The 72089-nt window shown below is 37.2% G+C and overlaps 2 protein-coding genes, 1 long non-coding RNA gene and 2 pseudogenes across 3 annotated transcripts; 1 reads left to right on the top strand and 4 right to left on the bottom strand.

The window, feature by feature from the left end:
* Nucleotides 1–6825: 6825 nt before the first annotated feature.
* Nucleotides 6826–11087, bottom strand: LOC131344886 (GTPase IMAP family member 9-like). The gene is made up of 5 exons (XM_058377432.1): nucleotides 10799–11087; nucleotides 10061–10124; nucleotides 9656–9710; nucleotides 9497–9562; nucleotides 6826–9222 (listed from the first exon to the last, which is right to left on the bottom strand). Exons 3-5 carry the CDS (start codon nucleotides 9669–9671, stop codon nucleotides 8456–8458), a joined length of 849 nt encoding a protein of 282 aa, XP_058233415.1. The 5' UTR covers nucleotides 9672–9710; nucleotides 10061–10124; nucleotides 10799–11087; the 3' UTR covers nucleotides 6826–8455.
* Nucleotides 11088–18297: 7210 nt separating this feature from the next.
* Nucleotides 18298–21132, bottom strand: LOC131345376 (GTPase IMAP family member 9-like; annotated as a pseudogene).
* Nucleotides 21133–27047: 5915 nt separating this feature from the next.
* LOC131344837 (GTPase IMAP family member 9-like) lies at nucleotides 27048–31203 on the bottom strand. The gene is made up of 5 exons (XM_058377329.1): nucleotides 30927–31203; nucleotides 30166–30229; nucleotides 29766–29820; nucleotides 29608–29673; nucleotides 27048–29335 (listed from the first exon to the last, which is right to left on the bottom strand). Exons 3-5 carry the CDS (start codon nucleotides 29779–29781, stop codon nucleotides 28356–28358), a joined length of 1062 nt encoding a protein of 353 aa, XP_058233312.1. The 5' UTR covers nucleotides 29782–29820; nucleotides 30166–30229; nucleotides 30927–31203; the 3' UTR covers nucleotides 27048–28355.
* Nucleotides 31204–37161: 5958 nt separating this feature from the next.
* LOC131345221 (GTPase IMAP family member 9-like) lies at nucleotides 37162–39758 on the bottom strand (annotated as a pseudogene).
* Nucleotides 39759–45145: 5387 nt separating this feature from the next.
* On the top strand, nucleotides 45146–61855 carry LOC131344796 (uncharacterized). The gene is made up of 3 exons (XR_009203388.1): nucleotides 45146–45319; nucleotides 59033–59173; nucleotides 59551–61855. It is a non-coding gene; the product is annotated as an uncharacterized LOC131344796 (long non-coding RNA).
* The last annotated feature ends 10234 nt before the right edge of the window (nucleotides 61856–72089 follow it).

Here is a 72089-nt window from a genome sequence, read left to right as displayed (position 1 = left end):
TATCCGGCTGAGATCTGGGTGGGATTTGGTTAGCCGAAGAGTAAAAGGTCTCTGACATGAATGTGCTTTACAGTATCCTTGTAAGATACTGTAGTGGTTCATATTTGTTTTATACATATTTATAAAGTTAATTTTGTCAAAAAGAATAAAAAAACTGAAAGTGTTATAGTTAAAAATTTCTTAACATCAAATAGCAGACATTTTCATCAAAATTTATTTAAAAACAATCTTACAAGGAATTAATGATAAGTGGGCAGTAATAAAAGTGAATATAAATGAAGTAAATCTGAAGAAGAGAAGACAATGATGGTTGACAAGATTATTTTGATGGGTAATTGAGGCAGACAAGAGGTGTGAATGTGTGGAATGAAAAAAATGTTTGCAGAATGATCCAAGACACAAACTAATGGTCAGTCTGCAGCACCGTCCAGACACAAGGGCTAGTGACTGAATTTGTTTTTACTGAATTTGTTGACTGTTGTAATGAGACAGATTTATGACTTTAGCTGAAATGAACATGAACAACTTTAGTTTAGTTTGAACAACTACTATATTGTTAATAAACTGTGCCTGCTGTATGTCTGTTTTGTTATTAGATTAGATATCTGTCTTCTAAACACATTCTGCTGCATTAAATAACAAGCTGGATAACATTTTCTAAGTCTATCTATGTAAATGATCAGTAATTGAAGAAACCATTCTGTACTCTCCGTAAACAAAGTAAACAAAAACATTTATAAAAATCCGAAACTTTCATATGTGTGTTTATGGCGATCCTGTTCGGTCTCATGGCAGAAAGGACAATGCGGTGTACGGATGACGATGACGTGTTTTTTTCAATGCATCTTGGAAATTGTAGTTTATTTTCATCTAGGGGATTAACCCTGCTTTACTAAATGACTACTTTTCCCAGAGTGCACTGCGTGAAATCGTCCCGCTATTACAATAAAAGAAGAGCACGCCCCGCCCACTGGAGAGATCGCTTTTGTCTTTTGGAGATTTAATACTTTAAGGTAAGTTGTCTTTTTAAAAAAATCTCTCCTACAGCACACTTACTGATTTGCTTTTTGCTCATGTACATTTCTTTTCTGTGTTTGGAGTTTAGTTTTATGTTCGAGTTGCTGGAATTATTCTACAGTACATAATGGAAAAGATTCGGCCTTATAGTGACCACAGCACAGTGACCGTGGAGTTCTGAAACAGCCGGACCCCAGAGGAAAAGCTTCTCAAGCCAACACCCAGCTGTAAGATGGAAGATTTCTGTTTGTTTCTATCATATATTATCTGTTACTGTAAGGCTCATTTCATAGCATGTGTGACACACACACACAAACATAATTTAACACAGGAAGGCAGGATGTATGCAACGATTTTGTTCTCTTTATTTATTGTTGATAGTTTCCATGTTTTAGTGAGAGATATAAACTATATGATATTCACTTTATAAATAAATCTTAGTAGGCAGTGTAGTGAACCTGTATGAGGGTGCCTAAATAGACGATCTGGTGTGTTTTGAGAAGCGGCCATTTTCTCCGAGCCTGGTATTAGGCAGCTGACGTGTAATTACTGCCACCTAGTGGTTGTAGGGTGTAACATATGCCTTATTTAATTTATTAGGGTTTCTTCAGAAATATATAAAATCATTTAACCTCATTTGTACTTGATATGCAAACGATCTTGATGAATCAGTGGATATGCATGAGCATGGATCTGAATCTGATCTGACTTCAGTGGTGTTGGTCACTAGACAGGTCAGAAGGCGGATGCAGATCATTCCTTAGGGTTTTTATTTGAAACAGCCTTTATTTGTCACATATACATTACAGCACAGTGAAATTCTTTCTTCGCAAATCCCATCCTTGGAGGTTGTGGTCAGAGCGCAGGGTCAGCCATGATACGGCGCCCCTGGAGCAGAGAGGGTTAAGGGCCTTGCTCAAGGGCCCAACAGTGGCAACTTGGCGGTGCTGGGGCTTGAACCCCTGATCTTCTGGTCAACGACCCAGAGCCTTAACCACCTGAGCCACCACTGCCCCATTTTTTTTTTTTGCCCATGCATTTTTTTTAATGTGCAAATGTATAAATACAGAATATAAGTGAAGCAGCAAATGTCATCAGGGAAGGATTAACAAGAAAATAAACAAACAAATAAATATATAATGTTTTCCATGATACATTTCTTAAACATTCAATTCTTGTTTGAAATCCATCCCAACTTCACCTCATTTAAAAGGTAAAATACTTATTCTCAACTAAACCAATTATCTCTAATCTCCGTTTATTCAACCTTATTGATAAAGACTTTAAAAAGGAAAAGTTACAAACAAATTCCTAAGATATCACCTTGCCACACTATTGTTTCCATCCTTTATGAACAATAAGGCAGATCTTCCCTGAATCAATCAATCTATTTATTTATTTATTTATTTATTTATTTATTTATTATTTTTTTATTTTATCCCATATGACTCAATTAAATGTAAAATTCTAATAGCTTTGGAATTGTTTGAAAACTTAATACTTTCTAAGTATCTCATTATTTCATTTTTGAATACAAGAAAGAGGGGTATACTATTATTAAATTTACATAGATTTGTTTTTATAAATAATGTTCCTGTTCCAGATAAAGTATGTGTGTGGAGTAAAATTGTGCTTAAAAATGAGAGATCAGGAGAGGTGTCAGGAACAGCTGGACAGTTCCCTGCCAGGCCCAGAGAGGGCGCTGGCAGGTGAACCTTGGAAGCCTGCTTCTTTGTGTGTTTTGTTACGCCCTTCCTATTGTTCCTAGCCTGATTGTGTCACCTGTATCCCATTAGCCCTAATGTTTACCCCTATAAATAGGGATCCTTGTGTTTGTGTCATTGTCCATGATTGTTATCTGTACCATGGTTTCTGTTGGGGTTTTGTTTGTTAAGTTCCATGTCCAAGCTAAGGTCTAGGTTTTGGTTTGGTTTTGTTTTGTTTTGTTTAGTTTAGTTAACCACACCATGTCTAGTGTTACGTTTGTTTCCCTATTTTGCGTCTTAAATGTAATAAAAGCAGTGCTTCGCTGAATCCTGCACATGGGTCTCATTCCACCGTGTGCTGGCGTGTGCACACACACCATGGGCGTCTGGGGTCGAGCCCCGCATAGGGCGGGGGTCCCAGACGTTACAAGAGTAACATCTTTCTGTGGAAGTTAGAGAGTTTGATGGGGATCTTGGAGATGTCATAATTACAAACCAATAAAAAATGTAACCCACCTAATTTAGAGAAAACATAGGAGGGGATAGCATTCCAGATAGAATTGGGATCCTTTAAAATCGCCTCAGTCAGTATATTTTAAATGTAGAATTTGGAGTTGTAAAGTTTATAAAGTTCATGTTTGGTTATAACAACTGCTAAGGATGTCACCTGATTTTTAACAGAATATTGCAAATAAATGGAGTTGTGCAAGTTTTCATTGCCGTTAACTCACATTTATTTCTATTCAAGCATAAGCCAGAAGCTTTTAAAAATGAATCACTTAAATCTAAATCAAGAGGAATTTGAGACGCATCTTGCAAAAACAGAGTGGTATCATCAGCCAGCTGACTGATAATAAAATGTCTTTCTGCCACCCTAATGCCACTTGAATCACTTTGCCATATATATGTTACCAAGAACTGAGAAGCAATCAGGAAAAGGTAAGGAGAGATTGTGCGTCCTTGTCTGATTCCAGGAGATAAATTAAACCTAGGAGAAGTTCCATATTTTAGTTTAATAGAGCTGCTATTATTATTATTATTATACAAAGTTCTAAGTGTTTTGCAGAAAAAGGGCCCAAAGCCACATTTTTCCAGTGCTCTTAGGATAAAATGATGTTCAACAGAGTCAAATGCTTTGTAGAAATCAAGAAGTAAAATAAAACTCAGTGTCAAAGAGGTCACAATAATCCAATAAATCTAAAACAAGTTTACTATATGTCGATTTTTCATAAATCCAGACTGTGTTTCATCTATAATTGAATGCAAGACATCTTTGACTCGTTTAGAATAAAGTAAGGCCAAAATTTTATAATCATTATTGAGAAGTTTTATAGGACGCCACCTAGAGCATATTCGAGCGCACACACTCGCGGTATTTTGGCGTCATACACCAATCGGTCTGCAGAGCGCCGCTTCAAGTCGAACACACCTTCTGTGTGTGTGTGTGTGTGTGTGTGTGTGTGTGTGTGTGTGTGTGTGTGTGGAGAGATGTCAGTCAAAATTGCGTACAGTAAAGGGCAACAGTGCTCAACTAAAACGATCAACATTTACTTAATTCCTCTACATTCGGGATAAATCATTCGGGGCTAGATTAAAAACTCGAGTCCCGAATGATTAGCCCTAGCGACGCCCCTGATCTCAGTCACAGTTTATAAGTCTATGGTCTACAGTTTTCAGATACATACTGAAGACTGAAGTCAAATATGTCATAAACAAGCAGTTGTATAGACCAATACGTGGTTAGCCACAATGATTAGAGTTTGTACGAGGGCTAAGACAGGACGGAGACGTGACGAAGGCGGGGATTTGACACCATAGAATACGCCCCAGCATGTCCATATGCCGTATAGTGTTCTGACCTAGAACATTTTTTACTTGTTGCTTACCCATGTTACTCAGATCACAAGGTTCTGGATGCATTTAGAAAAGTGTAACTGTGGTTCAGTCCATCAGACTTCCTCGATCACCTTTAGATAAAGAGATTAATAGAGAACCAAGAGAACCTTTAGATTAATAGAACTAGTGGAGTCTTTTCATCAGTTCTTTATCCCCCTCATGCCTCCTGATTATTACTGTTTACTGCTTTGTACTAGATGTTTTTGCTACATGTATGTAATTTGTATGTAATTTAATATTAATATTAATATAGTAACATGTCTGTAATTTAATAAAATATGTAATTTTATTAAATATTACAGGGGGCAATACACAATTATGAACAGGGATTATTTCCTTATTTTCTTTGTCATGTTTTGTTTGATGATTGTGCCATTCTGTCACGCCTCACAACCTGAGTCCCCATAGGAAATAAAATAAATTTGTTTTGCCTTCTCACCAGGGACGATTCTAGGATTTTCATATAAGGGTGGGCTCAGCCCCCAATGAGGGTATAATAGTAAAAAATAAAAATAAATAAATAAAATAAAATAAAGGTTTGACTAACAGGGTAGGATGGTAAACTTATTGCAGCATTCCACTGTATTGCATAGATGTGTATAACATGTGAGTACTGAACAAGCCAAATATGAGTCTTCCTCATCTCACACACACATACACACACACACACACACACACTTGTCGCTCTCCGGATGTTGCGGTCTGCGGATTGAGGAACGAGCTAAAAGACGGGGGGAGAAGCCGAAATCTGTCGGCTTTTTCACATGAAATTTAAAGGCTGCGGCGATCACGAATTTGTGTAGAGTTTATGGAGAATTGCAGAATTTTTAGGGGGGCTGAGTAGAAATGTTAGAGGGGCCGCCCTAAAAATGACCTAGCGACGCCCATGCTCCTCACTCATGCTTTCTTTAAAAAATAGTACACATCTTGCAAATTCTCCCAAGGTATGGAAACTTTTGAGCACAACTGTATACTCTAAAAGGACAGATATTTGCCATGTTCCACTTCTTTAAGAGATTATATAACTAGTATCAGGATCATCAACATTATTAGAAACATTACAGTTGAAGTGGTTCAGAAGGGAGGTTTTTTGTGCGATGTTTGGTTGGTTTGTTTCAGTTGATTTGTTTCATTACTTTCCCTCCTCACGTGCCTCAGAGTCATTCTGAAACTGACTGAAGTGTGTTCTGTCTGCGCGAGGGTTTGCAAAAATCCCATCAGTATTGTACCACCATTACTCATCATGCGAAGGCTAAGGATCTTTTCTCACTGATGTTTAATAAACTCACCAACACCATAGAACAGAATGAAGGACTAATCTACATGCCACTTTTGCCTGCTTGTAAACTAAGAGAGGGGATTGCATCTTGAAGTTTCTTAATTCTAGGTCTTATAATGTTAGAGAAAGCACCTTAAACTTTGTGATGATTACATGGTTCCATTTCTGCATGCAGGCAATAAAACAGAACGATGGGAATATAATAAAATAAAGTCTGCAGAAATAAATCTTGCTCTAATAGATTAGATTTAAATGTATAGATCACAATAAATATTATGAAATGGTCGAAACAAAAAAATACAATAAAATAATCAAAAGTCACTGAATGAAAGGAGTAAGCAGGAGAAAAGGAGTAAACTCTCTTGTATGTTGTTAGTCACGTTCTTCCTTTCTGCTTTTATGAGGGTAGGCAGCAGTTTTATTATGTAAATGAACTTTTCTGGATATGCTGCTCACGTGTTTCCCAGGACAGCGATTTTTTGGGTGACGTCAGTAACCTTATATGGACATACTGGGGCGTATTCTATGGTGTCAAATCCCCGCCTCCATCACGTCTCCGTCCTGTCTTAGCCCTCGTTTCCTGTACAAACTCTAATCATGGTGGCTAACCACATATTGGCGGAAAACTGTAGACCATAGACTTATAAACTGTGACTGAGATCAGGGGTGTCGCTAGGGCTAATCATTGAGGACTTGAGTTTTTAATCAAGCCCTGAATGATTTATCCCGAATTTTGCCCCCGGAGTGTAGAGGAATTAAGTAAATGTTGATCGTTTTAGTTGAGCATTGTTGCCGTTTACTGTAAGCGATTTTGACTGACCTCTCTCTCCACACACACACCCACACACACACCCACACACACACCCCCACATTTCTAGGATCTGAAAACATCAGGGGCTAATCAGGGAGAGGGGGCAAGCAAGAATAACACGTTTTGTAAGGGCATGTTTATGTAATATTGTTTAATAATAAACACAAATTAACACAGAGTATGTAACTTTAGAAAATGTCATTCAATCTTTTTTCTGACTCCCATCATTTCAGAGTCTTGCTACTAAAAAAGTTCATTAAATTCATGACATTTTCTCTCACACAGGTATGCCATGCATTATTAGCTCTTTTACAGCTTGTGTGTGAAGCAGTGTCGTAATCCTTTTTTATTATTATTATCATCATTTTACAATAATTTGTATTACACTTGTACCTCTTATTTCATTCTTCGTTTATACTTTAACTACTGTATGTATTATCCTTTGTTTATTTATTTTTTACAGCCTCTCTTCTCTTATTGTTCTCTCATCTCTCATTCTCTCATCTGTCTTGCTGCTTGTCTGTATCTTGTCTACTTCATGCTCTTGGTAACTTTTCGATCCTATTTCTTTGAGGGTGGAATCAGAGAGTATCTCCGAGACTGGACTTGAGCAAAACGGTCAATTAACATACTAGTATTTCTAGTGCTGAGAATACACCAAAAAGTATTAAAAAAAACTTTGTATTTTTATTTAACAAAATAGAATAAAGGAAATCATTTCACATTAACATTTGTTTGCACAGCTCATTCACAACAAAGAGAAAAAAGAAGCTGTTTATAGCTTTAATAACATCAGTAATAACAGGAACGAACTGCAGTTCACAACATTCAATATAATAATCATTTATCAAACATTTCTGTGCCATAAGAAAAAACACAAATCTCATTCAAAGAATCAAAAAGAATAAAAGTAAAAGAGAATAAAATAAGCATAAAATATAAATAATATACAAAATTAAAATTTTAAATTTTAAATAAAATTATACTAAAAATAGAATTAACTAAACAGTTGGGAAACAGAAGATAGTATAAAAAGAAAGAAAAGAAAATCAGTTTTGGGCCACTTTTACCTACTATGTGAATGCAGATTGCTCATTGCTTATATTGCTCATATATTACTTTTATTAGTGCAAAAGAAGAAAATTGTGAGTTTCAAATGAACTCAATTTGCATCTAATGCCCCAATAACAGCTACTGATGGATTAGCCACTGCAGAACATACTGCTCCAAAATCTCTGAAACTGCTCTGAAGTCTCAGAATGAATCATATACACTCATAATGAGAAGTCTACCTGCAGTCTGCACCTCTGCCCTTTCCTTTTTCTGTAAATAGATGGTTTCTTTATAACGGTTCATTTCTTTTTCCACATCTCATGGAGAATACTTGTTTTCCAGTTCCTCTAATAGTGTAGGTACCTCCGTCTTTCTCAGATTTTCCAAAATTATATACTGAGTTTCACCTTCTGAAAGTGCAGAGAGCAGACTTCAGAAGTTTTACTAGTTACTATAGTGTGAGGATCAGCACTGTTAAAGACCGCACTTTGCAGGTTTGACTCTGTGACAGAAATCTCCTGATAGCCACAGCTTCCAATCCTCAATGGTTTATCTATAGTACTCACTGGAGAACAGATTTAGTTGACGAACTGATAGTTAGCTAACTGAAAAGAGGTACTTCGTTCATGCTGTTTCTATGCCACATAGTGTTCTGACCTAGAAAAACACAGAATTTCACATTGCTTACTTATGTCACTCTGCGATCTGCATCTCTGCCTTTTCCCTGTTCTCTAACCTGATCTTTTCTTCATAACGCTCAGTTTCTCTTCCCAGATCTTCCTGAGAATGCTTCTTCTTCAGTTCCTCCAGCATTGTACTGACCTCCTTCTTTCTGTGATCTTGGAGGATTTTTTCCTCTTTCCTGATTCGTTTATCAGCATCTTCAAATTCCGAATTAGAAAAAATCCCATGTTCTGCCACCATCTTTTCTATTTCCTCAAACAGCTGCCTTGTCATTTCACCCTCACTCCTGTTCTTCATTCCACTGAAGACCAGATATCTTTGGCCACAGTCCTCAAGAAGCTTCTTGAACTGCTTATTTTCCTTCATACTGTCTTCTGACTCGCTCAACTCCTCTTCTTCATGGTATAAAACAATCATTGTGTATTTCAAGATTTGATCTCCAAAGTAGCGCACTAACGGTTTATAAATGTCGTACACATTTGAGGGTATTTCTGATGGATTTAGTGTGAACAGGACAGCATGTGGCCCTGGACAGGAAAAACAAACCGCCTTCTTCAGCTCTTTTTTTAACGTATAGTGAAATAAATCGTGATCGACGAGATTTGGGGTGTTGACCAGAGTCACTTTTTTCTCAGGGATCTCTCCTGAAGTTTTAGTGGTCAGTATAGTGTGAGGATCAGCGCCGGTAAACACCGCTCGCTGCAGGATCGACTCGGTGAGAAAGAGCTGCTGATGACCAGAGCTTCCAAACATGATAATCCTCAACGATGTACTCACTGCAAGTCAGGATTTAGTAGAGAAACTTTCATTTTATGTACAATAAACATTTTCAAATACATCTAATGGATGAATTTTAAAAGAAGCCTCCAGCTTCTTACAGCCTTAAGGGCTTAAAACAGATGAGAAAATAGACGATGCAGAATTGAATTACAAATAAAACATTGGACACCATTGAATGAATGACATGTTACTTATAAAGATCAATCATTACAAATCATTAAAGAAAGAATTTTCCTTTAACTACACCAATAATAAATAAGTGTCACTCACTAGTAGGCGGTTCTATAAGGCTTCTCCTGCGTGTCCGCTTGGCAGGCCACTGAACTGCCGGAGCACCTGAAAAGCAACAGCATTTTTTTTTTAAACAAAACAAAACAGAAAGAATATATTATACAAAAAGACATAGTTATACTGGGGTCATTTTCTTACCTTCAGCTGCTGCCATCTTCTTTTTGGTGTTATTGAGACTTGTCCTTTATGATGACTGGATAAATGCCAGAAATGTAAATGTAAAGAGATGTACACACGTTAGGATGTTATACAAAAACAATTCATTTCTGGCTGGTAATAAATCACCCCACTTAATGCTGGGACACGTTCCAATAACTCCTCTCCGTTGCTGATTATGTTAAAGCGTAATAGATGGCATTATTTGATGGCATTTCAACATGCTAATAAACATAAAATACTAAATAAAAATAATTGTTTATATTCAGATTTTGATTTGTTTTGAAGTTCAGTGTAATGACACCTCTATGAGGTAGAGTTTAGCTTAGCTGAGCTAGCGCGAAAAAACACTGATACACAAACAGTTATATACCGGAGAAACGGTACCTTTTAATGTCGCTGAGATCTGCTTTAGCAGCAAAATGTGACACTGTACGCTGTTATCAAAGACCTGTAATAGAAACCCAAAGTATGAGTTGGTTGCCAGATTGAAAAGAAAAAACAGACAGAGTACAAAACCCTAAACAAAACAAAAAAATTACGTTATTTTGTTTAGCTGTGCCGTTCAAAGTGTTGTATCTATATATAATAAAGAGCAAGGAGGTGTGTATGTTGCAGCTGTAAAATAATATATTTAAATCCCAGCTTTGGCTCAGGACAGAGATATGTGATCCACCTGAATATAGTGAATATAGATGTGTTTTGTGGCAAGTCCAACATGTTTGGTATAAACAGGACACCATGTGGCTGGCCTTGGACAGATGAAACACACATCAGCTTGTTCTAAGCTTGTAGTTTTCTTCTAGTTTAAGCTTGTTGATTCATTACTTCCTCACCTCATAGTCATTTTGTAACTCATCAGTGTGTATATGAGTGTATTATAATGTTTGGAAAAAGCACTTTGTGATGATTATATGGTTTCACCTCTGCATGCAGGCGTTAAAACGGAACGATGGGAATATAATAAAATAAAGTCTGTAGAAATAAATCTTGCTCTAATAGATGAGATTTAAATGTATAGATCACAATAAATATTATGAAATGGTCGAAACAAAAAAAACTAAAATAATCAAAAGTTGAATGAAAGGAGTAAACACACAAGCAGGAGAGAAAATCTGTCCTTACCTTGCTCTCTCTCTCTCTCTCTCTCTCTCTCTCTTTCTCAGTTTGACACAGAAGCAACCATTATTCCTGCTACTCGTGGTGACAAAACGTGGAGCTAAAAAAAAAAACCTGCAGCAGAAATCAAGCGTAGCCACATGGCTGTGGCATACCAAAGAATATCAGTGACTGTATGCTTTTTTTGTGCAAAATAAGCTAGGTTATAAAGTGACATGATATATAAACATAGCACAAAGCTAAAAGGATGGAAATACATGCAAGTGAACTGTGCACAGTGAACAGTACAATGCACTGTACTGTGGCATAACAAGAACGCATGGAACGCAACTATTATTAAACACGGGGCGGACCAATAAGCGGGGTTAGCAGCCGTTTAGGGCCCCAGGGAATTAGGAGGCCCCGACCAATACCAAGAAGCCTATATAATCATATAGTACTTATTACTTTTCTATCATATATTGTATGGTCTGTCTATAACCATTAAGATGTTAACGTTATTATTACATGTTTTCAAATGCGAGGCCCCCCATGATTCATGAATAGTGGAACGTTCCTATCGTACTGCACATGCGCAAGGTGTGAGCGGTTCAAAGACGCTGTCAGATGAGAGTAGAGCAGAGGAAGACTTAGAGCGCGCAAGAGTGAGAGTTTTATACATTTGGAACAAATTTAGAAATAAACAATGAAACGCAAGTGGAGCTGGAAAAAAGAGGGGAAAAGAGGATATAAAAAAGAATGTGGCTAAACTCCCGAAACATAACTCTCTGTCTCTCACACACCCTCACTCTCTCTCTCTCTCTCTCTCTCTCTCTCTCTCTCTCTCTCTCTCTCTAGTCTTTCGTCTGCGACTTAAGACTATTTGCATGCTGCTTCCAACAAAATGCAGAACCGAAAACAATGCAGCAAAAAGCAAGCATATATGGATATATGTGATTGTATGCTTTTTTTTGCAACATGGAACACAACTAATATTAAACAACAATTAGAACGGAATCACAGTGAGGCTTAAATAAGGTGACTAATTACACTAAATACAAAAAAGGTGAGCATTAGGTGGCGTCACATCCAGACAGGGCAGAGAGAAGACGGCCATTTAATTAATCATGTGTCATGTATATGATGCCAAAGAGAACACAAAGAAGAGCACTTATCGGGCAATTGTCTTTTGTGTTATTTATATCCTGACCACTCCTAACTCTTTCATCAAAGCCTACTATCTTACAGGTGGCAGATACAACTTAGACCAGTCATACTGTACACTGAGGAGGTGTTTTAGATTTTGGTAAGATTCGGATTCCAAATGACTGATCGCTAAATTGTTGATGACTGAATATGTTTTACTGATGTTAGAGTTATATTTGCACATGTATGAATTCAAAACAAGAAAAGAATTATTTACATCCGCCTTCTGAACTGTCCTGTGACTAACACCAGTGAAGTCAGATCAGATAAAGATCCATGCTCGTGCATACTGACTGATTCATCATGATCATTTGCACTTTAGACAAAAATAAATGCAATTATTTTACAAATGTTTATTTATTATTTATTGGACAGATAATATTTTGATAATAAATTGCAAATCTGACAATGACAATCAGAAACTGTTTATTCCCCAAAGATGGACACGTCATTTATTGTGAGATCTACATGGTATATACAAAAATGTGTACTAAATACACAAAAACAGGTCTAACATGGCTGTGGCACTTAAGTAAACAATATCACACCTTCCCCAAAAACATTTTTTAAGTAAAGACATGAAATGAAATTCAGAATTTTAAGTAATGTCAGTTCAAGTTTTATGTTAAAAATGACCTAATATGTTAAGTGAGATATACTTAAAAATAAGAGTGCAAAAATGTTGCACTATATTTGATGCCAAAGAGAGTTAGAATTGTATTCTTGATCAAATCACCCATAATTAAATATCCCTATGGAAGACTATCAAACACTGAGAGAACGGTGCTTGACCCTGGAATTTTTTCATATTTGTCTGAGATAAAATTTCTCTGTGTGTTGTTTTATAAAATCTGCTCTGGTTTTCACAGATTTATATTTTTAAATAAAGTAAGTAAAGGTAACGTACTTTATTGTCATTGTATACAGTACAACAAAATTTGACCGCACCGAGGACATAAACATAACATTTAAATATCTTAAGAAAATGAAAAAATGAATTAAGAATAAATACATGAGTATGTTGTAAAAATAAATATGAGATTGCACATAATATTGCACGTAATATACATTATATTGCACGAAAGTATAAATTGAGATAATTCTGGTTCTGCCACGCCTTCTTCTATCAAAAAGTGGCTATTTGGTTGTACCTTCTGTAGTAAAGGCTACAGCACGGGATTTCTGACCACAAGCGTATAATTGTAATGAACTAGATTTCCCCCAGAATCATGAGCTACACATAACAGGAAATGTCAGACAGATCATGAGTAAGAGTGAGAGTGTAACAGGAAAACACAACAATAGTATTATTGATTCACGTAATAGTTCCAACATTGAGAAATTTTGCTTCAAATGTTTACATGATCAAAAAAGACTCACAATCACATGTAAAAAAAAACTATGATTAGATGAAATGATGAAATATGTGTTTATTTATTTGTTTATAAGGTGTGTGTTAATATGCAAATTAGCTCATTCCTTTTAAACACATTTCATTTTTAATTGTTCTTTCTTTCTTTCTTTCTTTCTTTCTTTCTTTCTTTCTTTCTTTCTTTCTTTTTAATGTCACTAACATTTTAAAAAAAAATGTTTGTGGCCTGGAGACAGATTTAACACAGATTTAAAAATGTGGCTGAACTGAAATGATTTCTGCGATTAGAACTTATTGAAATACATTGTGATAATTCTCTGAACAATAAACACCAGCTTCTCTCCCTACCTGACTTCTACCAGAGCTTGGATAAGGCCTCTGATGAGACGCCATGCAAAACGAATGATGAGTCTCGTCGGCTCAACGTACACATGTGAGCAAACACTTTCTCTGTTAACTCTGAACAAAAGCAGACTGAAAACCAAAATTGTCGACAGTCATCTCTGTGATGTCCTTCGCTTGACCACCAAACTTAATCCTGACCTGCCAGCCATCCTTCACTGTCCAGACACCACAGCACCAGATCAATGAAATCTGTGTGTGCAATGATGAGACAGAAGTTCAGCCATTTTGGTTTTTATGAGATTTAATGCTATATGATAAAGGTATAAATGTGATGGACTCACCTCGAGAAACATCAGAAGAGAATTTCAGGTGCCTGTCTGAAAAGTCGGTCTCGGATTTAAAAGGAAGTTTACTGCAGACCAGGCCGAACAACAGAATTCCCAGACCCCAGATGGTAGCAGGAATGCCCATATACATGTTGAACATCACCCACTCTGGAGGACAGAATGCAAGCATTCCTGAGTGTGAAGAAGAGAAAATACGCAGTTAGCAATGTTTCACACACATACTCACAGTCAATCAACGTTCTCCGCTGCATTCCCTTTGATTCTATCATCAAAATGATGTCTATTTCCAAATGACCTGCATACATTCTGTATGGAACGTCCAACTGCAATTCTCCACAGCCAAAGTCAATCAGTTTGACCTCCAGTCGGTGTTGATGAGCAGATTCTCAGCTTTGACATCACGGTGTAGCACTCTACTGTCACAGCAAAACTGTAAACACGAAAAAATTAAGAGTCAATGTGCTCCTGAAAGTCTTCCTTGGGTCCAAGGAATGCAAGTCCAAGTTCTGTTCACCTCAATGTCCTACGTCACCTAGTGTCAGAGAGATCTTAAAATATTTATTTAGGTGTGCTCATCTCAATTGAACGTTTGCATTTCTTATATATAAACATAAATAAACACACAGAATATTGGGCTGTACTTATTATAATTTACTTTTAATTAAGCAAAATCAAAAAATAGCATTTTAGGTAAAATCTCATATTAATGAGCAAACTTTACTGGGATCAAGAATATTTGTTGCTTATTGTCTTCATAACAACTTTCATTTAGATTAAATATAAATATGCATATTATAACAGATCATGACACTCTCTGTACTTCACTGCATTGCATATCATCCCTAATTAAGGAATAAAACATTTCAGAGATTTTTTTTATGTTTTTATATCAAATAAACAATGACAGGGTTTTGCAATCAAAAAAAAAAGGCAATTTTTACAGGCAATCAGAATTATTGTTACCATCCAGAAGTTAATGATTTTACAATATATATGAGATATATGTAATTCAAACTGTTGTAGTAAAACACTTTAGGACATGCTATTATAGCAAAACTAGTCAACATCTGGATGGTAGCAGTTATTAAGGTCTGTTTTGGGCCACATCAAATAACCCTGTCATTGATTGATTTCCTATAAAAGCATGCCTCCCTTTATTTTCTCCTGATAAACCCATCAAGCTTTATGTGATGAATCAGATATTTGAGCAGAGAAATCTAAAACTTTTCATTGTTGTGGCTCTTCAGGACTGACATATCATTAATCTATAAAGTACATGCTTCTAGATTTTTTCCAGGTCTGAACACATTAAAGAATGTCTACAATGTTATGAAATAGCAAATCTTGAAATATTAAACTCATCCTAACAAGATCTCAATCCACTTTCACTTTTTTCCCCGCACTCTTGACCCCAGACCCTAAGGACGCCAAGAAAGTCCACCTTTTCTCCAGAAAGATCCAGCTAATAAATGTGTGTTAGCAATCACAGCAAGAACATTGTACACCATCTGGGGTCACTGACTAGACCAGACCATGAACATCAGCACTAAATGAGCTGCAACATGTAATTACAATAATTGACTCATTATGATTATTGATTAAATGGTTCTTAAAAAAATAAAACAGGTGTAGCTCTCTGATGTTGGTGTTGAATACACGAATAACTCCATTCTTCATCAGGTAAACTCACCTCTGAAGTTATCTTCTAATTAAACAGATTCATTAGCACATTGACAAGTACACATATTGATCATATTGTAGTGAACCTGAACTTGAAATATTTTTCCTTTTGGATGTATTGTGTTTTGAAACTTTAGTACAAAATATGTCTCTTTTATCTATAAAAGGGCATGTGGTCCAAATATGAAAGAAGACTTACAGTTTGGTAAGCGTTCATTCAAACACAAGTTTTGGAACTTGTGTTTGGTTCTAAAAAAAAAGTTTACAAGAATAATGTGATATTTGTCTCCAAATTTATTCAGCATAGGAATCTATTTTGGCAATGTTCAGAAGATGGTTCTGTTGTGCGCAATTACGCGAGGCTTTGCTTCTGGTTCATTATAACTCCTCTAGAAAATCCTGTAGACAAAATCCAAAATGTTTAATAGAACTTATTTTATTAAGTTATGAACATTAGAATGTTACTGGAATATATTTGTAAATATTATATATATATATATATATATATATATATATATATATATATATATATATATATATATACATATACATATACATATATATATATATATATATATATATATATATGTATATATATATATATATATATGAATATAAATATTCATATGGAAGTTGCATTCAACGCACACAAGGTGATAAACTTGTTGGTAAAGGATGCAAATAGCTTACAGACTGAAGCCTATTGGGCTCAGTGACTGTAAAAATGTAGTCTGATGGAGTGCCGCTACCAGTTCCACAATGAGCGCTGGAACTGCAGCATGGACTTCAGGGGAACCCTCCTGAAGCGAGGTAAGGCTTTAAGAGGTGGATCATGCTGGAAATAAAACTAAAATGAAGGAATCATGAGACGTTCTGTTCTCATACCGCATGCATTAACTCAGTGCTATTCCCCCCTGAGCCTGAGTGCAAGACCAATTTATAACCTGAATCATTAACCGGAGTGAATATGTTTTTCTTTAGTTTATTTTGACCCTAAAAATTAATTTCAGGTTACCAGTTACAGAAGACATAAGTACAACCCCAAAGGCAAGGGAAGGTAATACTGTTTCGTTCTGATCATGGGTGCATCTTTTGAAGAATTTGTAGAAAATCTATTTGTGTGTATTTGCATTTATTACCTGGAAGGTGCACAAGCTAAAAAAGTTACCTTTATTTGTCACATATACATTACTACACAGGGAAATGTTAGATAATATATAGATAATAGTCAGATAATATTTTAATAATAAATTGCAAATCTGACAATGACAATCAGGAACTGTTTATTCCACAAAGATGGGCACATCATTTATGGTTTCATATTTACATGAAATATACAAATGCATGTACTAAATACAGAAATACAGGACTACCACATAAAATACATGGCTGTGGCACAAAACTTCCTTCCTAAAGTTTCCTTTGGGATTATATGAAACAAAAATGTGCAAAAACACAAAAATAAAATTTGAACATTATAACAGTAAAATAAACTATGTATCTCTGTAACATACACATCTTGTTCAATCTACTTTTAAAATAAGATTTTCTCTAAAAATGTGAATATATGTTTTATGTACCAGTGATTATGACATGCCTGTTGAACAAATAAACAACAAACAAAAGAATTCTCATTCTCCCAACAACATTTTTCATTTGCTGTAAACCTGTAGGAGCTTTAGTGTTACTTTGGGTATAAATATACAGTTACACACATGTAAAATCTTTTTGTCATCCATTACTTTGAACAAAAAGAGACAGATGACTGCTCACCTGCACAAATCAGATAACAGATGAAATCTAATACACACCCAGGTTGTGTGCTTGTTCGGTCCATACATTAAAAAAAGGTCACTTCTGAAAGGGTTGAACATTTGCTATATACTGAAGTCATGAGCACACTGTCCCTCCATATAAGGAGAAGTAAACAAAACTGGGTCCAAAGATCATGTCTTTAGATCTGCTCCAAATAAACTGAACTGCAATCAAGCAACAGATCAGCAAAGTAAATGCTGGTAATGTGGACTTAAGACATCTGGTTTTTATATGCTATTATCATAAATAACAGACTTTCTTGTCTCCAGCTTCCGTTTATTTATTTTCTTGGTTTGGAAGTTCTGTATGTTCTGCACCTTTAGGCCTATACTGAGGTGCTGCACACTTCTTATTTCCTATTGTTTTTTCCCCAATTGTATTGCCTTAATTTCCCATTTCTCCTGCATTTGGATTTGCTTCCGACTACGAATTATACGCGATCGCTTGTGCTGAAGATTATCAGTGATTGTATGGTTTATTTGTGCAACATAAGCTAGGTAATAAAGTGACATGATATGTTAACATAGCACAAAGCCGAAAGCTGGAAATACATTAAGTGATGGAATACTGTGCAATGGATAAAGCATTGGATTTACAGAAAACTGCAATGGTACGGTTTAGGGTTTTACCACCAATTTCTGGAATTCCTGACCTGTTCATCAACCGTTATCATGCAAAGTAAGACAGTCTGGCAAGCCTAGACATGCCCTATTTAGCCATTAAACCCGCTGATGTCTACAGGTGAATGTCTACAATTAAGTTTAAGCTGCATGTCTACCAAAATCTGCCAAAGCATTAGGAGACAATGTTCCAAGCTGCTGTAGCTGCACCACCTAACAAACAACCGAGTGCTGCACCAACTACTGCTCCTACAGCCATACCCGGAAACCCCATCGCCCCCGCTAACACCGCCCCTGCAAATGCTCCTTTTCCTACAGCCGCTGCATAATCCACAAGTCTGAGAGTGAAGCCGAGTCTCTCTGCGATCTGCATCTCTGCCTTTTCCCTGTTCTCTAACCTGATCTTTTTCTTCATAACGCTCAGTTTCTCTTCCCAGATCTTCCTGAGAATGCTTCTTCTTCAGTTCCTCCAGCATTGCACTGACCTCCTTCTTTCTGTGATCTTGGAGGATTTTTTCCTCTTTCCTGATTCGTTTATCAGCATCTTCAAACTCCGAATTAGAAAAAATCCCATGTTCTGCCACCATCTTTTCTATTTCCTCAAACAGCTGCCTTGTCATTTCACCCTCACTCCTGTTCTTCATTCCACTGAAGACCAGATATCTTTGGCCACAGTCCTCAAGAAGCTTTTTGAACTGCTTATTTTCCTTCATACTGTCTTCTGACTCGCTCAACTCCTCTTCTTCATGGTATAAAACAATCATTGTGTATTTCAAGATTTGATCTCCAAAGTAGCGCACTAACGGTTTATAAATGTCGTACACATTTGAGGGTATTCCTGATGGATTTAGTGTGAACAGGACAGCATGTGGCCCTGGACAGGAAAAACAAACCGCCTTCTTCAGCTCTTTTTTTAACGTATAGTGAAATAAATCGTGATTGACGAGATTTGGGGTGTTGACCAGAGTCACTTTTTTCTCAGGGATCTCTCCTGAAGTTTTAGTGGTCAGTATAGTGTGAGGATCAGCGCCGGTAAACACCGCTCGCTGCAGGATCGACTCGGTCAGAGAGAACTGCTGATGACCAGAGCTTCCAAATATGATAATCCTCAACGATGTACTCACTGCAAGTCAGGATTTAGTAGAGAAACTTTCATTTTATGTACAATAAACATTTTCAAATACATCTAATGGATGAATTTTAAAAGAAGCCTCCAGCTTCTTACAGCCTTAAGGGCTAAAAACAGACGAGAAAATAGACGATGCAGAATTGTATTATAAATAAAACATCGGACGCCATTGAAAATGACATGTTACTTATAAAGATCAATCATTACAAATCATTAAAGAAAGAATTTTCCTTTAACTACACCAATAATAAATAAGTGTCACTCACTAGTAGGCGGTTCTAAAAGGCTTCTCCTGCGTGTCCGCTTGGCAGGCCACTGAACTGCCGGAGCACCTGAAAAGCAACAGCATTTTTTTTTAAACAAAACAAAACAGAAAGAATATATTATACAAAAAGACATAGTTATACTGGAGTCATTTTCTTACCTTCAGCTGCTGCCATCTTCTTTTTGGTGTTATTGAGACTTGTCCTTTATGATGACTGGATAAATGCCAGAAATGTAAATGTAAAGAGATGTACACACGTTAGGATGTTATACAAAAACAATTCATTTCTGGCTGGTAATAAATCACCCCACTTAATGCTGGGACACGTTCCAATAACTCCTCTCCGTTGCTGATTATGTTAAAGCGTAATAGATGGCATTATTTGATGGCATTTCAACATGCTAATAAACATAAAATACTAAATAAAAATAATTGTTTATATTCAGATTTTGATTTGTTTTGAAGTTCAGTGTAATGACACCTCTATGAGGTAGAGTTTAGCTTAGCTGAGCTAGCGCGAAAAAACACTGATACACAAACAGTTATATACCGGAGAAACGGTACCTTTTAATGTCGCTGAGATCTGCTTTAGCAGCAAAATGTGACACTGTACGCTGTTATCAAAGACCTGTAATAGAAACCCAAAGTATGAGTTGGTTGCCAGATTGAAAAGAAAAAACAGACAGAGTACAAAACCCTAAACAAAACAAAAAAATTACGTTATTTTGTTTAGCTGTGCCGTTCAAAGTGTTGTATCTATATATAATAAAGAGCAAGGAGGTGTGTATGTTGCAGCTGTAAAATAATATATTTAAATCCCAGCTTTGGCTCAGGACAGAGATATGTGATCCACCTGAATATAGTGAATATAGATGTGTTTTGTGGCAAGTCCAACATGTTTGGTATAAACAGGACACCATGTGGCTGGCCTTGGACAGATGAAACACACATCAGCTTGTTCTAAGCTTGTAGTTTTCTTCTAGTTTAAGCTTGTTGATTCATTACTTCCTCACCTCATAGTCATTTTGTAACTCATCAGTGTGTATATGAGTGTATTATAATGTTTGGAAAAAGCACTTTGTGATGATTATATGGTTTCACCTCTGCATGCAGGCGTTAAAACGGAACGATGGGAATATAATAAAATAAAGTCTGTAGAAATAAATCTTGCTCTAATAGATGAGATTTAAATGTATAGATCACAATAAATATTATGAAATGGTCGAAACAAAAAAAACTAAAATAATCAAAAGTTGAATGAAAGGAGTAAACACACAAGCAGGAGAGAAAATCTGTCCTTACCTTGCTCTCTCTCTCTCTCTCTCTCTCTCTCTCTTTCTCAGTTTGACACAGAAGCAACCATTATTCCTGCTACTCGTGGTGACAAAACGTGGAGCTAAAAAAAAAACCTGCAGCAGAAATCAAGCGTAGCCACATGGCTGTGGCATACCAAAGAATATCAGTGACTGTATGCTTTTTTTGTGCAAAATAAGCTAGGTTATAAAGTGACATGATATATAAACATAGCACAAAGCTAAAAGGATGGAAATACATGCAAGTGAACTGTGCACAGTGAACAGTACAATGCACTGTACTGTGGCATAACAAGAACGCATGGAACGCAACTATTATTAAACACGGGGCGGACCAATAAGCGGGGTTAGCAGCCGTTTAGGGCCCCAGGGAATTAGGAGGCCCCGACCAATACCAAGAAGCCTATATAATCATATAGTACTTATTACTTTTCTATCATATATTGTATGGTCTGTCTATAACCATTAAGATGTTAACGTTATTATTACATGTTTTCAAATGCGAGGCCCCCCATGATTCATGAATAGTGGAACGTTCCTATCGTACTGCACATGCGCAAGGTGTGAGCGGTTCAAAGACGCTGTCAGATGAGAGTAGAGCAGAGGAAGACTTAGAGCGCGCAAGAGTGAGAGTTTTATACATTTGGAACAAATTTAGAAATAAACAATGAAACGCAAGTGGAGCTGGAAAAAAGAGGGGAAAAGAGGATATAAAAAAGAATGTGGCTAAACTCCCGAAACATAACTCTCTGTCTCTCACACACCCTCACTCTCTCTCTCTCTCTCTCTCTCTCTCTCTCTCTCTCTCTCTCTCTCTAGTCTTTCGTCTGCGACTTAAGACTATTTGCATGCTGCTTCCAACAAAATGCAGAACCGAAAACAATGCAGCAAAAAGCAAGCATATATGGATATATGTGATTGTATGCTTTTTTTTGCAACATGGAACACAACTAATATTAAACAACAATTAGAACGGAATCACAGTGAGGCTTAAATAAGGTGACTAATTACACTAAATACAAAAAAGGTGAGCATTAGGTGGCGTCACATCCAGACAGGGCAGAGAGAAGACGGCCATTTAATTAATCATGTGTCATGTATATGATGCCAAAGAGAACACAAAGAAGAGCACTTATCGGGCAATTGTCTTTTGTGTTATTTATATCCTGACCACTCCTAACTCTTTCATCAAAGCCTACTATCTTACAGGTGGCAGATACAACTTAGACCAGTCATACTGTACACTGAGGAGGTGTTTTAGATTTTGGTAAGATTCGGATTCCAAATGACTGATCGCTAAATTGTTGATGACTGAATATGTTTTACTGATGTTAGAGTTATATTTGCACATGTATGAATTCAAAACAAGAAAAGAATTATTTACATCCGCCTTCTGAACTGTCCTGTGACTAACACCAGTGAAGTCAGATCAGATAAAGATCCATGCTCGTGCATACTGACTGATTCATCATGATCATTTGCACTTTAGACAAAAATAAATGCAATTATTTTACAAATGTTTATTTATTATTTATTGGACAGATAATATTTTGATAATAAATTGCAAATCTGACAATGACAATCAGAAACTGTTTATTCCCCAAAGATGGACACGTCATTTATTGTGAGATCTACATGGTATATACAAAAATGTGTACTAAATACACAAAAACAGGTCTAACATGGCTGTGGCACTTAAGTAAACAATATCACACCTTCCCCAAAAACATTTTTTAAGTAAAGACATGAAATGAAATTCAGAATTTTAAGTAATGTCAGTTCAAGTTTTATGTTAAAAATGACCTAATATGTTAAGTGAGATATACTTAAAAATAAGAGTGCAAAAATGTTGCACTATATTTGATGCCAAAGAGAGTTAGAATTGTATTCTTGATCAAATCACCCATAATTAAATATCCCTATGGAAGACTATCAAACACTGAGAGAACGGTGCTTGACCCTGGAATTTTTTCATATTTGTCTGAGATAAAATTTCTCTGTGTGTTGTTTTATAAAATCTGCTCTGGTTTTCACAGATTTATATTTTTAAATAAAGTAAGTAAAGGTAACGTACTTTATTGTCATTGTATACAGTACAACAAAATTTGACCGCACCGAGGACATAAACATAACATTTAAATATCTTAAGAAAATGAAAAAATGAATTAAGAATAAATACATGAGTATGTTGTAAAAATAAATATGAGATTGCACATAATATTGCACGTAATATACATTATATTGCACGAAAGTATAAATTGAGATAATTCTGGTTCTGCCACGCCTTCTTCTATCAAAAAGTGGCTATTTGGTTGTACCTTCTGTAGTAAAGGCTACAGCACGGGATTTCTGACCACAAGCGTATAATTGTAATGAACTAGATTTCCCCCAGAATCATGAGCTACACATAACAGGAAATGTCAGACAGATCATGAGTAAGAGTGAGAGTGTAACAGGAAAACACAACAATAGTATTATTGATTCACGTAATAGTTCCAACATTGAGAAATTTTGCTTCAAATGTTTACATGATCAAAAAAGACTCACAATCACATGTAAAAAAAACTATGATTAGATGAAATGATGAAATATGTGTTTATTTATTTGTTTATAAGGTGTGTGTTAATATGCAAATTAGCTCATTCCTTTTAAACACATTTCATTTTTAATTGTTCTTTCTTTCTTTCTTTCTTTCTTTCTTTCTTTCTTTCTTTCTTTCTTTCTTTTTAATGTCACTAACATTTTAAAAAAAAATGTTTGTGGCCTGGAGACAGATTTAACACAGATTTAAAAATGTGGCTGAACTGAAATGATTTCTGCGATTAGAACTTATTGAAATACATTGTGATAATTCTCTGAACAATAAACACCAGCTTCTCTCCCTACCTGACTTCTACCAGAGCTTGGATAAGGCCTCTGATGAGACGCCATGCAAAACGAATGATGAGTCTCGTCGGCTCAACGTACACATGTGAGCAAACACTTTCTCTGTTAACTCTGAACAAAAGCAGACTGAAAACCAAAATTGTCGACAGTCATCTCTGTGATGTCCTTCGCTTGACCACCAAACTTAATCCTGACCTGCCAGCCATCCTTCACTGTCCAGACACCACAGCACCAGATCAATGAAATCTGTGTGTGCAATGATGAGACAGAAGTTCAGCCATTTTGGTTTTTATGAGATTTAATGCTATATGATAAAGGTATAAATGTGATGGACTCACCTCGAGAAACATCAGAAGAGAATTTCAGGTGCCTGTCTGAAAAGTCGGTCTCGGATTTAAAAGGAAGTTTACTGCAGACCAGGCCGAACAACAGAATTCCCAGACCCCAGATGGTAGCAGGAATGCCCATATACATGTTGAACATCACCCACTCTGGAGGACAGAATGCAAGCATTCCTGAGTGTGAAGAAGAGAAAATACGCAGTTAGCAATGTTTCACACACATACTCACAGTCAATCAACGTTCTCCGCTGCATTCCCTTTGATTCTATCATCAAAATGATGTCTATTTCCAAATGACCTGCATACATTCTGTATGGAACGTCCAACTGCAATTCTCCACAGCCAAAGTCAATCAGTTTGACCTCCAGTCGGTGTTGATGAGCAGATTCTCAGCTTTGACATCACGGTGTAGCACTCTACTGTCACAGCAAAACTGTAAACACGAAAAAATTAAGAGTCAATGTGCTCCTGAAAGTCTTCCTTGGGTCCAAGGAATGCAAGTCCAAGTTCTGTTCACCTCAATGTCCTACGTCACCTAGTGTCAGAGAGATCTTAAAATATTTATTTAGGTGTGCTCATCTCAATTGAACGTTTGCATTTCTTATATATAAACATAAATAAACACACAGAATATTGGGCTGTACTTATTATAATTTACTTTTAATTAAGCAAAATCAAAAAATAGCATTTTAGGTAAAATCTCATATTAATGAGCAAACTTTACTGGGATCAAGAATATTTGTTGCTTATTGTCTTCATAACAACTTTCATTTAGATTAAATATAAATATGCATATTATAACAGATCATGACACTCTCTGTACTTCACTGCATTGCATATCATCCCTAATTAAGGAATAAAACATTTCAGAGATTTTTTTTATGTTTTTATATCAAATAAACAATGACAGGGTTTTGCAATCAAAAAAAAAAAGGCAATTTTTACAGGCAATCAGAATTATTGTTACCATCCAGAAGTTAATGATTTTACAATATATATGAGATATATGTAATTCAAACTGTTGTAGTAAAACACTTTAGGACATGCTATTATAGCAAAACTAGTCAACATCTGGATGGTAGCAGTTATTAAGGTCTGTTTTGGGCCACATCAAATAACCCTGTCATTGATTGATTTCCTATAAAAGCATGCCTCCCTTTATTTTCTCCTGATAAACCCATCAAGCTTTATGTGATGAATCAGATATTTGAGCAGAGAAATCTAAAACTTTTCATTGTTGTGGCTCTTCAGGACTGACATATCATTAATCTATAAAGTACATGCTTCTAGATTTTTTCCAGGTCTGAACACATTAAAGAATGTCTACAATGTTATGAAATAGCAAATCTTGAAATATTAAACTCATCCTAACAAGATCTCAATCCACTTTCACTTTTTTCCCCGCACTCTTGACCCCAGACCCTAAGGACGCCAAGAAAGTCCACCTTTTCTCCAGAAAGATCCAGCTAATAAATGTGTGTTAGCAATCACAGCAAGAACATTGTACACCATCTGGGGTCACTGACTAGACCAGACCATGAACATCAGCACTAAATGAGCTGCAACATGTAATTACAATAATTGACTCATTATGATTATTGATTAAATGGTTCTTAAAAAAATAAAACAGGTGTAGCTCTCTGATGTTGGTGTTGAATACACGAATAACTCCATTCTTCATCAGGTAAACTCACCTCTGAAGTTATCTTCTAATTAAACAGATTCATTAGCACATTGACAAGTACACATATTGATCATATTGTAGTGAACCTGAACTTGAAATATTTTTCCTTTTGGATGTATTGTGTTTTGAAACTTTAGTACAAAATATGTCTCTTTTATCTATAAAAGGGCATGTGGTCCAAATATGAAAGAAGACTTACAGTTTGGTGCGTTCATTCAAACACAAGTTTTGGAACTTGTGTTTGGTTCTAAAAAAAAAGTTTACAAGAATAATGTGATATTTGTCTCCAAATTTATTCAGCATAGGAATCTATTTTGGCAATGTTCAGAAGATGGTTCTGTTGTGCGCAATTACGCGAGGCTTTGCTTCTGGTTCATTATAACTCCTCTAGAAAATCCTGTAGACAAAATCCAAAATGTTTAATAGAACTTATTTTATTAAGTTATGAACATTAGAATGTTACTGGAATATATTTGTAAATATTATATATATATATATATATATATATATATATATATATATATATATATATATATATATATATATATATATATATATATGTATATATATATATATATATATATATATATATGTATATATATATATATATATATGAATATAAATATTCATATGGAAGTTGCATTCAACGCACACAAGGTGATAAACTTGTTGGTAAAGGATGCAAATAGCTTACAGACTGAAGCCTATTGGGCTCAGTGACTGTAAAAATGTAGTCTGATGGAGTGCCGCTACCAGTTCCACAATGAGCGCTGGAACTGCAGCATGGACTTCAGGGGAACCCTCCTGAAGCGAGGTAAGGCTTTAAGAGGTGGATCATGCTGGAAATAAAACTAAAATGAAGGAATCATGAGACGTTCTGTTCTCATACCGCATGCATTAACTCAGTGCTATTCCCCCCTGAGCCTGAGTGCAAGACCAATTTATAACCTGAATCATTAACCGGAGTGAATATGTTTTTCTTTAGTTTATTTTGACCCTAAAAATTAATTTCAGGTTACCAGTTACAGAAGACATAAGTACAACCCCAAAGGCAAGGGAAGGTAATACTGTTTCGTTCTGATCATGGGTGCATCTTTTGAAGAATTTGTAGAAAATCTATTTGTGTGTATTTGCATTTATTACCTGGAAGGTGCACAAGCTAAAAAAGTTACCTTTATTTGTCACATATACATTACTACACAGGGAAATGTTAGATAATATATAGATAATAGTCAGATAATATTTTAATAATAAATTGCAAATCTGGACAATGACAATCAGGAACTGTTTATTCCACAAAGATGGGCACATCATTTATGGTTTCATATTTACATGAAATATACAAATGCATGTACTAAATACAGAAATACAGGACTACCACATAAAATACATGGCTGTGGCACAAAACTTCCTTCCTAAAGTTTCCTTTGGGATTATATGAAACAAAAATGTGCAAAAACACAAAAATAAAATTTGAACATTATAACAGTAAAATAAACTATGTATCTCTGTAACATACACATCTTGTTCAATCTACTTTTAAAATAAGATTTTCTCTAAAAATGTGAATATATGTTTTATGTACCAGTGATTATGACATGCCTGTTGAACAAATAAACAACAAACAAAAGAATTCTCATTCTCCCAACAACATTTTTCATTTGCTGTAAACCTGTAGGAGCTTTAGTGTTACTTTGGGTATAAATATACAGTTACACACATGTAAAATCTTTTTGTCATCCATTACTTTGAACAAAAAGAGACAGATGACTGCTCACCTGCACAAATCAGATAACAGATGAAATCTAATACACACCCAGGTTGTGTGCTTGTTCGGTCCATACATTAAAAAAAGGTCACTTCTGAAAGGGTTGAACATTTGCTATATACTGAAGTCATGAGCACACTGTCCCTCCATATAAGGAGAAGTAAACAAAACTGGGTCCAAAGATCATGTCTTTAGATCTGCTCCAAATAAACTGAACTGCAATCAAGCAACAGATCAGCAAAGTAAATGCTGGTAATGTGGACTTAAGACATCTGGTTTTTATATGCTATTATCATAAATAACAGACTTTCTTGTCTCCAGCTTCCGTTTATTTATTTTCTTGGTTTGGAAGTTCTGTATGTTCTGCACCTTTAGGCCTATACTGAGGTGCTGCACACTTCTTATTTCCTATTGTTTTTTCCCCAATTGTATTGCCTTAATTTCCCATTTCTCCTGCATTTGGATTTGCTTCCGACTACGAATTATACGCGATCGCTTGTGCTGAAGATTATCAGTGATTGTATGGTTTATTTGTGCAACATAAGCTAGGTAATAAAGTGACATGATATGTTAACATAGCACAAAGCCGAAAGCTGGAAATACATTAAGTGATGGAATACTGTGCAATGGATAAAGCATTGGATTTACAGAAAACTGCAATGGTACGGTTTAGGGTTTTACCACCAATTTCTGGAATTCCTGACCTGTTCATCAACCGTTATCATAAAAAGTAAGACAGTCTGACAAGACTAGACCTGCCTTATTTAGCCATTAAACCCGCTGATGTCTACAGGTGAATGTCTACAATTAAGTTTAAGCTGCATGTCTACCAAAATCTGCCAAAGCATTAGAGACAATGTTCCAAGCTGCTGTAGCTGCACCACCTAACAAACAACCGAGTGCTGCACCAACTACTGCTCCTACAGCCATACCCGGAAACCCCATCGCCCCCGCTAACACCGCCCCTGCAAATGCTCCTTTTCCTACAGCCGCTGCATAATCCACAAGTCTGAGAGTGAAGCCGAGTCTCTCTGCGATCTGCATCTCTGCCTTTTCCCTGTTCTCTAACCTGATCTTTTCTTCATAACGCTCAGTTTCTCTTCCCAGATCTTCCTGAGAATGCTTCTTCTTCAGTTCCTCCAGCATTGCACTGACCTCCTTCTTTCTGTGATCTTGGAGGATTTTTTCCTCTTTCCTGATTCGTTTATCAGCATCTTCAAACTCCGAATTAGAAAAAATCCCATGTTCTGCCACCATCTTTTCTATTTCCTCAAACAGCTGCCTTGTCATTTCACCCTCACTCCTGTTCTTCATTCCACTGAAGACCAGATATCTTTGGCCACAGTCCTCAAGAAGCTTTTTGAACTGCTTATTTTCCTTCATACTGTCTTCTGACTCGCTCAACTCCTCTTCTTCATGGTATAAAACAATCATTGTGTATTTCAAGATTTGATCTCCAAAGTAGCGCACTAACGGTTTATAAATGTCGTACACATTTGAGGGTATTTCTGATGGATTTAGTGTGAACAGGACAGCATGTGGCCCTGGACAGGAAAAACAAACCGCCTTCTTCAGCTCTTTTTTTAACGTATAGTGAAATAAATCGTGATTGACGAGATTTGGGGTGTTGACCAGAGTCACTTTTTTCTCAGGGATCTCTCCTGAAGTTTTAGTGGTCAGTATAGTGTGAGGATCAGCGCCGGTAAACACCGCTCGCTGCAGGATCGACTCGGTCAGAGAGAACTGCTGATGACCAGAGCTTCCAAATATGATAATCCTCAACGATGTACTCACTGCAAGTCAGGATTTAGTAGAGAAACTTTCATTTTATGTACAATAAACATTTTCAAATACATCTAATGGATGAATTTTAAAAGAAGCCTCCAGCTTCTTACAGCCTTAAGGGCTAAAAACAGACGAGAAAATAGACGATGCAGAATTGTATTATAAATAAAACATCGGACGCCATTGAAAATGACATGTTACTTATAAAGATCAATCATTACAAATCATTAAAGAAAGAATTTTCCTTTAACTACACCAATAATAAATAAGTGTCACTCACTAGTAGGCGGTTCTAAAAGGCTTCTCCTGCGTGTCCGCTTGGCAGGCCACTGAACTGCCGGAGCACCTGAAAAGCAACAGCATTTTTTTTTAAACAAAACAAAACAGAAAGAATATATTATACAAAAAGACATAGTTATACTGGAGTCATTTTCTTACCTTCAGCTGCTGCCATCTTCTTTTTGGTGTTATTGAGACTTGTCCTTTATGATGACTGGATAAATGCCAGAAATGTAAATGTAAAGAGATGTACACACTTTAGGATTTTATACAAAAACAATTCATTTCTGGCTGGTAATAAATCACCCCACTTAATGCTGGGACACGTTCCAATAACTCCTCTCCGTTGCTGATTATGTTAAAGCGTAATAGATGGCATTATTTGATGGCATTTCAACATGCTAATAAACATAAAATACTAAATAAAAATAATTGTTTATATTCAGATTTTGATTTGTTTTGAAGTTCAGTGTAATGACACCTCTATGAGGTAGAGTTTAGCTTAGCTGAGCTAGCTGAACACTGATACACAAACAGTTATATACCGGAGAAACGGTACCTTTTAATGTCGCTGAGATCTGCTTTAGCAGCAAAATGTGACACTGTACGCTGTTATCAAAGACCTGTAATAGAAACCGAAAGTATGAGTTGGTTGCCAGATTGAAAAGAAAAAACAGACAGAGTACAAAACCCTAAACAAAACAAAAAAATTACATGTTATTTTGTTTAGCTGTGCCGTTCAAAGTGTTGTATCTGTATATAATAAAGAGCAAGGAGGTGTGTATGTTGCAGCTGTAAAATAATATATTTAAATCCCAGCTTTGGCTCAGGACAGAGATATGTGATCCACCTGAATATAGTGAATATAGATGTGTTTTGTGGCAAGTCCAACATGTTTGGTATAAACAGGACACCATGTGGCTGGCCTTGGACAGATGAAACACACATCAGCTTGTTCTAAGCTTGTAGTTTTCTTCTAGTTTAAGCTTGTTGATTCATTACTTCCTCACCTCATAGTCATTTTGTAACTCATCAGTGTGTATATGAGTGTATTATAATGTTTGGAAAAAGCACTTTGTGATGATTATATGGTTTCACCTCTGCATGCAGGCGTTAAAACGGAACGATGGGAATATAATAAAATAAAGTCTGCAGAAATAAATCTTAATAGATTTATAGAAATAAATCTCTAATAGATGAGATTTAAATGTATAGATCACAATAAATATTATGAAATGATCGAAACAAAAAAAAACTAAAATGATCAAAAGTTGAATGAAAGGAGTAAACACACAAGCAGGAGAGAAAATCTGTCCTTACCTTGCTCTCTCTCTCTCTCTCTTTCTTTCTCAGTTTGACACAGAAGCAACCGTTATTCCTGCTACTTGTGGTGACAAAATGTGGAACTAAAAAAAAAAAAAACCTGCAGCAGAAATCAAGCGTAGCCACATGGCTGTGGCATACCAAAGAATATCAGTGACTGTATGCTTTTTTTTTGTGCAAAATAAGCTAGGTTATAAAGTGACATGATATATAAACATAGCACAAAGCTAAAAGGATGGAAATACATGGAAGTGATGCACTGTACTGTGGCATAACAAAAACGCATGGAACGCAACTATTATTAAACACGGGGCGGACCAATAAGCGGGGTTAGCAGCCGCTTAGGGCCCCGGGGAATTAGGAGGCCCCGACCAATACCAAGAAGCCTATATAATCATATAGTACTTATTACTTTTCTATCATATATTGTATGGTCTGTCTATAACCATTAAGATGTTAACGTTATTATTACATGTTTTCAAATGCGAGGCCCCCCATGATTCATGAATAGTGGAACGTTCCTATCATACTGCACATGCGCAAGGTGTGAGCGGTTCAAAGACGCTGTCAGATGAGAGTAGAGCAGAGGAAGACTTAGAGCGCGCAAGAGTGAGAGTTTTATACATTTGGAACAAATTTAGAAATAAACAATGAAACGCAAGTGGAGCTGGAAAAAAGAGGAGAAAAGAGGATATAAAAAAGAATGTGGCTAAACTCCCGAAACATAACTCTCTGTCTCTCACACACCCTCACTCTCTCTCTCTCTCTCTCACCTGTGTGGACACACACACACTCACTCACTCTCTCTCTCTCTCTCTCTCTCTCACCTGTGTGGACACACACTCACTCACTCTCTCTCTCTCTCTCTCTCTCTCACCTGTGTGGACACACACTCACTCACTCTCTCTCTTTCTCTCACCTGTGTGGACACACACACACTCACTCTCTCTCTCTCTCTCTCACCTGTGGGGACACACACACTCACTCTCTCTCTCTCTCTCTCTCACCTGTGTGGACACACACCCACACACACACACACACTCTCTCTCTCTCTCTCTCTCACCTGTGGGGACACACACACTCACACTCTCTCTCTCTCTCTCTCTCTCACCTGTGTGGACACACACCCACACACACTCTCTCTCTCTCTCTCACCTGTGTGGACACACACACACATAACTTATATTGTTCGATACTTATTGCACTACCTCAACACCTGTGTTTTTTCATCTGCTGTCATATTTATATTTATGTTTATTTCTATTTTGCACTACCTCAACTGCTGCTATATTTATGTTTATTTCTATTTTGCACTACCTCAACTGCTGCTATATTGTATTTTTGCAAAATACATATTGTCAGGCCCCAAAGTTCATCATCTCATTTTATTACATTTCATCTACATTTCATTGCACGTTCTTTTTCCTTTTTTCGGCTCTAAGTGTCCTGTGTTTTTGTGTTGTCTTTTTTGTACTTATTGTTTTTGCACTGTCTTGTCGTTGCTTTGTTTGTACCTAGCTGCACACTTTACACTTTATGTGGCTTGGACAAACTTTCGGTCCTAGCTTTATGTTGTTTTTGTGTTTGATCTTTATGTTGTATGTTTCTGTAGCACCAGGGTCCTGGAGAAACGTTTTCATTTCACTATGTACTGCGTCAGCTATATGTGGCTGAAATGACAATAAAGCTTCTTGAATCTTGAACATTGAATCTTGAAAGTCACTTTTTATTGTCACAAATTCCCAGTTAGTGCTTCTCCCGCTGAAGCTGCAGCAGCCCCTCTCCTGCGTCCGCCAGACATTAATATCGCATTAATATTAAAATGTCATCATAAATATGGTTAATTAACTGTAAATATTTAGTTTGTGAATTTAGTTTATTTGTAAATTTATTGTATTTAATTTTACATTAAGAAAATAAAAGTTCCACTTTAAAGATATTTGTAACATGCAGTTTATTCACAAAAATAAATAAATAAAAAAACATATAGAGAAAGAGAGTGTGTTGAGTTCAAAGGCCCCATACCTGGAATCGCTTAGGGCCCCCAAATCACTCATTTTTAATCACTAATGTTGATTAAACAACAATTAGAACGGAGTAACAGTGGCTGACTTTCACTTTAAATTATTATTATACAAGATTATATACCAAAGACAAAACATGTCGCTTACCCATGTTACTCAGATCACAAGGTTCTGGATGCATTTAGAAAAGTGTAACTGTGGTTCAGTCCATCAGACTTCCTCGATCACCTTTAGATAAAGAGATTATTAATAGAACTAGTGGAGTATTTTCATCTGGTCAGTTCTTTATCCCCCTCATGCCTCCTGATTATTACTGTTTACTGCTTTGTACTGGATGTTTTATGCAGAAATGTTTAATTAAATGTTATTTAATTCATTTGTTTTTATTGTCATGCCAGCATCTATGGCTATTTTACATGGCAATTAACATATTCTCTCTCTCTCTCTCTCTTTCGTCTGCGACTTAAGACTATTTGCATGCTGCTTCCAAGAAAACGGGGAACTGAAAATAACGCAGCAAAAAGCAAGCATATATGGATATATGTGATTGTATGCTTTTTTTGCAACATGGAACACAACTAATATTAAACAACGTTTAGAACGGAATCACAGTGAGGCTTAAATAAGGTGACTAATTACACTAAATACAAAAAAGGTGAGCATTAGGTGGCGTCACATCCAGACAGGGCAGAGAGAAGACAGGGCCATTTAATTAATCATGTGTCATGTATATGATGCCAAAGAGAACGCAAAGAAGAGCACTTATCGGGCAATTGTCTTTTGTGTTATTTATATCCTGACCACTCCTAACTCTTTCATCAAAGCCTACTATCTTACAGGTGGCAGATACAACTTAGACCAGTCATACTGTACACTGAGGAGGTGTTTTAGATTTTGGTAAGATTCGGATTCCAAATGACTAAACGCTAAATTGTTGATGACTGAATATGTTTTACTGATGTTAGAGTTATATTTGTACATGTATGAATTCAAAACAAGAAAAGAATTATTTACATCCGCCTTCTGAACTGTCCAGTGACTAACACCAGTGAAGTCAGATCAGATAAAGATCCATGCTCGTGCATACTGACTGATTCATCATGATTGTTTGCACTTTAGACAAAAATAAATGCAATTATTTTACAAATGTTTATTTATTATTTATTGGACAGATAATATTTTAATAATAAATTGCAAATCTGACAATGACAATCAGAAACTGTTTATTCCCCAAAGATGGACACATCATTTATTGTGTCAGATCTACATGGTATATACAAATGTGTGTACTAAATACAGGTCTAACAAACAAAGTACATGGCTGTGGCACTTAAGTAAACAATATCTCACCTTCCCCAAGCTGACCGCAAGCTTATTATTGTAATGAACTAGATTTCCCCCAGCAAGGAAATGTCAGACGTATCATGAGTAAGAGTGAGAGTGTAACAGGAAAACACTTCACCATAAACTAGTGAATTTATGTGAAATCACAAAATAAACAATAAACAAATATTGATACGATAGTATTATTGATTCACGTCATAGTTCATTGAATAACATTGAAAAATATTGCTTCATATGTTTACATGATCAAAAAAGACTCACAATCACATGTAAAAAAACAAACAAACAAACAAAACAAAACTATGATTAGATGAAATGATTTAATCTTTATTTAATTTAATGTTTATTTATTTGTTTATAAGGTGTGTGTTAATATGCAAAGCTCATTCCATTTAAACACATTTCATTTTTAATAGTTTTAGAGTTCTTTCTTTCTTTCTTTATATTAATAATATAGTTGCCATATCAGCATCTGTGGATTTTTCATAACTTTTAATGTCACTAACATTTTTTAAAAAATGTTTGTGGCCTGGAGACAGATTTAACACAGATTTAAAAATGTGGCTGAACTGAAATGATTTCTGCGATTAGAACTTATTGACATACATTGTGATAATTCTCTGAACAATAAACACCATTTATCATTTTGCACATTTAGCACATGGGACAGTTACTTCAAGATGGTGACCAGGTAAGATCATCTCTTTATATCTCTCCAGTTAAATGTTAAATATTCTGTTGTCAGAATGTTAACACGACATTTTGATTATCATTACAGAAACAGGGAGTTTTCTATATTTCGAAAATTTTTACAGTTACAATTTTTTATGAAAATGTACTTTATTGAGGTCTAATTATATGCACTAAGAAAAAATGAGTAAACACCATTCTCATACACCGCAACCATTTAAGGCCAGTTGTGGTAAAGAGAACTTATGTTTCGGGAATGAGAATTTAAGCATATTGTGTATAACTTTTAAATGTCTCTAATGAATTTAATATTAATTTAAAATTTCTTTACTGTTGATATTTTGCTTTATGATTTGTTTCATTGTAGACAAGTGAGAGAAAAAAAGGTTTAGCAAAGGCCAGGGTGACAAAGTTCAGGGAAAAATTCTACAGAAACCCAGAACTGCTGGAGGAGTACAGAAGGAAGGAGGTGTTACAGCAGGGGTAATTAGCAAAAAGCACCCTACAGTGTTAGGAAATGTACATGAGAGTATACCAGGGCCGTGCACAGACATTTTAAAGGGCAGTGGCCCAAAACAAAAAAAGGGCAGTTACAAAATGCCCAAATAAAAGACAAGACACCAGGCACTATATAATAATATTTTTTCTGTCTTTATTGTAGACATTTTAATGATAAATTATGAATGCACATCTCTGATAATACCATGAACTTTTTACATGTTTTTCTTTGTCTCTCAGTATCTCCTAATTTCACAGCAAAACCTTTCTGTTTGGTACCATTTCCTGAAAGATTTTGATAACCTCATCTTTTATGATTGGGATGTCCTTTTAAAAGCCTTTTACAATCATAATCATATAAATAATAATGTAAATATACTAGCTAATTTAATTAAATAACTTTTCTATTTAAATAATCCAGTGTCCATCATCCAATCACACTCCAGGTGATGGTCACAGTTATCTTACCTGTAACTGCCTGCTCTGGCTGATGAAGGCATTATAAATGCAATTTCATTATTACTGATACTACTTTACTGCTATACAACACACACACACGCAGGCACACACAGCTATACTATATGCAACACGTTTATAATTACATTTATAATGATAAATTATATATTTTTAGAAGAACCATACTTCACAAGAGTTGTGAAAAAAGTGTGACAAATTGCTTGCTAAATGTTTTGGTAAACGATTGACCTGCTGGAGGTCTGAAACCAGCTATACAAGGTTCCACTGCCTTTAGTAGCTTCTCTCTTTCTCTCTCTGTCTCTGCCTTCTTTTTTGAGAAGGCATTGGCATTCGTCTGCAAAGTGTACAATAAATGGCAAACTTTGGTGTTGTTTATGTTCATATTAAATCAGATCGCGTCCAATAATAATTTTATTGGACCTTCTAAAGACGCGAATATTTCATAACACTGTTACTAACTGCACTAACAAAAGACCAAGAACAAGAACAATTCATTACCAACAGAACTATAAACAGTGTATCAAAATAATACTTTTAAAGCAATACTATTTTGGTATTTTATATTCCTGCGGACTGGGCGAATCGAGTGACTGTGTGACTGACCGCTTGGGACTGAGTGAGAAATAGCGGAGTGGAGTGTGGAGTGGCTGTGAGAGACTGCTGCTGCTGGGGAGCGAGAGAGAAAAGTAAAACCCGGAGTGGAGTACAAAAATCTTTAACGTTCTCTAAGGGCACCTCGGCCTGTAAAGGCAAGCGGGCAGTGGCTCAAGCCACGCCCCCCCTCCTCCCTGTGCACGTCCCTGGAGTATACAGACACACACACACACACACACACACTCACACACACACACCCCTTTAACCACTACTAGAACAGGACTTTGGTGCTGGATTGAGTGTACTGTTCATACTGTGGGAAATTCCCACCACACTAAGGTGTGTAGGTTGTGTGATTCTTAAAGTGACAGCAGCCTAATGAATTTGCTGCACTGTCATTAATTTTAATTAAAAACAAACTTCAGTAGTTTAAATTGTTAATAATTTTGTTATACTTTAGTAATAATTAAATAATAAACAGTTCTGTTCTTCTGTTTGTAATTTGTTTGTTTTTTTATTTTCTTGTTTATTTTATTTTTCAATTCATTTAAAAAACTAAAATTAAGCTCTACCCCTCCCCACAACACACACACACACACACACGCCTTTAGCCACTACTAGAACAGGACTTTGGTGCTGGATTGAGTGTACTGTTCATACTGTGGGAAATTCCCACCACACTAAGGTGTGTAGGTTGTGTGATTCTTAAAGTGACAGCAGCCTAATGAATTTGCGAAATGAATAGGCTCCAGCAGATCCCCGTGACCCTCATTAGGAATAAAGCGGGTATAGACGATTGATGGATGAAGTCATGAGCACACTGTCCCTCCATATAAGGAGGAGTAAACAAAACTGGGTCCAAAGATCATGTCTTTAGATCTGCTCCAAATAAACTGAACTGCATTCAAGCAGCAGAACAGTAAAGAAAATGCTGGTAATGTGGATTTAAGACATCTGGTTTTTAATGGATTTTCATAAATAACAGACCTTCGTGTCTCCGGCTCTCGCTCGTTTTATTTATTTTCTTGGTTTGGAAGTTCTGTATGTTCTGTATGCACTTTGCCTCAACTTCTTATTTCCTATTGTTTTTTCCCCAATTGTATTGCCTTAATTTCCCATTTCTCCTGCATTCGGATTTGCTTCCGACTACAAATTATACGCGATCGCTTGTGCTGAAGATTATCAGTGATTGTATGGTTTATTTGTGCAACATAAGCTAGGTAATAAAGTGACATGATATGTTAACATAGCACAAAGCCGAAAGCTGGAAATACATTAAGTGATGAAATACTGTGCAATGGATAAAGCATTGGATTTACAGAAAACTGCAATGGTACGGTTTAGGGTTTTACCACAAATTTCCGGAATTCCTGACCTGTTCATCAACCGTTATCATAAAAAGTAAGACAGTCTGACAAGACTAGACCTGCCTTATTTAGCCATTAAACCCGCTGATGTCTACAGGTGAATGTCTACAATTGAGTTTAAGCTGCATGTCTACCAAAATCTGCCAAAGCATTAGAGACAATGTTCCAAGCTGCTGTAGCTGCACCACCTAACAAACAACCGAGTGCTGCACCAACCACTGCTCCTACAGCCATACCCGGAAACCCCATCACCCCCGCTAACACCGCCCCTGCAAACGCTCCTTTTCCTACAGCCGCTGCATAATCCACAAGTCTGAGAGTGAAGCCGAGTCTCTCTGCGATCTGCATCTCTGCCTTTTCTCAACTCCTCTTCTTCATGGTATAAAACAATCATTGTGTATTTCAAGATTTGATCTCCAAAGTAGCGCACTAACGGTTTATAAATGTCGTACACATTTGAGGGTATTTCTGATGGATTTAGTGTGAACAGGACAGCATGTGGCCCTGGACAGGAAAAACAAACCGCCTTCTTCAGCTCTTTTTTCAACGTATAGTGAAATAAATCGTGATCGACGAGATTTGGGGTGTTGACCAGAGTCACTTTTTTGTTAAGGATCTCTCCTGAAGTTTTAGTGGTCAGTATAGTGTGAGGATCAGCGCCGGTAAACACCGCTCGCTGCAGGATCGACTCGGTCAGAGAGAACTGCTGATGACCAGAGCTTCCAAACATGATAATCCTCAACGATGTACTCACTGCAAGTCAGGATTTAGTAGAGAAACTTTCATTTTATGTACAATAAACATTTTCAAATACATCTAATGGATGAATTTTAAAAGAAGCCTCCAGCTTCTTACAGCCTTAAGGGCTAAAAACAGACGAGAAAATAGACGATGCAGAATTGAATTACAAATAAAACATCGGACGCCATTGAAAATGACATCATTAAAGGTGGTCACTCACTAGTAGGTGGTTCCACAAGGCTGCAGCTGCATTTCCGCAGCACAGGCCGCTGGACTGCCGGAGCACCTGAAAAGCAGCAGGATTATTATTTTTTATTTTTTATTGAAAACAAAACAAAACATAAAGAACATATTATACACAAAAACACAGTCATTGTTCTTACATTCAGCTGCTGCCATCTTGTTTTAGATGTTACTGAAGACTTCTATTTCATGATGACTGAATAAAGAGATGTACACACTTCAGGATGTTATACAAAACAATTCATTTCTGGCATAATAATAATAATCATAATAATAAATGTGTGGCTCAATAATAATAATAATAATAATAATAATAATAATAATAATAATAATAATAATAATAATAATAATAAATGTGTGGCTTTTATCGTTTTATCGAAGCCTTCATATACCAGAATCAGGTTGGTTGCCAGATTGACAAAAAATAAAAGGATGTGTAAAAGATATGTGATCCACCTGAATAGATAATAAATAAAAAATATTGTGTATTAACAAATTCATGATTAGAGAAATTTAGTTGCACAACCATTTATGCAGGAACTTAGAAATTTTTATTTATTTATTTTTTTTACAGGTATGAGGCATTTTTAAAATTAAACATAATATTATATATACAGTGTATATAGCGTATGAAGCCTCAGTGGTCAGTTTCTCGCCTACCATGCGGAAGACCCGGGTTCGATTCCCAGCCAGTGCCCAACCCCTAGCCACTGGATGCAGTGCTGGTCCCAAGACCGGATAAAATGGGAGGGTTGGGTCAAGAAGGGCATCCGGCGTAAAACCTGTGCCAAGTTGGTGTGCGGACCAGTTGGTCCGCTGTGGCGACCCCACACACACAGGGAGCAGCCAAAAGATACGGGATAGCTTATGAAGCCTGTTACTTCATACAACCGCTAGGCGGCAGTAATGACACGTAAGCTGCCCCATACCGCCCTCGTAGAAAGGCCGCGTCTCAAAACACAGCAAAACTTCAATTTAGGCACCTGGTTATTAATATTATGAAGTGCAGAGGCAGCGTTTTATTTAGAATAGAACCAAATGTAAAGTGCCGTCATGTGCGCCAGTGAAAACGTTCCGTGCAGCAAATGTTCTCCTAGCACGAAAGGGTTTTTTATATATGTAATATGTAACATGCAATTTAATCACTTGGACATTAAATAAAAAAAATAATAATAATAATAATTATAATAATTTGAAAATAAAATAAGGCATGAGTTACTTAATATAACCGCTAGAGGGCAGTAATTACACGTAAGCTGCCTTATACCATACTCGTAGAAAGTTTGCGTGTCAAAACACAGTAAAACTTCTATTTAGGCACCCTCATGCAGGTTCACTACACTGCCTACTAAGATTCTATGGCCGATATGACACGCTATTTAATATAAAGTGCTTTACAAAGTACAAGACAGACATGGTGAATTAGCGGATTTAGCCGCTGACTCAGGAACCAGCGATATTAATATAATCAAGTGCACAGGCAGCTTTTCATTTAGAACACACAAAAAGTGAAGTGACGTCATGTGCGTCAGTGAAATCGTTCCGTGCAGCAAACGTTCTCCTAGCATGAGATAGAGTTGTTCTAAATTATAATAATTTGTAGAGTTTTAACACACACAAACATATATATATATATATATATATATATATATATATATATATATATATATATATATATATATATATATATTGGGGGGCCCCTTTCCCATCATCTCATGATCCATGCTATTTATCACTTTTTTAAAAAAAATAATAATATAAAAGTATACACACTTTACTCACTAATACAGTAATTGTTGTAAAATGAGTGATGTAAAATTGAAAAGAACATTATTAAAAAATTCTAATACCATGTAGAGTATAAAAAATTCTTTGCATTGCATGCATGTTAATGCAGCACACAAATAATTTTGTGTATAAATTGTGCTATACCAAGATAGGTAATGCTGGTCCTGGAAGGCCACTGTCCTACAGAGTTTAGCTCCAACCTTAATCAAGCACACATGAACAAGCTAATCAAGGTCTTCAGGAATACTATAGACAGTTATGTTTTGTTTTGTTTTTTCTTCTTCGTCTTAGGGTTGAAGCTAAAATCTACAGGACAGCGGGTCTCCAGGATTGACTTTGCCTAACCCTGTGACCTGTATACTATAAATCTTCTAATACGGGATATAATATAATAATATGTAATAATATAATATAAATCTTTATCACCCCTGTCCAATCTTATCCAGAAAGGGCCAGTGTGGGTGCAGGTTTTCATTCCAACCAAGCAGAAGCTATACCTGATTCCAACTGGCTAATCAGTAGATCTTGGCTTTCAGTAGACTCAGGTGTGGCTTCTGCTCAGTTGGAATGAAAACCTGCACCCACACCGGCCCTTTGCAGATAAGATTTGACACCCCTGCTATAAATAAAGTACCTCAGGTATCCCCTTATATATAAAAATGACAATGATTTTTTTTTTATTTGAATTGTGTTTTATTAAGAGACATTGTGCTCGTTGTCCATAACATTATTATTCTTTCAATCAGTAATATAAATAAATAAACACAATATAACTCAAATCACCACTTTGCCTTCTTTCAATGCATGTCTGTCTAACTCAAAATAAATAAAATAATCAAATAATCCAAAGTGAAAAAGGCTGAAAAACTAGCAGTAGAACCTTGTTGTGATGGCCCCACTGCCGCACTCTCTGAGACAGGGCCGGTGAACAGAGGGTTTCTCATTTTAATATTTTGAGCAAGATCCATGAAATCTGTAATGTACTGTACAGTACACACATAGATTTCATATTATTCTTCATATTTTATCTCTTAAAAATTGCCTCACATTCAAACACTTTACATGTTATTTCAAAGTTTAGAGTAAGCTAAGCTTTGTTTCTCTTATCACAAAACACGTTCTCACCTGCTCTCTTAGGGGAAAAACAGTTGTGGCTGAGTTTTGGTCTGTTTCTGGTATTGGTCTGGTTGACTTTTGGCAAACCGCATTTGGGCCAGCTTTGGGCCGTAATTCCATGTGGTATCTGGGCCAAACCGAAACTCAGCCAGACTCGGCCCAGATCCAATTTGCTAATTACACGTTTTGTAAGGGTATTTTTATGTAATATTGTTTAATAATAAACACAAATGAACACAAACAGTATGCAACTCAGAATGCAAAAATTTCATTCAATCTTTTTTCTGACTCCCATCATTTCAGAGTCTTGCTCCTAAAAAAGGAGTTCGTTAAATTCATGACATTTTCTCTCACACAGGTATGCCATGCATTATTATCTCTTTTACAGCTTGTGTGTGAAGCAGTGTCGTGTAGATCCTTTTTATTATTATTATTTCACAATAATCTGTATTATACTTGCACCTCTTATTTTATTCCTCATTTATACTTCAACTACTGTATGTATTGTTCTTTGTTTATTTTATTTTTTACAGCCTCTCTTCTCTTATTGTTCTCTCATCTCTCATTCTCTCATCTGTCTTGCTGCTTGTCTGTATCTTGTCTACTTCATGCTCTTGGTAACTTTTCGATCCTTTTTCTTTGAGGGTAGAATCATCAGAGAGTATCTCCGAGACTGGACTTGAGCAAAACGGTCAATCACCATACTAGTATTTATAGTGCTGAGAATTCCTTTATCAACAGACAGAACAGCTGAATGATGGAGTCTGTTCTGGTCCATTGTTCACCTAAGTCATGTCTGTATTTGAACTTAAATACTGCATTAGTTAAATAAGAGAAAGTCATGATATTCAGACTGTAATGTCTTAGTGCTTTAACAGTTTATATTTTATTTAGATTTAAATTAAGGCTTATTTAATTTAAGGCTTTTGTACGTCTTGGGTATGGAATAATATTCTAAAGGGTCCTATATGTCAGGGGTTTTCAGACAGTGGGCCTCCTTTTTGACACAACATACATTTGTTAGCCGACTTTTATCAACTGTGTTAACATTAAATATTAAAAGTCAGGCAATTTTCTGAATAATAAGATTGCGGTACTTTGGCCTGTGCGTGTGTGTGTGTGTGTGTGTGTGTGTAGAGAGATGTCAGTCAAAATTGTGTACAGTAAACGGCAACAGTGCTCAAATAAACCGATCAACATTTACTTAATGCCTCTACACTCCGGGGGCAAAATTCACCCAGAGATTTCTTTGCGTACGAATGCATGGCACCTTGAATAAGCCTATCTGCTTCCATCACACTCGTTTTAAAAATTAGAAAAACGAAAGAATGAAAAAAGACTCACTTAGAACAGTAAAGAAATTATTATTAGCCTATATACCCTTTTACATATGTCAACTACAACCCTAGTGCAGAGCTTCGGCACATGGATGTTACTCTGTCGCCATCTTGGCTTCGTCTCCAGTATTTCAACCTGTCAAGTGAGAAGATGGGCGATTCCACACAGCTACATGTAATCCATATCAATGTATACGTTAGTTAGATGCCCTTATTGTCCAAGGAATCAGGTGTAATATGTCTAAAATGGTTGTTAAATGACCCCAGTTGTTCTGTGTAGGTGTGGAGGACATGGTGCTTTCTTTCTAGAGGAGCAGAGTACTGGGGTTGTGCTTACAGAGACTGAGTGGATGCTGTGACCACAGGCACCGTTTAGGACACACACTGACCCAAACTCCCCATCCTGAGACTTTGGAAGAGATCTGTATTTATTAGTTTTAAACTATGTGCAGCAAATTGTGGAATAAATGTGTTTAAATTACATTTATAGCGTCATTCTGCAGCTTTTATGGTGGCATGTAACTCCATAATGATGTTGATCTGTCTCACACAGATCAACACACACGCAGAAATAAAGAGTCTAGAAATCATTTCTAATTTAAAGAGTTATTTTGAGCTTGACTCTGACAAGAAGCCATTGTTATAATATGAATAAACAGCTCTCTCTCTCTCTCTCTCCTCAATATGAAACAGTAACACTCACTGCTTTAATAAAACTTTACTTTCTTTCTTTCTTTTTTTCAACATAGGACAGAACTAGCAATAACAGCCCTTGACACAGAATTACAAAAACTTAAAAAAACTTATTATAAATGATAAAACTACTGCAATGGACAGAAACAGAAGTGCAGAGTCAAATACTTTAAAAACATTATGTAATAAAAAAACAACAACTGTATTTTATATATCAAACATGTAGATCTTGTATAAGCAAGAACACTGCTGTAATGGCAGCCCTGAACATTCAGACTAAAGCTTTTATCTTTCCTGGTTTCTGGAACAGTGTTTATTCTTCTTTTTCCACAGGCAGTCTGCCTCCTGAAAATATCGGGGAAAGAGCCAAAAATGTGATAAAGAGAAATGCAGCAGACTTTCATATCCTCATATAAAACTGAATATCTAGCTTTTATTAACAGTCATCTTGAAAACATTGCATGGGGAATCTATGCTTCATTACAGCACCAGCATGCACTTGGCCATGTCCTGATTAGTGCATGTGTCCATCTCTGATCCTGCAGTCCCTGACCCTGTATCTGACTGACCTGAGCCTGTATCTGACCCTGTATCTGACTGACCTGAGCCTGAATCTGACTGACCTGAGCCTGAATCTGACTGACCTGAGCCTGTATCTGACTGACCTGAGCCTGTATCTGACACTGTATCTGACTGACCTGAGCCTGTATCTGACACTGTATCTGACTGACCTGAGCCTGTATCTGACACTGTATCTGACTGACCTGAGCCTGTATCTGAGCCTGTATCTGACTGACCTGAGCCTGTGGACATGGTGATACAGGACTCTGATTAAGAGTCTGGGTTAATACAGAGATCAGAGTAAACACAAAGTGAAGGACATTACTTTAAAGCTCTACATTTCATCATGATGAAACTGAACATGAGCTTAGTGCTGCTAGTGCACTACTCTACTGTTTCAGCAACAATAATGTTATGCTATGATGCTAATGATTGTACAATGATACACTTGTCCAGTTCATTAAAATACTCTTTAGCATAATAACAGGAAGTTTGACTCGATACTACAACAGACACACATTTAAGAAACGGATTAATTAAATCTTCTCACTTGCTTAAGACAGATTCAAACACTAACCGGCAGAGTCATGCGACCGTGACGTTACTTTACTGATAGGCTGTGATAAGGCAGTAGGTTGAGAGGCAGTCGACCAATGGGGACTTGACTTATCCCGCCCCCTAATTTACATAAACCTCTATGCATTAGAGAGTGTGTGTGTGTGTGTGTGTGTGTGTGTGTGTGTGTGTGTGTGTGTGTGTGATATTGAGATTCTTCATTTGACATTTATTTCTCTTTGGCAGCCCCTGGTTACCATGGAAATGTTCTGACATAACAGAATCAGAACAGTGACGTGGGACTGCTGAAGAGTTGATCATTTCTACTTTGGAGACTTGATGGTTCACACTTTCAGACTGAGGTAAGAGAGATTTTTTTTTGTGTCTTCAAACTGACAAGTGTTTAAAACTTTATTTATGAGAAACATCTGGTGTTCGACCCTTCAGTTCACAGTACGTTACAATCCTCACAGACTATTGTTAACATTTCTAAATCACTTAGCAAGGTGTCTACACTGCCGAGTAGCTAGTGAAGGATTCGTATCATTTTCTATTCAGACTCTTATATTTACTCCAGATGCTCATAGTCAGAGCAACATAGAGACAGGACGGATTACTAACTGAATTACTCACTGTGTGTGTGTGTGTGTGTGTGTGTAACAGGTGAGTTTGATTCACAGTACACTGTAGGAAAGCTGCTGGGGGAAGGAAGCTAGGGAGGAAGTAAGGAGGGAGGAAGTAAGGCAGATAAACGAATGAATGATGATTCATCAGTGTCCAGTGGTCTGTGGTTCTGTCCTGGGGAAGCTGATGGTCTGCCCTCCAGATGTAGATGGATGAAGTTCATCACTCAGGCAAAACCAAAGCCCATTACTGTCCTCATCACTTGTACAGACTGTTCATTTAGATTTTATCTGAGGAGATTTTGTGATATTTGAGTTTCAGTATAGTTTGTAAACTCTCCTCATCACCTTTACATTTAGATTTTATTTGATAAGATTTTGTTATCAGTGCTATAGTTATTAGTGCAGTCATAAATGTTAAGTTGTTTTTAACTATAAAACATCACTGGCAAGTACACAGACTAAACATTATGTATCATGAAAAGTGATGTCTATAATATTTACATTATTATTATTACACCTGACATCACATGCATATAGATGCACATTGGATATTGAGTTCTTTGACCTCAGAACTACTAAGTTCAGATCAAAATTGTTGAGAATAATCAAAATGATTCTAATATGTAAGTTCATTCCTACCGTTCCGATCTTATCACGCCTCAGCTAGCGTACTTCACATCACTTATTCTGTCTCACCTTACCTGCATCACCCGGCCTGCATCACCCAGCCTGCCCCACTCAGCCCAGCTCACACAGCTTGCCCATATGGCTAACCCCCCCTGACCTGCCCTGCTCTGCCTGTCCACGTAGCCTGCCCTGGCCCTGCCTGGCCCGTCCGGCCTGCCCCGCCCGCCTACCTAGGCCCGCGACCTCTGCTCACCGCTCACCAGACCTGCACATGCTAGTTATCCCTGCTAGGGACATATTTGTGTAGGTGGGGTGTAGGTAGGTAGATCTTTGTGTAGGTGGGGTGTAGATAGGTAGATCTTTGTGTAGGTGGGGTGTAGGTAGGTAGATCTTTGTGTAGGTGGGGTGTAGGTAGGTAGATCTTTGTGTAGGTGGGGTGTAGGTAGGTAGATCTTTGTGTAGGTGGGGTGTAGGTAGGTAGATCTTTGTGTAGGTGGGGTGTAGGTAGGTAGATCTTTGTGTAGGTGGGGTGTAGGTAGGTAGATCTTTGTGTAGGTGGGGTGTAGGTAGGTAGATCTTTGTGTAGGTGGGGTGTAGGTAGGTAGATCTTTGTGTAGGTGGGGTGTAGGTAGGTAGATCTTTGTGTAGGTGGGGTGTAGATAGGTAGATCTTTGTGTAGGTGGGGTGTAGATAGGTAGATCTTTGTGTAGGTGGGGTATTGGGGTGAAGATGAGCAGGTGTGTAGGTGCGTGTATAGATGAGCAGGTGTGTAGATGTGTGTAAATGATCAGGTGTGTGAAGATGAGCAGGTGGTTCGCAGGTCAGTAGGTGTGTGTAAGTGGTCTGTCGGTGAGCAGGTAGGTGGACAGTTGTGCAGGTTAGTAGGGGTGTCTAGGTGTCAGTGAGCAGGTAGGTGGACAGTTGTGCAGGTCAGTAGGTGTGTGTAAGTGGTCTGTCAGCGAGCAGGTAGGTGGACAGTTGTGCAGGTCAGTAGGTGTGTGTAAGTGGTCTGTCAGTGAGCAGGTAGGTGGACAGTTGTGCAGGTCAGTAGGTTGAGTTTCAGGTGTTTAGGTGTGAAGTAGAGCTGCACGATTCTGGAACAAATGAGAAATACGTCGTAATTTTCAAAAATATTTTTTAACATTTTTTTAGAATATAAATCAGGCTTTTCTATTTCTATGAACTTTAGTGATTTAGAAACCCTGCACCTTAAATTACCAAATGCAAACAAAACAGAAAAAATACTCTTTGCTTTTATTAAATTTAAACAAATATAAACAAATGACTACCAGGTTTTTCATGAGAAATAAATAAAAATCACAATTTTGCCATAAAAATATTCATATAAAATAGAAGAAGCCCTCAAAATGTAATAAAAAGAGGCGCTTCTTATTTCACTTTTGTAGTAATAAATAGAATTTATAAAAAAAAAAGCACAAATAATTAATATTAATGAAATTATTTAAATAGAATTTATTACTTATAAAAAGTAAAATCATCTTAATAATCTATAATAAGAATAATAAAATAATCTTATTATTTTTATCTTATTAGTTTTAATCTTATTACTTTAATCTTATTATTTAATCTTCTTTTTTTTACACTATTAACTAGACATTATTTTAATCAAAATAGATTTTAAATCATAATTTTTACTCACATGTGAAAGACAGTGTGAAGGTGTTTGTAACAACATCGGTTTAGTGTCATTCAGTTAGTCATTTATTGACGCTCCCCTGCGCTGAATAACGTCGCTTTTATTAACGTTAGTGTGGTCTGTAATGTTTCAGGTGATTAAACAGGGTGGTGGTGTTACCCTTTGGTGTAGAAACCGTGACTAAACATTGCTTGTAATGCAGCGTAATATAGTTTAAAACCGAAAAAATAGAGGATACTTGGGAACGCTCCTCTCTCCTCGTTACACTTCTCTCATTTCCATGAAAATGGAAATTTCTATGAACTATGAACTTTAGTGATTTAGAAACCCTGCACCTTAAATTACCAAATGCAAACAAAACAGAAAAAATGCTCTTTGCTTTTATTAAATTTAAACAAATATAAACAAATGACTTCCAGGTTTTTCATGAGAAATAAATAAAAATCACAATTTTGCCATAAAAATATTCATATAAAATAGAAGAAGCCCTCAAAATGTAATAAAAAGAGGCGCTTCTTATTTCACTTTTGTAGTAATTAATAGAATTTATTAAAAAAAACACAAATAATTAATATTAATGAATTTATTTTAATTATTTAAATAGAATTTATTACTTATAAAAAGTAAAATCATTTTAATAATCTATAATAAGAATAATAAAATCTTATTATTTTTCTTAGTTTTAATCTTATGTTAATCTTATTATTTTATCTTCTTTTTAAGCCTTTTAGTAAAATAAATTAGACATTATTTTAATCAGAATAGATTTTAAATTATAATTTTGTGAAAGACAGTGTGAAGGTGTTTGTAACAACATCGATTTAGTGTCATTCAGTTAGTCATTTATTGACGCTCCCCTGCGCTGAATAACGTCGCTTTTCTTAACGTTAGTGTGGTCTGTAATGTTTCAGGTGATTACCCTTTGGTGTAGAAACCGTGACTAAACATTGCTTGTAATGCAGCGTAATCTAGTTTAAAACCGAAAAAATAGAGGATACTTGGGAACGCTCCTCTCTCCTCGTTACACTTCTCTCATTTCCATGAAAATAGATTTAGCTGAACTGTAGTAAAGTAGGATTAAGATGGTGTGGAATTGTGATGGCCATTTTTTAAGGAGTAACCGTGCAGCTCTAGTTCCTAGTTAGGTGTGTGTTCAGGTTGGTGGATTCGGCGGGGTGAGAGGGTGTAGTAGACTGGGCGGGACTGGGTAGGCCGGGAGGGTGTGGGGGGTGGTCATGTTTAGGTAGGTGGAGGGGCAGGGAACGTAGTGTGCGTGACAGGCGTGGCCCACCGGAGGGCGGGCACGCTTGATAGGTCTGGAGGGGGTGGGCGGTGGTGTCATGCTGTGGCCGGGAGGCGGGCGATGGTGTGGGCTGTGTCGGAACCGGTAGGGTAGAGGTAGGCTGCGTGGTACAGGCTGACGGGGTGGGCGGGTGGGGGAGCCTGTTGGGTAGCTGGTTGGGCTGGGCTGACTGGGGCAGGTGGGTGTGTGAGGCTTGGTGGTGCAGGTGGGTGTGGCACAATGTGGTGGTCAGTATGCAGTTAGGTGGGTAGGAAGGAAGGTAGGTAGTTTTGATGAACCTCCTTTCAACCACGAAAGGCACCAAATTGTTTAAAAAGAAACACATACAGCTCCTTTTCACAGTCCATTCTGTGACGAGCGGTCAATCCCACCATGGGTCAGACACCCAGGTCTAAAGTGGGACAACCTTTAACCTTTAAGGGACTTGCCAGTTTTGTTTAAATGAATGTTTTATTAATTTATTATTATTACTTTATAATCATTTGTTTTTTAAACATAATATCTGCTGTATGGCCATCCATAAGGACTATGGAGCCTTGCTCCTGTTTTGTTTTTGTTTTTTTATTCTAAGATGTAAATTTTATTTAAGTAGAATTTAACATTTTTACATTGTCATTTACGGCATTTAGCAGAAGGCTTTATCCAGAGCAGCTTCCAGAAGTGCTTTTGAAGACTGTCAATAAAAACACATCGACACTTGTTCACTAAGAATCACTGAAATGAACCAAAATTAATTCTAAAATCTACTCTAAGATCATAAGCGTTATTGTAACCATTACAGTGTTTTACTGTATCAGTGTGAAACCAAGCACTGATCCAATAATGAGTAAAACACACAAGCCCAAATTTCTGAAGGCTCCAGTAGTGCAGCTGGGGTAATAGCAGTGTGAGACGAGGTGTGGATGTAATGACGGGGTCAGAGCCCTTCTGTAAGTTGCTCTGGATCAAGCCTTCTGCTAATTACATTATATAATAATATATATATGATACTGTCGTCTAGCCGGACGTCCTTAAATGGTAATCACGGTCACGTATACCCTTTGTTCAGGGACGGTTCTTGATGTCTTGCTGCCGCTCCCAGGCTAATAATTGATTGGATTAAGTGTTCTAAATGTTTGGTTCTTAAGAAGAGACATTATGATAAGTTTGCCTAGTGGAATGGAGCCATAACCAGTGTGCATGAGGTGAAGTTTCGATGACGGGTAAGATTCTCTGAGGGCCGAAGGAGGACAACCCACTGCAGGGCTTCACCGCCACTGGGCACCTGCCCGAAATGGGAGGTGTAATCTGTGTAAAGGAAGTGTTGTGATGCTTCAGGGCCAAAAGCATCAAAGGGGGGACTGAAAGAAACTACAGACTGCCTCAACCCAGATTCCACTCCACAGTACACATCTGAAAGAGCTCATTCCCAAAAAGGCTTACATATCATATAGAAATATCTTTAATTCAAATCAGTTTATCTATTTTGGTATCTTTACATTGGCTTAAAGCAGCATTACCAAACATTTAGAACACTTAATCCAATCAATTATTAGTCTGGGAGCGGCAGCAAGACATCAAGAACAGTCCCTGAACAAAGGGTATACGTGACCTTGATTACCATTTAGTATCACCCGACCATTTGGGTGATAACACTACAATACCTAGCCAAGGTATACGTGACCTTGATGACCATTTAAGGACATCCGGCTAGAAGACAGTATCATCCAGCCATTTGGGGAATACTCAGTTCTTACACTAATTTACATTTAAAGTGAAACTCATTTAAATTACACACGGGAAACACTGTATAAAAGGTTTGAGCAGGATTTGTCCTGCGTTCTTTTTGACTCCGATGAACCTAAAGTACTTTATGTATTTTGTCACTGTGATGCTGCAATAAACTTCTACATTAAGATCTTCAATGCCCTCATCGTTTTATTTTTCTTACACCACTTAGGGGTGTACTCACTTTTGTTGCCAGCGGATTAGACATTAATGGTTGTGGGTTGAGTTATTTTGAGGAGACAGCAAATTTACACTGTTATACAGGCTGTACACTCACTACTTTACATTGTAGCAGAGTGGCATTTCTTCAGTATTATCACATGAAAAGATAATATAATAAAATATTTACAAAAATGTGAGGGGTGTACTGTGAGATACTGTATGTATGTAATATATATATACACACACACACACACATATATATATATATATATATATATATATATATATATATATATATATATATATATACACAGATCTAATGACTGCCTTCATTATTATTAAGTTTTTTTTTAAGTATTATTAGTGTGATTATTATTATTATTACTACTACTACTACAGTGGAACCTCGGCATACAAATTTAATTCAGAAATAATGTAAATGTAGATAATCTGTTCCAGCCTCCCAAAAATCTACAACTTAGCCAGCGTTCCGTTCCGTTCGTTCGTATGTTGAAAATGCTTCCTATGCCGATGCTAATTTCTTCCTAAATTTCAATTCTTATGCAGAAAATCTGAAGACGGCATTTGTAGGTCAGGGATTATTATTATTATTATTATTATTATTATTATTATATAATCATTTGTTTTTTTAAATATAATATCTGCTGTATGGCCATCCATAAGGACTATGGAGACTTGCTTCTGTTTGTTTTGACGTAGATGTTATTTAAACGTTAGATTTAAGTAGAATTTAAGGTTTTTACATTGTCATTTACAGCATTTAGCAGAAGGCTTTATCCAGAGCAGCTTCCAGAAGTGCTTTTGAAGACTCTGTCAACAAAAATACATCAACACTAGTTCACTAAGAATTACTGAAATTAACCAAAATTAATTCTATCTACTCTAAGATCATAAGCGTTATTGTAACCATTACAGTGTTTTACTGTATCAGTGTGGAACCACAAAAACTTTTAGATTAAAATCTCTCTTTAATACAAGTCAGTTTTAGTCCGTAAAAAGGTAGTGTATTTAAATGCAAATCATTATAAATAAATAGATAAATCTATAAATGAGTTTCTATTTCCACAGACAGGCAGATCCACAGCTTGTATAATCCAGTGAGATTTCTCTAATTTTCTCAGTAGCACAGACGATACAGTCTGCTTTGTAGAAAACGTCCCACAATCCATTTCTGATCACTTTTAAATAGATTAATCTGCTATTGTATTTTCTTTAGAAAATGGATTAATACATGTGTATAGCAAATTATAATACCATATCTATCTTTTTCAGCTTTATTTCCAAATTTTCCCCTTACAACATCAAACTACTGAAAGGTAACAGTTCTGAAAATGAATAAAAAACTGAAAAAGTAGAATACCAGAGATGGAAAAGTCATCAGACTCCTGATTTAATACTTCATAGAGCCACCTTTTGCTTGAATTACAGCCATTGATCTTTTTGGATTAGTCTGTTTTAGCTTTGCACACCTAGATTAGAGAAAATTTGCCCATTCTTCCTCACAGAATTGCTGAATTTCAGTCAAATTCCATGGTGAGTGAAGATGAACTGCTCTTCATCTCTCAAACAGATCAGATTTAAGTCAGGGCTCTGACTCGGCCACTCAAGTACATTCACCTTCCTGCCCTTAAGCCACTGTGTTGTTCTTTGGCGGTATGTTTAGGGTCATTGTCTTGTTGGAAGGTGAATGATCTGCCCATCTTCAGCTGTCTAGCAGAGGGATGCAGGTTGTCCTCAACAATTTGGATGTACTTGGCAGCATCCATTTTCTCTTCAATCCTGAACAATCACTCAGTCCTCGCGGAAGAGAAACACCTCCACAACATAATGCTGAATTTCTATAGGCATTGTACATATAATATCGTATAAAAGATTATAATGTAGTAACATAGAAACAGTGAGATAGAATTAGTTACAAATATGTCAAGAAATCCAGTATGTACATATTAGTCTGATATGATGGAGTAAATATTTAAAGAATATTTCTGTTTAGTTTTTACTTTTACACAGAGTTACAAGGCTAATAGGAGAGGAATCAGCTTCATGGATCACCTTAAGGCATCACACCAACTCAGTAACACACCCAGGTCTGTTATAGCACATAGCAGGAGGCCTGGGTTCCATAAACAGGGTAATACAGAGCCTTGCAAAAGTATTTGGTGTGTTTCCTCTTTGATTTAGATTTTATGTAAAGGATCTAGTCCAGATTGTTGATGTGGAATGAAACAAATAAGATGAAAACTGCTAACCCGGCTAGTAAGAAAACACACTTCCTACTTTTTCCCAGTATGAATGACCACAAACATTCAGTCCAGTTCAGTCTCTCTCTCTCCCTCTTTCTCACAATCACACAACCTGAAGTTTTCAATAAGAGTTCCAGTAAATGTAAAAAAAAAAAAAGTGTAAATATTTTATGAAGGGTGCCAATACTTCTGTTATCTACACAGGACATGTGCAGAGACACTAATATTCCTACAAAGGGGAAAATCCACAGAAGTTTAAACAGGAAAGCAAGTATTTACTCAGAGCCCACATTTCTCTTCAGTGCCATGTCTCAGTGATTCAGATTTATCCACAGAGTCAATCAAAGAAATGTAAATCATTTAACAATTATATTTAAGTTCATATTTTTAATATATAAAAATGATACTGTGTAAGGGTTTGTTCACACGTTTGTTTGTTTTCCTCAAACACTACTCCACACACAGAACATAGAACGTTTGATTCAATTTACTGAGTCGGTTCAATGAATCGAACGCCGATAATATTCAACCGATTCATTTTTGTTCGTTCGAATTTTTTAGTCATTTCAGCCACATATAGCTGACGCAGTACACAGTGAAATGAGACAACGTTTCTCCAGGACCCTGGTGCTACAGAAACATACACCATATGATTACAAACACAGAAACGACAACACAGATCTAGGGGCAGAAGTTTGTCCTAGCCACATAAAGTGCAACCAGGCGCAAACAGAGCAAAGACAGGACAGTGCAGAAACAGTGAGTACAAAAATCAACACAAGACAGGACACATAGAGCCGAAAAAGAACATGTGAAATTAAATGAAACTGTAAAAACCAGGTATCTAATAACATATATGATATTCTGATCAGTTCTAAACCTTATGAGCAAACAACAACTGTGGTACCCCTTACCCCTAAACCAGGGGTGTCCAATTTTATCCACAAAGGCCCCGTGTTTTCATTCCAATCCAGCAGGAGCCACAGCTGATTCCACCTGCTTAATCAAATGATCTTGGCTTTCTGCTGGGTTGGAATGAAACCTGCACCCACCCCGGCCCTTTGGGGATAAGATTAGACACCTCTGCCCTAAACTAAACTCAGCTCGCTGAGGACATCCTTTATCTGCTTGGATAATTCCATTGGTGCAAAACACTTATTGACACTTCAGGCCGTGGATTGTTTAGCTAAAATTTTAATGGAAGTACTAAACCACTACGGCTGCGGTATATTTTCGGCCGCCGACTCTCCACTGGCGCTCTTCTATGTTTTTGCTCCTGTCTGCGCATGACCCCCCCCCCTTATCTCTTTATCGTACTTTCTCGTCTTTATTGGTGAATGAATGAACGGGGTTGTATTTACTTGTGTAATGTTTGTTCTTGTTTGTTTATTGTGATATTGTGAAACGTACGCGGTGCTAAACGAGATTGTTTGTCTGTTTACCTGCTTAATAATAATTTCAATGAAGGTTTATTATTATTATTATTATTTATTTGTTATTGTAGTGTTTATCAGTTTACATCTATTACAGTATGTTTAAATGACATTAGTTTTGTCCTATTGCGAGTGTTTGCTCTGATTATTAATGATAACCTTATTTGTGCTTTTATGTATTTAATGACTGTAAAAAAAAAAAAAAACAGTTTTATGTTTCATGTTACACTGAGTATCTAATCTAGCCATGGGGTCACAGTCCAGTAACGTCTGTGCCGGTCCCAAGCCAGGATAAATAGAGAGGGTTTCGTCAGGAAGGGCATCCGGCGTAAAACGTTGCCAAATTTAACCATGCGAATCGTCAGTGCTCTGAAAGGTAGAGAGCTGGCTGATATGATGGAGAGAAGGAAGGAGGATATACTGTGTGTACAGGAGACCAGGTGGAAGGGTAGCAAGGCTTGTAGTATAGGAGCAGGATTCAAGCTGTTTTATTATGGTGTGGATAGTAAGAGAAATGGGGTAGGTGTGGTCCTGAAGGAGGAGTTTGTGAGGAATGTTCCGGAGGTGATGAGAGGGTCAGACAGGGTGATGAGTCTAACGTTAGAGGTTGAAGGGGTGATGTTGAATGTTGTTAGTGGTTATGCCCCACAGGTAGGTTGTGAGTTAGAGGAGAAAGAGAGATTCTGGAGTGAATTAGATGAGGTGATAGAGACTATTCCCACAGGAGAGACTGTTAAACTAGTTTGTTTAACAGGGTTTTAGAGAGTGAGAAGATGCCTGAGGAATGGAGAAGAAGTGTATTAGTGCCGATCTTTAAGAATAAGGGTGATGTGCAGATTTGCAGCAACTATAGGGGGATAAAATTGATGAGCCATACAATGAAGCTATGGGAAAGAGTAGTGGAAGGTAGTGGAAATTTGTGAGCAGCAGTATGGCTTCATGTCCAGAAAGAGCACAACAGATGCAATTTTTGGATTGAGAAGATGGAGAAGTATAGGGATGGTCAGAGAGAGTTGCACTGTGTGTTTGTAGACTTGGAGAAAGCGTATGACAGGGTGCCAAGAGAAGAGCTGTGGTACTGTATGAGGAAATCAGGAGTAGCAGAGAAGTATGTCAGAGTGGTGCAGGACATGTATGAGAAGAGCAGGACAGTGGTGAGGTGTGCTGTAGGACAGACAGAGGAGTTCAAAGTGGAGGTGGGACTGCATCAGGGATCGGCTCTGAGCCCCTTCCTGTTTGCTATGGTGATGGACCAGTTTTCAGAGGAGGTCAGACAGGAGTCTCCTTGGACAATGATGTTTGCAGATGACATTGTGATCTGTAGTGAGAGCAGGGAGCAGGTGGAGGTTTGCGCTGGAGAGAAGAGGAATGAAACTCAGTCGTAGTTAGATTGGGTACATGTGTGTGAATGAAAGGGAGGGAAGTGGAGCAGTAAGATTACAGGGTGAAGAGGTGAAGAAGTGTTTCATTTCACCGTGTACTGCATCAGCTATATATGGTAATAAAGCTTCTTTGACTTTTGACCATGTCGGACGCCTGTGTAGGTTTTGTAAGATGGAACTAAAGCAGGGTCCGAACAGTCCACATATACACTACCAGTCAAAAGTTTGGACATATCTTCTAATTCCATGGTCTTTCCTGATGTTTATTTCTTTCTACATTGTAAAACAATGCTGAAGGCGGCCGAAATACACAATAATGTCGTTTGAACAGTTGATATTGAGATATGTCTGCTACTGATGCTCTGTAAAGCCTTCATAACGGCTCTAATCTGAGGTGCTGTTAATTGGTGATTTCTGAGGTTGGTAACTCCTAAATGACCTTCTCCTCTGCAGCAGAGGTCAGTTTTGGTCTTGCTTTACTGGGATGGTCTTCATGTGAGCCAGTTTCATCATGGTGCTTGATGGGTTTTGCAAATGCACTTGACAATACTGTTCTTGCAAGAACTATTCCAGAACACCTGACCTTCGTGTCTTAAAATAACAACTGACTGTTTTTTGTTGTCGTTACATATGGATTACTTAAGTCCATGTGTGTTATTTCATAGTTTTGAATCTCCAGTATTGTTCTAGAATGTAGAAAATATATCCCTAAACAAAAAATATTGAATTAAAAGGTGTGTCCAAACTTTTGACTGGTAGTGTACACACAGACTTTTCTATATATTTTCAGATATATTTTGTATATATTTTGTCTTTATTTTAATGTGTATTAAGTTAATTAGTGTTTAAAGTTTGCAGTAATATGTATATGTGTGTGTGCAGTCTCTGGTGTGTGTTTTTTCACAATTTTTGTGTCGATTGCTCTTTAGTGTTAAAAATGTCAAATAAATCAATTGATTGATAAACACTGATTTCTTTGTTGTTGTGTGTCTCTATTTACAGAATTCATTATACATTATTCATAAATGTGTGTTTACATAAACTCTTTCATGAACGCTGACTGGACGCTGTGACCACAGGCACAGTTTAGGACACACACTGACCCAAACTCCCCATCCTGAGACTTTGGAAGAGATCTGTATTTATTAGTTTTAAACTATGTGCATTGTGGAATAAATGTGTTTAAATACATTTATAGCATCACTTTGCAATGTATTTAACCCCAAATCCTTCTGCAGCTTTTATGGTGGCATGTAACTCCATAATGATGTTGATCTGTCTCTAACACAGACAGAAATAAAGAGTCTAGAAATCATTTCTAATTTAAAGTTATTTTGAGCTTGACTCTGACAAGAAGCCATTGTTATGATATGAATAAACAGCTCTCTCTCTCTCTCTCTGGCCTTAATATGAAACAGTAACACTCACTGCTTTAATAAAACTTTATTCAGCATAGGACAGAACTAGCAATAACAGCTCTTGACACAGAATTACAAAAACTTAAAAAAAAACTTACTACAGAAACAGAAGTGCAGAGTCAAATACTTTAAAAACATTATGTAATAAAAAAAAACAACAACTGTATTTTATATATCAAACATGTAGATCTTGTATAAGCAAAAACACTGCTGTAATGGCAGCCCTGAACATTCAGACTAAAGCTTTTATCTTTCCTGGTTTCTGGAACAGTGTTTATTCTTCTTTTTCCACAGGCAGTCTGCCTCCTGAAAATATCAGGGAAAGAGCCAAAAATGTGATAAAGAGAAATGCAGCAGACTTTCATATCCTCATATAAAACTGAATATCTAGCTTTTATTAACGGTCATCTTGAAAACATTGCATGGGGAATCTATGCTTCATTACAGCACCAGCATGCACTTGGCCATGTCCTGATTAGTGCATGTGTCCATCTCTGATCCTGCAGCCCCTGACCCTGTATCTGACTGACCTGAGCCTGTATCTGACCCTGTATCTGACTGACCTGAGCCTGTATCTGACCCTGTATCTGACTGACCTGAGCCTGTATCTGACTGACCTGAGCCTGAATCTGACTGACCTGAGCCTGTATCTGACCCTGTATCTGACTGACCTGAGCCTGTATCTGACCCTGTATCTGACTGACCTGTGCCTGTATCTGACACTGTATCTGACTGACCTGAGCCTGTATCTGACACTGTATCTGACTGACCTGAGCCTGTATCTGACTGACCTGAGCCTGTATCTGACACTGTATCTGACTGACCTGAGCCTGTATCTGACACTGTATCTGACTGACCTGAGCCTGTATCTGACACTGTATCTGACTGACCTGAGCCTGTATCTGACTGACCTGAGCCTGTGGACATGGTGATACAGGACTCTGATTAAGAGTCTGGGTTAATACAGAGATCAGAGTAAACACAAAGTGAAGGACATTACTTTAAAGCTCTACATTTCATCATGATGAAACTGAACACGAGCTTAGTGCTGCTAGTGCACTACTCTACTGTTTCAGCAACAATAATGTTATGCTATGATGCTAATGATTGTACAATGATACACTTGTCCAGTTCATTAAAATACTCTTTAGCATAATAACAGGAAGTTTGACTCGATACTACAACAGACACACATTTAAGAAACGGATTAATTAAATCTTCTCACTTGCTTAAGACAGATTCAAACACTAACCGGCAGAGTCACGCGACCGTGACGTCACTTTACTGATAGGCTGTGATAGGGCAGTAGGTTGAGAGGCAGTCGACCAATGGGGACTTGACTTATCCCGCCCCCTAATTTGCATAATACTCTACGCGTTACTTTGTGTGCGTGTTTGTGTTTTTCTTCATTTGACATTTATTTGTCATTGCACCAGTTTTCCAAAAGACAAATCATCCATGAGGGAGGCGATGAAGAAAACTGAGATCTACGAGTACCTGCTGTCTCTGAGCTCAGGGTTCGGCCAGGCGCACTTCGTGATCGGAGAAACATCTGGTGTTCGACCCTTCAGTTCACAGTACGTTACAATCCTCACAGACTATTGTTAACATTTCTAAATCATTTAGCAAGGTGTCTACACTGCCGAGTAGCTAGTGAAGGATTCGTATCATTTTCTATTCAGACTCTTATATTTACTCCAGATGCTCATATTCAGAGCAACATAGAGACTGGACGGATTACTGTATTGATATGTGATACTTGCCAGATGCTTACCTGTTAGATGGCCACTAGATGGCAGTATGATGCGGCGTAAGCCAAGTTGATAACGGTGTGTAGGGGAGAATAAACACTCTCTTATGGCAGTACACAGTGTGTGAGAGCCTCAATACAATTACTAACTGAATTACTGTATTTGTGTGTGTGTGTTTGTGTGTGTGTTTGTGTGTGTTACAGGTGAGTTTGATTCACAGTACACTGTAGGAAAGCTGCTGGGGGAAGGAAGCTATGGCTCGGTCTACGCTGGAGTCCGTAAGACAGATAAACGAATGAATGATGATTCATCAATGTCCAGTGGCCTGAGGTTCTGTCCTGAGGAACCTGATGGTCTGTCCTCCAGATGATGATTCATCAGTGTCCAGTGGCCTGTGGTTCTGTCCTGGGGAACCTGATGGTCTGTCCTCCAGATGATGATTCATCAGTGTCCAGTGGTCTGTGGTTCTGTCCTGGGGAACCTAATGGTCTGCCCTCCAGATGTAGACGGATGAAGTTCATCACTCAGGCAAAACCAAAGCCCATTACTGTCCTCATCACTTGTACAGACTCTTCATTTAGATTTTATCTGAGGAGATTTTGTGATATTTGAGTTTCAGTATAGTTTGTAAACTCTCCTCATCACCTTTACATTTAGATTTTATTTGATAAGATTTTGTTATCAGTGCTATAGTTATTAGTGCAGTCATAAATGTTAAGTTGTTTTTAACTATAAAACATCACTGGCAAGTACACAGACTAAACATTATGTATCATGAAAAGTGATGTCTATAATATTTACATTATTATTATTACACCTGACATCACATGCATATAGATGCACATTGGATATTGAGTTCTTTGACCTCAGAACTACTAAGTTCAGATCAAAATTGTTGAGAATAATCAAAATGATTCTAATATGTAAGTTCATTCCTACCGTTCCGATCTTATCACGCCTCAGCTAGCGTACTTCACATCACTTATTCTGTCTCACCTTACCTGCATCACCCGGCCTGCATCACCCAGCCTGCCCCACTCAGCCCAGCTCACACAGCTTGCCCATATGGCTACCCCCCCTGACCTGCCCTGCTCTGCCTGTCCACGTAGTCTGCCCTGGCCCTGCCTGGCCCGTCCGGCCTGCCCCGCCCACCTACCTAGGCCCGCGGCCTCTGCTCACCGCTCACCAGACCTGCACATGCTAGTTATCCCTGCTAGGGACATATTTGTGTAGGTGGGGTGTAGATAGGTAGATCTTTGTGTAGGTGGGGTGTAGATAGGTAGATCTTTGTGTAGGTGGGGTGTAGATAGGTAGATCTTTGTGTAGGTGGGGTGTAGGTAGATATTTGTGTAGGTGGGGTGTAGGTAGATATTTGTGTAGGTGGGGTGTAGGTAGGTAGATATTTGTGTAGGTGGGGTGTAGGTAGGTAGATCTTTGTGTAGGTGGGGTGTAGGTAGATATTTGTGTAGGTGGGGTGTAGGTAGGTAGATCTTTGTGTAGGTGGGGTGTAGGTACGTAGATCTTTGTGTAGGTGGGGTGTAGGTACATAGATCTTTGTGTAGGTGGGGTGTAGGTACATAGATCTTTGTGTAGGTGGGGTGTAGGTACGTAGATCTTTGTGTAGGTGGGGTGTAGGTACATAGATCTTTGTGTAGGTGGGGTGTAGCTAGGTAGATATTTGTGTAGGTGGGGTGTAGATACGTAGATATTTGTGTAGGTGGGGTGTATTTAGGTAGATATTTGTGTAGGTGGGGTGTATTTAGGTAGATCTTTGTGTAGGTGGGGTATTTGTGTAGATGAGCAGGTGTGTAGGTGTGTGTAAATGAGCAGGTGGTGTGTAGGTTAGTAGGTGTGTGTAGGTGGTCTGTTAGTGAGCAGGTAGGTGGACAGTTGTGCAGGTCAGTAGGTGGTCTGTCAGTGAGCAGGTAGGTGGACAATTGTGCAGGTCAGTAGGTGTGTAGGTGGTCTGTCAGTGAGCAGGTAGGTGGACAGTTGTGCAGGTTAGTAGGTGTGTGTAAGTGGTCTGTCAGTGAGCAGGTAGGTGGACAGTTGTGCAGGTCAGTAGGTGTGTGTAAGTGGTCTGTCAGTGAGCAGGTAGGTGGACAATTGTGCAGGTCAGTAGGTGTGTAGGTGGTCTGTCAGTGAGCAGGTAGGTGGACAGTTGTGCAGGTTAGTAGGTGTGTGTAAGTGGTCTGTCAGTGAGCAGGTAGGTGGACAGTTGTTCAGGTCAGTAGGTGTGTGTAAGTGGTCTGTCAGTGAGCAGGTAGGTGGACAGTTGTGCAGGTCAGTAGGTGTGTGTAGGTGGTCTGTCAGTGAGCAGGTAGGTGGACAGTTGTGCAGGTCAGTAGGTGTGTGTAAGTGGTCTGTCAGTGAGCAGGTAGGTGGACAGTTGTGCCGGTCAGTAGGTGTGTGTAAGTGGTCTGTCAGTGAGCAGGTAGGTGGACAGTTGTTCAGGTCAGTAGGTGTGTGTAAGTGGTCTGTCAGTGAGCGGGTAGGTGGACAGTTGTACAGGTTAGTAGGTGTGTGTAGGTGGTCTGTCAGTGAGCTGGTAGGTGGACAGTTGTGCAGGTCAGTAGGTGTGTGTAGGTGGTCTGTCAGTGAGCTGGTAGGTGGACAGTTGTACAGGTCAGTAGGTGTGTGTAAGTGGTCTGTCAGTGAGCAGGTAGGTGGACAGTTGTTCAGGTCAGTAGGTGTGTGTAAGTGGTCTGTCAGTGAGCAGGTAGGTGGACAGTTGTTCAGGTCAGTAGGTGTGTGTAAGTGGTCTGTCAGTGAGCAGGTAGGTGGACAGTTGTGCATGTCAGTAGGTTGAGTTTCAGGTGTTTAGGTGTGAAGTAGAGCTGCACGATTCTGGAACAAATGAGAAATACGTCGTGATTTTCAAAAATATTTTTTAACGTTTTTTTAGAATATAAATCAGGCTTTTCTATTTCTATGAACTTTAGTGATTTAGAAACCCTGCACCTTAAATTACCAAATGCAAACAAAACAGAAAAAATGCTCTTTGCTTTTATTAAATTTAAACAAATATAAACAAATGACTACCAGGTTTTTCATGAGAAATAAATAAAAATCACAATTTTGCCATAAAAATATTCATATAAAATAGAAGAAGCCCTCAAAATGTAATAAAAAGAGGTGCTTCTTATTTCACTTTTGCAGTAATAAATAGAATTTATTAAAAAAAAAGCACAAATAATTAATATTAATGAATTTATTTAAATTATTTAAATAGAATTTATTACTTATAAAAAGTAAAATCATCTTAATAATCTATAATAAGAATAATAAAATAATCTTATTATTTTTATCTTATTAGTTTTAATCTTATTACGTTAATCTTATTATTTTATCTTCTTTTTTTTTACACTATTAACTAGACATTATTTTAATCAAAATAGATTTTAAATCATAATTTTTACTCACATGTGAAAGACAGTGTGAAGGTGTTTGTAACAACATCGGTTTAGTGTCATTCAGTTAGTCATTTATTGACGCTCCCCTGCGCTGAATAACGTCGCTTTTATTAACGTTAGTGTGGTCTGTAATGTTTCAGGTGATTAAACAGGGTGGTGGTGTTACCCTTTGGTGTAGAAACCGTGACTAAACATTGCTTGTAATGCAGCGTAATCTAGTTTAAAACCGAAAAAATAGACGATACTTGGGAACGCTCCTCTCTCCTCGTTACACTTCTCTCATTTCCATGAAAATAGATTTAGCTGAACTGTAGTAAAGTAGGATTAAGATGGTGTGGAATTGTGATGGCCGTTTTTTAAGGAGTAATCGTGCAGCTCTAGTTCCTAGTTAGGTGTGTGTTCAGGTTGGTGGATTCGGCGGGGTGAGAGGGTGCAGTAGACTGGGCAGGACTGGGTAGGCCGGGAGGGGGTGGGGGGTGGTCATGTTTAGGTAGGTGGAGGGGCAGGGAACGTAGTGTGCGTGACAGGCGGGGCCCACCGGAGGGCGGGCACGCTTGATAGGTCTGGAGGGGGTGGGCGGTGGTGTCGTGCTGTGGCCGGGAGGCGGGCGATGGTGTGGGCTGTGTCGGAGCGGGTGGGGCAGAGGTAGGCTGCGTGGTACAGGCTGACGGGGTGGGCGGGTGGGGGAGCCTGTTGGGTAGCTGGGTGGGCTGGGCTGACTGGGGCAGGTGGGTGTGTGAGGCTTGGTGGTGCAGGTGGGTGTGGCAGAATGTGGTGGTCAGTATGCAGTTAGGTGGGTAGGAAGGAAGGTAGGTAGTTTTGATGAACCTCCTTTCAACCACGAAAGGCACCAAATTGTTTAAAAAGAAACACATACAGCTCCTTTTCACAGTCCATTCTGTGACGAGCGGTCAATCCCACCATGGGTCAGACACCCAGGTCTAAAGTGGGACAACCTTTAACCTTTAAGGGACTTGCCAGTTTTGTTTAAATGAATGTTTTATTAATTTATTATTATTATTATTATTTTTATGTTTATTATTATTATTTTATAATCATTTGTCATTTACGGCATTTAGCAGAAGGCTTTATCCAGAGCAGCTTCCAGAAGTGCTTTTGAAGACTGTCAATAAAAACACATCGACACTTGTTCACTAAGAATCACTGAAATGAACCAAAATTAATTCTAAAATCTACTCTAAGATCATAAGCGTTATTGTAACCATTACAGTGTTTTACTGTATCAGTGTGAAACCAAGCACTGATCCAATAATGAGTAAAACACACAAGCCCAAATTTCTGAAGGCTCCAGTAGTGCAGCTGGGGTAATAGCAGTGTGAGACGAGGTGTGGATGTAATGACGGGGTAATGACGGGGTCAGACTTACTTCTGTAAGTCGCTCTGGATCAAGCCTTCTGCTAATTACATTATATAATATATATATATATGATATGATACTGTCGATACTGTCGTCTAGCCGGATGTCCTTAAATGGTCATCACATATACCTTAGCTAGATATTGTTCTAGGTGTTATCACCCAAATGGTCGGGCAATACTAAATGGTAATCACGGCCATGTATACCCTCTAATAATTGATTGGATTAAGTGTTCTAAATGTTTGGTTCTTAAGAAGAAACATTATGATAAGTTTGCCTAGTGGAATGGAGCCATAACCAGTGTGCATGAGGTGAAGTTTCGATGACGGGTAAGATTCTCTGAGGGCCGAAGGAGGACAACCCACTGCAGGGCTTCACCGCCACTGGGCACCTGCCCGAAATGGGAGGTGTAATCTGTGTAAAGGAAGTGTTGTGATGCTTCAGGGCCAAAAGCATCAAAGGGGGGACTGTAAGAAACTACAGACTGCCTCAACCCAGATTCCACTCCACAGTACACATCTGAAAGAGCTCATTCCTAATAAGGCTTACATATCATATAGAAATATCTTTAATTCAAATCAGTTTATCTATTTTGGTATCTTTACATTGGCTTAAAGCAGCATTACCAAACATTTAGAACACTTAATCCAATCAATTATTAGTCTGGGAGCGGCAGCAAGACATCAAGAACAGTCCCTGAACAAAGGGTATACGTGACCTTGATTACCATTTAGTATCACCCGACCATTTGGGTGATAACACTTAGAACAATACCTAGCCAAGGTATACGTGACCTTGATGACCATTTAAGGACATCCGGCTAGACGACAGTATCATCCAGCCATTTGGGGAATACTCAGTTCTTACACTAATTTACATTTAAAGTGAAACTCATTTAAATTACACACGGGAAACACTGTATAAAAGGTTTGAGCAGGATTTGTCTTGTGTTCGATTTTACTCAGATGAACCCAAAGTACTTTATGTATTTTGTCACTGTGATGCTGCAATAAACTTCTACATTAAGATCTTCAATGCCCTCATCGTTTTATTTTTCTTACACCACTGTACAGGGGTGTACTGTGAGATACTGTATGTATAAATATATATATATATATATTTATACAGATCTAATGAGTGCCTTCATTATTATTATTAAGTTTTTTTAACTATTATTAGTGTGTTTATTATTATTATTATTATTATTATTATTATTATTATTATTATTATTATTATTATTATTATTATTATTATTGTTATTATTATTATTATTACTACTACTACTACAGTGGATCCTCGGCATACAAATTTAGTTCAGAAATAATGTAAATGTAGATAATCCATTCCAGCGTCCCAAAAATCTACAATTTAGCCAGCGTTCCGTTCGGTTCATTGGTGTGTTGAAAATGCTTTGTATGCCGATGCTAATTTCTTCCTAAATTTCAATTCTTATGCAGAAAATTTGAAGACGGCATTTGTATGTTGAGGTTCCACTGTATGATTATTATTATTATTATTATTATTATTATTATTATTATTATTATTATTATTATTATTATTATTATTATTATTATTATTATTTTATAATCATTTGTTTTTTAAATGTAATATCTGCTGTATGGCCATCCATAAGGACTATGGAGACTTGCTCATGTTTGTTTTTTTATTCTAAGAGGTAAATGTTATTTAAACGTTAGATTTAAGTAGAATTTAAGGTTTTTACATTGTCATTTACAGCATTTAGCAGAAGGCTTTATCCAGAGCAGCTTCCAGAAGTGCTTTTGAAGACTCTGTCAATTAAAATACATCAACACTAGTTCACTAAGAATCACTGAAATTAACCAAAATTAATTCTATCTACTCTAAGATCATAAGCGTTATTATAACCATTACAGTGTTTTACTGTATCAGTGTGGAACCACAAAAACTTTTAGACTAAAATCCCTCAGTTTCATATTGAATTTTCTGAGTTTATTGATTGGGATAGAATGTAAATTAAAAAAGGGAAATGGTTAAAGTGATCAATATAAAATCATAGAGCTAGAGTTAGGGCTCTTTAATACAAGTCAGTTTTAGTCCATAAAAAGGTAGTGTATTTAAATGCAAATCATTATAAATAAATAGATAAATCTATAAATGAGTTTCTATTTCCACAGACAGACAGATCCACAGCTTGTATAATCCAGTGAGATTTCTCTGATTTTCTCAGTAGCACAGACGATACAGTCTGCTTTGGAGAAAACGTCCCACAATCCATTTCTGATCACTTTTAAGTAGATTAATCTGCTATTGTATTTTCTTTAGAAATTGGATTAATACATGTCTATAGCAAATTATAATACCATATCTATCTTTTTCAGGGTTTTTTTCCCCAAATTTTCACCTTACAACATCAAACTACTGAAAGGTAACAGTTCTGAAAATGAATAAAAAACTGAAAAAGTAGAATACCAGAGATGGAAAAGTCATCAGACTCCTGATTTAATACTTCATAGAGCCACCTTTTGCTTGAATTACAGCCATTGATCTTTTTGGATTAGTCTGTTTTAGCTTTGCACACCTAGATTAGGGAAAATTTGCCCATTCTTCCTCACAGAATTGCTCAAGTCAAATTCCATGGTGAGTGAAGATGAACTGCTCTTCATCACTCAGACAGATCGGATTTAAGTCAGGGCTCTGACTCGGCCACTCAAGTACATTCACCTTCCTGCCCTTAAGCCACTGTGTTGTTCTTTTGGCGGTATGTTTAGGGTCATTGTCGTGTTGGAAGGTGAATGATCTGCCCATCTTCAGCTGTCTAGCAGAGGGATGCAGGTTGTCCTCAACAATTTGGATATACTTGGCAGCATCCATTTTCTCTTCAATCCTGAACAATCACTCAGTCCTCGCTGAAGAGAAACACCTCCAGAACATAATGCTGAATTTCTATAGGCACTGTACATATAATATCGTATAAAAGAGTATAATGTAGTAACATAGAAACAGTGAGATAGAATTAGTTACAAATATGTCAAGAAGTCCAGTACGTACATATTAGTCTGATACGATGGAATAAATGTTTAAAGAATATTTCTGTTTAGTTTTGGACTTTTACACAGAGTTACAAGGCTAATAGGAGAGGAATCAGCTTCATGGATCACCTTAAGGCATCACACCAACTCAGTAACACACCCAGGTCTGTTATAGCACATAGCAGGAGGCCTGGGTTCCATAAACAGGGTAATACAGAGCCTTGCAAAAGTATTTGGTGTGTTTCCTCTTTGATTTAGATTTTATGTAAAGGATCTAGTCCAGATTGTTGATGTGGAATGAAACAAATAAGATTAAAACTCCTAACCCGGCTAGTAAGAAAACACACTTCCTAGTTTTTCCAGCATGAACGACTGCAAACATTCAGTCCAGTTCAGTCTCTATCTCTATCTCTCTATCTCTCTCTCTTTCTCACAATCACACAACCTGAATTTTTCAATAAGTGTTCCAATAAATGTAAAAAATGTGTAAATATTTTCATATTCCCATTGTGTACACGTTATTCATTCTGTATATGAATTTCTGCTCCTTTTTTTTTTTTTATGAAGGGTGCCAATACTTCTGTTATCTACACAGGACATGTGCAGAGACACTAATATTCCTACAAAGGGGGAAAATCCAAAGGAGTTTAAAGAGGAAAGCAAGTATTTACACAGAGCCCACATTTCTCTTCAGTGCCATGTCTCAGTGATTCAGATTCATCCACAGAGTCGATCAAAGAAATGTGAATCTTTTAACAATTATATTTCAGTTCATATTTTTAATATATAAAAATGATACTGTGTAAGGGATTGTTCACACGTTTGTTTGTTTTTTGTTTGTTTGTTTGTTTGTTTGTTTTCTTCAAACACTACTCCACATACAGCGATAGAACGTTTGATTCAATATACTGAATCGGTCCAATGAATCGAACGTCGAAAAGATTCAACCGATTCATTTTTGTTCGTCCGAATTTTTGCCTTAGAAAATGTAAATTCTGCACCGTTTACTCACAGTTTGTACCTAATATTAAGCTAAAGTGTTAAAGAAGAAAGCAAATATTTACACAGAGACGACATTTCTCTTCAGTGCCATTTCTCAGTGATTCAGATTCATCCACAGAGTCGATCAAAGAAATCAGAATCAGCTTTATTCACCAAGTGTGCGCAGACACAAGGAATTTGTTGTGGTTTTTAAGGTTTTCTTGGTACATATATACATATATACATATATATACACATACATACATACACAGGGGCGTCGCTAGGGCTCGAGACCCGAATGATTTTAATCTAGCCCTGAATGTTTTATCCCGAATTTTGCCCCCGGAGTGTAGAGGAATTAAGTAAATGTTGATCGATTTTGACTGACATCTTTCTCCGCGCGCGCGCGCACACACGCACACACACACACACAGGGGAGTTCCTAGGATTTGAAAACATTAGGGGCTGAGTCCGAAACAGATAGCAACAGAGTTTGGACCGAGTCTGGCTTACATTCGGCACTTCTGGCTCGCTGCTGCCGCAGTCTTTTTCACATCCTTGTGTCAAACAGCATTAGGCTGAGCTCTGGCTGGACTCTGGTCAACCAAAAGTAAATTGTATGTGTCTGGCTGAGCCCTGGCTTGAGTTTGGTCCGCCAGAAAAGGAAAAATATCCGGCTGAGATCTGGGTGGGATTTGGTTAGCCGAAGAGTAAAAGGTCTCTGACATGAATGTGCTTTACAGTATCCTTGTAAGATACTGTAGTGGTTCATATTTGTTTTATACATATTTATAAAGTTAATTTTGTCAAAAAGAATAAAAAAACTGAAAGTGTTATAGTTAAAAATTCCTTAACATCAAATAGCAGACATTTTCATCAAAATTTATTTAAAAACAATCTTACAAGGAATTAATGATAAGTGGGCAGTAATAAAAGTGAATATAAATGAAGTAAATCTGAAGAAGAGAAGACAATGATGGTTGACAAGATTATTTTGATGGGTAATTGAGGCAGACAAGAGGTGTGAATGTGTGGAATGAAAAAAATGTTTGCAGAATGATCCAAGACACAAACTAATGGTCAGTCTGCAGCACCGTCCAGACACAAGGGCTAGTGACTGAATTTGTTTTTACTGAATTTGTTGACTGTTGTAATGAGACAGATTTATGACTTTAGCTGAAATGAACATGAACAACTTTAGTTTAGTTTGAACAACTACTATATTGTTAATAAACTGTGCCTGCTGTATGTCTGTTTTGTTATTAGATTAGATATCTGTCTTCTAAACACATTCTGCTGCATTAAATAACAAGCTGGATAACATTTTCTAAGTCTATCTATGTAAATGATCAGTAATTGAAGAAACCATTCTGTACTCTCCGTAAACAAAGTAAACAAAAACATTTATAAAAATCCGAAACTTTCATATGTGTGTTTATGGCGATCCTGTTCGGTCTCATGGCAGAAAGGACAATGCGGTGTACGGATGACGATGACGTGTTTTTTTCAATGCATCTTGGAAATTGTAGTTTATTTTCATCTAGGGGCTTAACCCTGCTTTACTAAATGACTACTTTTCCCAGAGTGCACTGCGTGACACCGTCCCGCTATTACAATAAAAGAAGAGCACGCCCCGCCCACTGGAGAGATCGCTTTTGTCTTTTGGAGATTTAATACTTTAAGGTAAGTTGTCTTTTTAAAAAAATCTCTCCTACAGCACACTTACTGATTTGCTTTTTGCTCATGTACATATCTTTTCTGTGTTTGGAGTTTAGTTTTATGTTGGAGTTGCTGGAATTATTCTACAGTACATAATGGAAAAGATTCGGCCTTATAGTGACCACAGCACAGTGACCGTGGAGTTCTGAAACAGCCGGACCCCAGAGGAAAAGCTTCTCAAGCCAACACCCAGCTGTAAGATGGAAGATTTCTGTTTGTTTCTATCATATATTATCTGTTACTGTAAGGCTCATTTCATAGCATGTGTGACACACACACACAAACATAATTTAACACAGGAAGGCAGGATGTATGCAACGATTTTGTTCTCTTTATTTATTGTTGATAGTCTCCATGTTTTAGTGAGAGATATAAACTATATGATATTCACTTTATAAATAAATCTTAGTAGGCAGTGTAGTGAACCTGTATGAGGGTGCCTAAATAGACGATCTGGTGTGTTTTGAGAAGCGGCCATTTTCTTCGAGCCTGGTATTAGGCAGCTGACGTGTAATTACTGCCACCTAGTGGTTGTAGGGTGTAACACATGCCTTATTTTATTTATTAGGGTTTCTTCAGAAATATATAAAATCATTTAACCTCATTTGTACTTGATATGCAAACGATCTTGATGAATCTGTGGATATGCATGAGCATGGATCTGAATCTGATCTGACTTCAGTGGTGTTGGTCACTAGACAGGTCAGAAGGCGGATGCAGATCATTCCTTAGGGTTTTTATTTGAAACAGCCTTTATTTGTCACATATACATTACAGCACAGTGAAATTCTTTCTTCGCATATCCCATCCTTGGAGGTTGTGGTCAGAGCGCAGGGTCAGCCATGATACGGCGCCCCTGGGTTAAGGGCCTTGCTCAAGGGCCCAACAGTGGCAACTTGGTGGTGCTGGGGCTTGAACCCCTGATCTTCCGGTCAACGACCCAGAGCCTTAACCACCTGAGCCACCACTGCCCCATTTTTTTTTTTTTGCCCATGCATTTTTTTTTTAATGTGCAAATGTATAAATACAGAATATCAGTGAAGCAGCAAATGTCATCAGGGAAGGATTAACAAGAAAATAAACAAACAAATAAATATATAATGTTTTCCATGATACATTTCTTAAACATTCAATTCTTGTTTGAAATCCATCCCAACTTCACCTCATTTAAAAGGTAAAATACTTATTCTCAACTAAACCAATTATCTCTAATCTCCGTTTATTCAACCTTATTGATAAAGACTTTAAAAAGGAAAAGTTACAAACAAATTCCTAAGATATCACCTTGCCACACTATTGTTTCCATCCTTTATGAACAATAAGGCAGATCTTCCCTGAATCAATCAATCTATTTATTTATTTATTTATTTATTTATTTATTTATTTATTTATTTATTTATTTATTTATTTATTATTTTTTTATTTTATCCCATATGACTCAAATAAATGTAAAATTCTAATAGCTTTGGAATTGTTTGAAAACTTAATACTTTCTAAGTATCTCATTATTTCATTTTTGAATACAAGAAAGAGGGGTATACTATTATTAAATTTACATAGATTTGTTTTTATAAATAATGTTCCTGTTCCAGATAAAGTATGTGTGTGGAGTAAAATTGTGCTTAAAAATGAGAGATCAGGAGAGGTGTCAGGAACAGCTGGACAGTTCCCTGCCAGGCCCAGAGAGGGCGCTGGCAGGTGAACCTTGGAAGCCTGCTTCTTTGTGTGTTTTGTTACGCCCTTCCTATTGTTCCTATCCTGATTGTGTCACCTGTATCCCATTAGCCCTAATGTTTACCCCTATAAATAGGGATCCTTGTGTTTGTGTCATTGTCCATGATTGTTATCTGTACCGTGGTTTCTGTTGGGGTTTTGTTTGTTAAGTTCCATGTCCAAGCTAAGGTCTAGGTTTTGTTTTTGTTTTGTTTAGTTTAGTTAACCACACCATGTCTAGTGTTACGTTTGTTTCCCTATTTTGCGTCTTAAATGTAATAAAAGCAGTGCTTCGCTGAATCCTGCACATGGGTCTCATTCCAGCGTGTGCTGGCATGTGCACACACACCGCGGGCATCTGGGGTCCCAGACGTTACAAGAGTAACATCTTTCTGTGGAAGTTACAGAGTTTGGTGGGGATCTTGGAGATGTTATAATTACAAACCAATAAAAAATGTAACCCACCTAATTTAGAGAAAACATAGGAGGGGATAGCATTCCAGATAGAAGTGGGATCCTTTAAAATC

The sequence above is a fragment of the Hemibagrus wyckioides genome, linkage group LG24 (assembly GCF_019097595.1).
Source record: "Hemibagrus wyckioides isolate EC202008001 linkage group LG24, SWU_Hwy_1.0, whole genome shotgun sequence".
NCBI classification, from domain to species: Eukaryota; Metazoa; Chordata; class Actinopteri; order Siluriformes; family Bagridae; genus Hemibagrus; species Hemibagrus wyckioides.
This window is presented reverse-complemented; position numbering and strand designations above follow the sequence as displayed.

Coding starts and splice junctions, on each gene's coding strand:
- LOC131344886 (XM_058377432.1), bottom strand. Junction 9,223..9,496: donor CCTTATAGAACCGCCTACTA/GTGAGTGACACT, acceptor CCTGACTTGCAG/TGAGTACATCGTTGAGGATT.
- LOC131344837 (XM_058377329.1), bottom strand. Junction 29,336..29,607: donor CCTTTTAGAACCGCCTACTA/GTGAGTGACACT, acceptor CCTGACTTGCAG/TGAGTACATCGTTGAGGATT.